Source organism: Sciurus vulgaris (genome assembly GCF_902686455.1).
Source record: "Sciurus vulgaris genome assembly, chromosome: 12".
In the NCBI taxonomy this organism is placed as follows: domain Eukaryota; kingdom Metazoa; phylum Chordata; class Mammalia; order Rodentia; family Sciuridae; genus Sciurus; species Sciurus vulgaris.
Window position 1 is genome coordinate 12,623,940 of NC_136473.1, and position 72,089 is coordinate 12,696,028.

General features: G+C 38.4%; 1 protein-coding gene across 2 annotated transcripts; it reads left to right on the top strand.

The window, feature by feature from the left end:
• The first annotated feature begins 9,551 nt into the window (after positions 1-9,551).
• On the top strand, positions 9,552-54,671 carry NET1 (neuroepithelial cell transforming 1). 2 transcript variants are annotated; one of them, XM_079107560.1, is made up of 12 exons: positions 9,552-9,783; positions 21,569-21,635; positions 25,612-25,671; positions 47,992-48,099; positions 48,543-48,710; positions 49,101-49,163; positions 49,483-49,579; positions 49,709-49,785; positions 50,495-50,752; positions 51,185-51,355; positions 52,307-52,493; positions 52,757-54,671. In XM_079107560.1, exons 1-12 carry the CDS (start codon positions 9,656-9,658, stop codon positions 53,161-53,163), a joined length of 1,791 nt encoding a protein of 596 aa, XP_078963686.1. In that variant the 5' UTR covers positions 9,552-9,655; the 3' UTR covers positions 53,164-54,671. The 2 variants fall into 2 exon arrangements, with proteins under 2 accessions (XP_078963686.1, XP_078963687.1); XM_079107561.1 differs by lacking the exons at positions 9,552-9,783; positions 21,569-21,635; positions 25,612-25,671 and adding an exon at positions 42,916-43,184.
• Positions 54,672-72,089: the final 17,418 nt, after the last annotated feature.

The window sequence follows — 72,089 nt, forward strand, 5'->3', positions numbered from 1 at the left end:
GGAATAAAACCAAAATCAATGCACAATCTTGTCAGGTATTATCAGTCATCACAGATAAATAAAAGAGGTTATCTTTTCAGACCTTGAAATTTAATACTTACCACTCATGTGTGCTCTACATAAGAGAGTAGCAGAAAATTCTGCTAACCTAAAAGTAGTAGAAAATTTGCAAAGGACAAAATATGATAGCTTTAACAACCCCAAAATGTAATACTTCTATTCCATAACAAATTGATGTATATAAAAAGCATTACATAAAGGGCTATACTTAAATTAATTGTATATACCCTGATGTTTTTTAAAACTCTTGAGACATACACTAGATAAATAAGTGACATAAACAAATGAATGACAAAAGAGAGACCCAGAAATACAAAGATTTTGGCACAATATCATTCATAGTATTATAATTTATAATGCTAAGCACCAAAAACCAATCAACTTAACCATTCATCTCTTGTTAGACATTTATTTAAAGATTGTACTTCAATCCAATGGCTCATTATATAATCCTTAAATGTTTATCTTAAAAAATGTATGATGTGGGAAGAGCTTAAGATAAAAAATTAAGTAAAAAGAATGTGAGACACATTATTGTATGCAGGGTATGATGTTCTGTACATTTTTCAAAAGGCACGAGAAAACAATTTAAAATAAAACCAATACATCAAGATATTAACCCTACTTACATCTGGATACTAAATAATTTCTTTCTCATCTAAGCTTATTTCCCTCTGCCCACAACAGCTTCCATCCCACTTTTAAATCATTATTCCCATTTTTTTAATCAAACAACCTTTTTAGTAACTTAAGCAGACACAATTATCTACTTTTCATGAGATGGAAAGAAAAGGTTAAATCCCAGAAATCGAAAGTAACAGCAATTGCTGATTTTAATATTGCTACATTTTAATTGCCAGTGGTCCTAGAACAAGTCCACATGGGGGAGACAAGAGGGAGCCTGTCTTCCAAATCATCAGACCCTTCAAAATGTTGGACCTAGTCAGTCGAGGGGCAACCCTGCACTGCTCCGTAACTGCACTGTCTCAAAGTCAGATTCCACTGCAGAAAGACCTCGACCTCCCATCCATCACTGGCCTTGGTCTACACGGACCACTTCTCAGTGGGAGAGAACAAGTTCTGACCAACCACACCCCTGTAATCTGACTTGGACTCTGTTCACGCTCAGCAGCCTCAAACCCTTGTACTTTGTCTCTTTGATTCAGGAGGCATAATGCATAATGCAGCCTTCCTTGTTTCATGAGAAGTTCAAGCTCAGTGCTTACTAGAACTTCCTCCTTCTTTCTTCTCTGTGTCACTCTCAGTCTCATGACAAAGGCTGTGAACTTAACTTCGAAGACACTTTCCTTAGAACTAATATTCCTACCTCTATGTAATAGATAAAAATCAAAACAACACATTTCATTGCAAATATCTTCAAATGCCTTTATCTGCAAAGAGTTTTCATTCCTCTTCCCACCTGGCAGACTTGAAATGTCATAAATACATTAGCTACTATAATCAGATCAAAGCTTTATTCCCCATATTTAAGTTAAAATTGAGAAAGGGGAGGTTCATCATTTCCCCATCATTAGAACCTCTTAATCTGTAAAGTTTACATGTAGATTTTTCTCACTCATCTTCCCCAGCTGTCCATCACCCTGTCCTTACTCCACTGAAATGTGTTTTTGGCTCACAGGAGTCACAGTAAAAATCATCACTAACAAAAAACACATCACTGCTCTTCATGTGGTTCAAACAGAGTAAAACTGTTCTTTTTCAACTCAACAGGAATCACTTGGTTCGACAAGCCCCCTGCTTGGCTTTAGAAGAAGCTGGGTTTATAACATAACTGGATCTAGGGGTGTAGAAGAACCAAGTTCACCTTTCTCTTTTCTTAGCCTCCCCCTCTTTTCCAAACTCTCTGCTATAATATTAGTCACAGAATGAAACAGCATAAGTGTAAAATGTCCACAAAATCTCAACATTGACAAGTCACAGCACATTAATGAATGCTGCTACCCAGCTTACTTGAATTACTAGGAAAGCATAATTTTTAATTAAAAATTTAATATTGAGATCACTGTTGATTGATATGCAGTTCTAAGAAATGACACAAGAAGATTCCATGTACCTCTTAGTCATCTGCCCTCTGTGAAAATTTCTTGCAAGACTGTAGTACAACATCACCCCAGAATAATGGCATTTACAGTCAAGATGCAGAACATTCCATTACTAGAAGTATCTCTCATGTTGGAAGGCACAATTCTTTTTTTACGTTTTTTATTTTATTTTTATTTTTATTTTTACAGAATGCATTTTGATTCACTGTACACAAATGGGGTACGACTTTTCATTTCTATGGTTGTACACACTGGAGATTCACACCATTTGTGTAATCATTCATATGTACCTAGGGTAATGATATTTGTGGAAGGCATAATTCTTAAAAGAAAGAAAACAATTTCATAATCCTTAAAATGCAGGGGAGAGAGAGTACAACAGGACAAGATAATTAGAGATGAAATCAGTATTAAAGATTGCTTCCATTGAGGAGTAAAAAATTCTAAGACATTGGAAATTACTGACTTTTGCAGAAGAGATTAAAGGTGAAGTGGGCCTTAAAAGATGGTCCCCAAACAGGAAAGAGAGTGGAATGAATCTGACATAACTTTCTATGTACATATATGAATATGCCACAGTGAATCTCATCATGTACAAGACTGGGATCCTAATTAGAATAAGATATACTCCATGTTTGTATAAATATGTCAAAACACACTCTACTGCCATGTATCACCAAGAAGAACAAATCAAAGTTTTTTTTAATGATGGTCTCAAAACAAATTTATTGTAAGTAACAATATTCATTATTACACTCAAAGAAATAAACAGAGCGCAAAGAAAGTGTCTGTGCACTTTACCCTGCCACGCATTTATGATCCTAGCAATAGTAGCCTGGGTCTGAAGTCCCCAGAAACTCCAAAGCATAAATGAAAGTTAAGTAATTGATTTCTACAGAAAAATCAGCACAGCCGTTCAAAAACAAATGTAAAAACCAAAGGAAGGAGAGGTTCTTGCTTCAGTATTTTAGTATGAAAATGAAGGATTGCAAACCAACCTACCTTCACCTTGAGAGAAGCAAAGGTACAGGCAAATAGATTAGAACCTATCCAAATCTGCTTCCAACATCTAATGGATACTGAAAGAAACAAATGTCTATTTCAAAAATTCTTTTTTTGTATTAAGAACTTACCAAGAAACTTTGGTGGAGGAAAAGAGCTAAATATGATGAGTAAAATTTTCCTCAGCACCAAATCAGCACTATCACCAATGTTCAAGTACCAAGCCACTTACCATGCTGATCTGCACTTGCCCCTACTGCCCAGTGGTAATGAATGAGGAGCAATCATTTCTAGCTAAGCCTTATCACAGGGCCCGGAAATGACTCCACCGAGGGCTGAAAAGTTTTCTTCACTTAAAGTTGTACAGTCTCGTTTTAGTTTTTCAGTTCCCTGGTCTCAAATTAGCTATTTTAGGTTTGAACAACCTGTGATAAAGTTTGTGCCAATTGCAGATGAATTAAAGACAGCTTATTCAAATCTGCTTCCATCACACACCTCTGTTGAAATTAACAAGCATCTTTTAAAATTCTCCTCTTGTATTAAGAATTCATTAACCATTAATAGGGGAAAGGAAAGAATATAGCAAATCTGCTGTGATAGCAAGTCAGCTTTTATTAACACTTTTTGGATATCTTTAAACAAGAGCCAAATGATCCCAAATACATAGAGCAAACCAAAACTGTCCACCTCCCACCCATGCAGATCATTCACTATCACTGCTAAACATATGGGAATCTTTTAGGTTACCTACTTTATTTTAAATTACTCTATAACATATATATTATACATATATATACTCTGTAATATATATATTATACATATATATGATGTTTTATTAATTGCACTAAGATCAGAAAACATTTTAAGGGATATCTCTATATATTTGTTAAAATTTCCTTTATATTCTGCCATATGGCCAATCTTTGAAAAGGTTCCATGAATGCCTGAAAAGAATATGTATTCTGCAGTTGTTTGATACAGCGTTTTAGGTAGGTAAGATAGATAAATAGATCTATTAAGTCACACTGATTTATTGTGAAGTACAAATTTTGAGTATCAATTATTTTAAAAGATGTGTCAAAAATTTTACTATGGTTATGGATTCATTTACTATTTTTCTGTCAAATTTTGCTGGATGCATTGTGAGACTATGTCATCAAGAGCATATAAATTTTAAATTAATATTTTCTGTGGAATTGAAACATCATTTCAAATCAATACTGATACAAATGATTTTTGCTTTAAAATCTCTGTAATAAAATATTAATATTACTATGTAAGTAGAATTTTTGGATAGTATTCGAACATATTTTCTCTTCTTTTTGTACTCAATAATGTGTGCGTGCTGCTTGCAACTAGTTGAACGGCTTTAAGAGAAAAGATTGACATTTCCTTGAGGGAGAAGAAATTTCTGCTAGGGATGGCAGCTTCTGTTTCAGCAAAAACTCTACTCAAGAATCTTCAGCCTGCCAGCCTGCCTTTGGGATCTCAGACTCTCTAGACCTATCGCCTCCAAAAGCATGGAAACCAATTCCTTGAAATAAATCATATATATACATCCACACTACTGGTTCAGCCACACTTGGTGGCTGTCCTTGGGTCTTTAAAGAGTGAAAAAATTTCCATGTGATAAAAATGTGGCGTTTACAATTAGGATTTCCTTTCTTTTCAAAGTTCCTTCCTAAAGTACTACTCAGTAAATGGGTCCGTCGATCCACTTGCCGATTCACTGGCTAAGAAAGAAAACCTCGTAAGCAAGGAATTTTTGTTTTAGACTTTTTTTTAAAATTGATATTCTGAGGTTTCTAAAGTTCTCTTTGAAAATTCTCTATTGGCTACTCTGGAAGCCATAAAATCACTGTCTACTCTTATCCCCCCGCCCCCATTAAGCCAAATCGTTCCCTTTTCCTCCTCCATCCTTCCTGCCCACTAGGAACACAATTCAGCCTTTTAAACACTCCATGATCTCTTAATAAGATTGTGTAAGCACAAAAAATAATTTCAGTGTACATCTGATCAATAGGGCCTTCTCTGGTCCCACATCTGTATTGTTAACTTTCACTCACCTTCTCTCAGATCGACAGCTAACACCCCATCTTTGGAATTTTAGCTTTCCTCATTGAAATATCTGAAAGCAGACCAATACAGAAAATAAATGATCAATATGTACCTAGATAGATAAGATAGTTTTTCATTGCTGTAGCAAATACCTAAGATAATGAACTTGTAAAGAGAAAAGGTTTATTTTGGCTTACAATTTTAGAAGTGTGAGTCCTTGATCAGTTGGCCCCCTTACTTTCAGCTTGTGGCAGCACATTAAAGCAGGGGTGCACAACAGACCAAACCTACTCATAGCCGGGAAGCAAAAGAGGAGGAAGAGAAAGGAGTGAGTGTCCACTATCCCCTTCAAGGACGAGCCACTCCTGACCTGAAGACCCCATCTCTTCAAGGTTCCACCATCTTCCAATAGCTCCTAGATGGGGATCAGATCTTTATCACTGGACCCTTGGGGGATACTTAAGATTCAAACTATAGCAGGCAACAGATAAATAGAGAGATAGATGTTTAAAAAAAAAAAAAAAGCCTCCTTAGTCACGTGATAGATTAAAAATATAACAAACCCAATTTCAAATATACTGCCTTATTGTGCCCATACATAATATACTGCCCTATTGTACCCATACATATGCTTCTGCTTCTCAGAGATAATTGAAATTTTTCCTTGTAAGATAACCACCACAAAGGTGACCTTCCCATTGGTAGCATAAGAAAAATCATAGGTCCAATACCTTTAAAGCCTTCTTCTAATTCTGATTTTTCTGCAAATATGAATCTGAAGATTTGATGAAACAACTGAAGTATCTAAGATGCAGAGTAGCAAATCAGATCATTGGGATGGCAGAAGAAAAAGGAGGAAACGGGCATTTCCAGTATTTTCCCTATGAAGCCCAAGTTATATACAGCTGGAACAAACTAGTATAAGCTTACTTGTTAGAAAGAAATAAAGCACTTTTGAAACTAATTGATAACTACCTTTCTGTGCCCCTAAGTTCTTCCCCACTGCCCCAGTCCTACCTCATCAGCTAGGACCTCCCCTGCCCACCAATCCAGAAATTAAAGGTGCCTGGCTCAATATCTGGCTCAGTGTTATCCTAAAAGTCCAGCCTCCTGGGCCCTCAACAGCTTCCCCTAGGAATCCCAGATGGTGGAGAATGCTCACCCCAATCTTAGGCAGTCCCGGAGGTACCACTGAGCTCACCAGCCAGGTCCTCTGGCTTATGCACATTAACTCCCACCCTTGTGTATCTTCCCAGCACTGCAGGCTCTGGCAGCCCAGTGGCAAACACCAGGTTCTGACCGCCCAGATCAAGAGCCATCTAACTCTGCGAGCAGCATCTCATGACACAGTCACGTGATTTTGTGCAGGAACTGTAACTTTCACTATAGGCATTGAATTCCACTTCCCACTTTATGGATGAATTTTTTAATAGCCACCCTTCACTTGTAACAACTTGAATTTTGATCATGGCAATGAAAGCTAAGGCAGCATAGTTCTGACTATGCCAATGATTCTTCTAAAGGCGTATTACCCCATTGGGGTACTCTAAGTATAGTTATCATGACCACCCCACCCCACCACCATGAACATTTTACAAGGACACTGACGGGCAAGAAAGTGACTTCAACCTGGGGTAGGTAAGCCTGGACTTGAATCACCACTTCCTGGCAAAAAAAGAAGCCACCTACTTAACTTTTGGACTTCACTGTCTTCCATTGGCAGAGCAATTAAATTTGACACAACTAAAAATTATAGTCTAATAAACATTTTTATGACAATAATAGAGATACTAAATGTTCTTATTTTTTTAAGTTATTACATCATATGTATTCATACACAGACACATACAAACACATTCTCCTGAATGTAATTGTTGTGAATTTATCAAAAGAGAGAATTCAAAACAAAAGGAAAAAAATTATTGAGATAAAGAGAAATTAGGGAACTGGTTGTCCTGATTATTAAGACTCTTAGTTCCCTCATAGGAGAGTCTTTATTCATAAATTCATTGCATTTCTCTATAAGATTTCAAGTTTCATTTAGCTAGTGATAATAGTGGCAAACAAAACATTATCCCAAAATCAATAATTAGAAAATTATTAGGCTTGATTTGATAAATGCTCTCACTATTATATTTATTATATATATCACTTGATCAGCAGTTTTGTAAAAATAGTGCTTAATTTATGGAATAGTTTTATCATTATTTATGTATTAATTTATAGTAGTGTGCTAGTTGTTGAATACATTTAAAATTAATCTGCATAACGATTGCTATCATATGCATATGGTTAAGTTTTGGAAATCCTCCAAGAGAATATTTCTAAATCTATGGTCATTAATCAACACTTAAAGAAATCTGGGTCTGATAAAGTTGAGTTAGATTTTCTCAAGGAGGGAGATCTGGACAGATTTTATACACATATACGAAAACCGAAATCTAATTAATTTCCTCAAACCCTGACCTGAAGGGTATGTTAAGGGAAGGGGATGATTTGCATGGAGCTGAGACAACAAGGATTCAGAGAACATCTGTCATGTATTCAGTACTCTCCTAGGCAGAGTAGGACACTGAATTTGGAAGAAGGTATATTCAGACACCAGAAAGGTGTTCTCCTCTAGGACCAGGACTCTTTACCAGACTTTCCTAGGTCTTCGCTGACCAATTCTAAGTATAGACCACTTTCCTTTGTTCTGTTTCCTTTGTTCTGTTCCCAGCAATTTTCCACTCAAAACTTATCTTCTATTCTTGACTTCCTGTATTACTATCTGGCCCAGTATTTGTAACACTACTGCAGGAATTCAATAAACAATTGTGAATAGTTGAACAAAATAATAAGTTCCCAAATGAATAACAATTGGAAAGAGTTGCCCCACCTAAAACAGTATTCTGATCATTGGAAAGTCCCTCCTGCTAAATCCCCTCATCGACATGGACATCCTGGAGTATCTATCACTTTGACAGTAATTGTTACAAGTTCCAAAAGGGTGGGCCACTGCTCCTGACACCAAAAAAAAAAAAAAAAAAGAAAGAAAACAGTTTCAGGACCTGAAGAACTGAGGACAAAATCTGAATTCCAAGGATCTCACCTGTTCCTGTGGGTAAAAATGTGGTTTCGTCCAAATATCTGCATCCTATAAAGCTCTATCTGGGATGGCAGTCTGTATTATTATACTATAACTATACTAACGCAGTACTTTCTTCTTTAATTTTGAGGGAAGAATGGGTGGAGTAAAGGTGTTTGTTCATGAAGGGTCTCCTACTCCCTAACTTCTTATCCTTTTTAAAACTAAAGCATTTTCTCCTTGCGTTGTAAAGGTAATACAAGTTCAGTATCTCTTTTCAAAAAAGTACTTGACATAAGAAAGTAAAATTAAAAATGTTTTAAATGCCCAAAAGTCTATCTCGACATCTTAATACATTGCACTCATCTTCTCCCGCTATATATCATCTATATCTCCCACTATATAATTATATGATATATAATTCATGACTGAATATACTGAATATGCCTTTATGTTCCATGTTTTCATTGAAAATTACAATGTTTGATTCTATTACATGTGCCAATCTTTTATTGGCTGAAAATACTATTTCCACTAGATAAACCAGAATCAGCCATTTTCCTATCATTGTTTGCTTTGGTTGTCTTTACATTTTCTATTGTAACAACAATGTCATTAATATCTTCAAGAACAGATAATTTTATTAGTTAAGATAAATTCCAAGAAATGGAATTATAGGGCCAAATGAGAGACCATTTTTAAAGCCTTTAACGCAGGCAGTACCATATTTAAAATCAAAGGTGTTCATCTGTTTCACATTCGTCTGCTTGAAAAGGTTCTTCATTCACTAGTGCCTTTAACTGCCTTCTTAGAAGCAGGCACTGCCTCCTAGCATAGAGCTCATAACTAGATTTCACTGGTTTCCTAGAGACAATCCGGGTTTTCAAAGACAGTTCCGTGATCTTTGGTAATTGGGAATCTATCTCACCAGAATAATTTAGTGTGTGTATAGTCAATAACCAAGCTTCAGGGTAGGTCATTACTTTCAATCTCTCTCCTCCCTAAAAGCTGAAAAAGTGACCTAAAATGCTTCCAGTCCAATTGCCCTGGACTGCAGTGAAAATCCTAATAAACAGTGAAAGAAGTACTGGGCCTTGGGGTTTGAAAAATACAGTCAGAATGAAACCCAAGCTTTCCCAATTCCCTCCCTCTCTCCCTTCCCTCCCTTTGCCTGGGCGTCTTCAGGTCTGGCAGAGGAGGGGGCGGGACTCCATATCTCCTGGCAACCGCCGCCTGCCTCTGATTGGGTGATCGCTGCGCAGCCGCCATTTTCAAATCCCCGGATGATGGTGGCGGTGGCGGCTCTCTAACAGGCACTTGCTGCCTTACAGAAGCGGCGGGCACTGTGCCCGTCCCTGTCGGTCTCCCGGGCACCCGGCCACCGCTCCACCCCCTCTTCCACGACATGGAGCCAGAGCTGGTGGCTCAGAAGCAGCCCCGGCCGCGGAGGCGAAGCCGCCGGGCCTCCGTACTCAGCGGGGATGGCGCCGCGGGTCCTTCGGCCGACACCCCCCGGCCGGAGCTGGACGGGAGGTGAGTGCGGGGTCCCGGAGAGGGTGCGGGCCGGGAACGCGGGGGTCGGGGTAAAGACGGGCAGGGCGTGGGTTCCCGGGGTCCGAGTGCCGTGGGCAGCCCGAGCGACCGAGGGCTCGGCCTGGAGCTGACGCCCGGCGAGGCCCCGGACTGCAGCTGCCCAGCCGCGCGAGGAGGGGCGGCTTGTTGACACCCTGCCCCGGCCCTTCCCGAGGGCTTAGGGAAAGCCGCGCGGGTTTGTGCGGGTTTGTGCTCCACCGCCGACTGGCTGTGGGCTGCAGATGCTCAGAATAAAACTGTCAGGGAGCGAGCATCAAACTTTGCGCCTACAAGCGAGTTTTGAAATAAAATGTTTTTCGTAAGCCAGGATCCTTCTTTGCAAGAACTGGGCAGGTCGATGAACGCAGACCGACTCAAGGCTCCAGGCTGCCGGTGTGAAGAGACCAGAGGACATGTCACTGGCGTTTCAATTATTAACACATTTCACAATCTGCATCGCATATTTATTTATTCTTTGAGTCTGGAAAGGGTGGACACTAGACTAGGGCTTCAGAAAGCTGTGTCTGGAAGAGGTTTCATGTAAAAAATGCAGAAGACCCTGCTTTCCATTGTAATGCAGTTGGTTCTGATTACAAGTTGAATGACCTTGTTTGAGTTGCTTACTATCTCTTAATATCTCTACTGTGCAATATAATAGTACCCAAGGGCATTTTGAAATTCAGTGACATAATGAATGTAAAGTGTTTAGCATGTGCCTGTACACAAAAAGTGGTCAATAAATGTTAACTTGTCATGTTAACTGTCAACTCTCAGGTTTTTATCTATAAGAATAGTAATTCCTGTTTACTCCATCTTTTCAGAAGTCCCTTTTATCCAGTGAACATTACTTTAGATAAACTACAGTCCTTTACATAACTTACATTCCAGTCATGCTTGGATATGCCAATCCCTTTTTGAGAAATAGGAAAATACCTTAGTTTCATTAACAAGGTGGTTATAAGCCCACTGTAAGTTACTCTCCAAAACGCTAGACTTCTTCACTGAAGCTGATAGTTTTATTTATTTTATTGATATTAGACACTGAACTCAAGGGTACTTAACCACTGAGCTACATCACCAGTCCTTTTTATTTTAAGACACGGTCTCCCTAAGTTGCATAGGCTGGCTTTGAACTTGTGATCATCTTGCCTCAAGCTAATATTTACTTGAAGTTTAGGATAATCCTTGTCTGAATATACCTTTCTGAAACCTTCTCTATACCAGTTATGCCCTATCATTAAGAGGTAGTGAAAGAACAGAGAGTAGAAGTTACCATCTCTGAAACCAAGAAACAGGAAAACCAGGAAAGACTAGTTCAGGGGAAGTAGAATTTCGAAAAGATCAAATGGAGGCAGAGTTAAATTCATTGTACATTCATTCAGTAATACTGCAGAACACCTGCCCTGCTATCAGACATTCTGATACTTCTAGTATCAGAAGGGACTTCTGAAAAGATGGAATAAACAGGAATTACTATTCTTATAGATAAAAACCTGAGAGTTGACAGTTAACATGACAAGTAAGTTAACATTTATTGACCGCTTTTTGTGTACATTCTGGGACTTATAGTGAACAAAAACAGAAGAAGACCTTTCTTTTGTGCAGGCTGGTTGGGAGACAAAACAGTAATCAAATAAATATATAAAATATCAGGTGGTCATGTAAAGTGAATTAGGCATGATAGGGAGAATAGAGTTGGAGAGAGGGTAGTTTCTTATTTTTAAGAGATCACAAGGAAAATCTCTGATGATAATAACAAAATTGGAGCAGATACCTGAAGGAAGGACCTAGGCCATGCAATATATGGGAGAAGAGTATTCTAGACAGAGGAACAGCAAGTGCAGACTATAGAAATCTTTTAGGTGTGTTCAGGTAACTTCAAAGAAGACAGGGTGTTTTGTTTTTTTTTGTTTTGAATTCATTTTATTGTAAACAAATGGGATACATCTTGTTTCTCTGTTTGTACATGAAGTAGAGGCATACCATTTGTGTAATCATACATTTACCTAGGGAAATAGTTTTTGATTCATTCTTTTATTTTTTTCTCCCCCCCCGCCTTTATCCCTCTATATAGTTCCTCCTTCCTCCATTCTTGCCCCCTTCGCACCCCCATATGTGTCATCTGCTTATCAGTGAGATCATTCGTCCTTTGGTTTTTTGAGATTGGCTTATCTCACTTAGCATGATATTCTCCAACTGCATCCATTTGCCTGCAAATGCCATAGTTTTATTATTCTTTATGGCTGAGTAATATTCCATGGTGTATATATATATACCACAGTTTCTTTATCCATTCATCAATTGAGGGGCATCTAGGTTGGTTCCACAATCTGGCTATTATGAATTGCGCAGCTATGAACATTGTTGTGGCTGTATCTCTGTAGTATGCTGATTTTAAGTCCTTTGGGTATAGGCCAAGGAGTGGGATAGCTGGGTCAAATGGTGGTTCCATTCCAAGTTTTCTGACGAATCTCCACACTGCTTTCCAGAGTGGCTGCACTAATTTGCAGCCTCACCAGCAATGTATGAGTGTACCTTTTTCCCCACATCCTCTCCAACACCTATTGTTGCTTGTATTCTTGATAATCGCCATTCTAATTGGGGTGAGATAGAATCTTAGGGTAGTTTTGATTTGCATTTCTCTTATTTCTAAAGATATTGAACATTTTTTCATGTGTTTGTTGATTGCTTGTAGAACTTCTGTGAAGTAAGACAGGGTGTTTTATTAGCTTTTTCCATGCTACAACTAAAAGACCCAACCAGAACAATTAGAGAAGGAAAGGTTCTTTGAGGGCTTATGGTTTCAGAGGTCTCAGTCCACAGTCAGCTCCATTCCTCGGGGCTTGAGGTGAGTCTGAACATCATTGTGGAAGAGTGTGGTAGAGGGAAGTAACTCACATGAGGATCAGGAAGCCGAAAAGACTCCACTGGCTAGGTATACAATATATACCCCAAAGGCATGCCCCTAAGGAACCACCTCCTCCAGGTACACCCTACTCCTCTTCAGTTCCCACTCAGTTAATCCCATCATGGTGATTGATTCACTGATTGGATTAAAGCTTTTAGCCAGATAATTTCTCCTCTAAACCTTGCACTGTCTCACACATGAGCTTTTGGCGCACACCCCACATCCAAAGTATAAGGTAACTAGAGGCAAGTTACCTTACGATGAGGTCAGAAAGATGACTAGGGCTAGATCATGTAGTAACTGGTAGACCATTGCTAAATTTGAGTTAGTGAATTGGGAAATGGAACAATGTGATCTATATTTTTAAATAACCAATTAGGTTATTACAATTGATACAACATGTTAGCATGAAAGGTGATGAAATATGTTTATGTTTGGGGTGTATTTTGAAGGTAGAGCTGTCAGAATATGCAAATGCATTCAATATGGAATTAAACAGGAATGAAAGATGTGTCCATTTTGGGGGACTGAGTACTACAAGAACTGGGTTCCCTATTATGAGAAAGGAAAGACTGGAGAGAAGTTTGTTTAGGGTAATGTTATGAGACAACTATTAAAGAGGTCATCACAGTAATTTTTTTTCATCTTTAATTGAAATATACAAACAAGAGAGTGCATGAATCTTAAGTGTTTAGGTCAGTGAAATTTCTCAAAGTGAACTCACTTGTGTAATCAGATATGTTTGGGAATTACCAACAAATAAACTTGAAATCATGGTATTAGGAAGTCATTTAGATTGTATGAGTAAAAAGTTTGAGGACTAAACCCTAAAGCACTTCACACCCTTAAAGGTCAGGGTAATGAGAAAGCTCAGGAGGAACATGAGGAATGAAAAACCATTAAATTTGCTAATGAGACACAGAATAGTTAAAAAATAGATGGCCCCCATGTATGATGGCTCAACTTACCATTTTTCAACTTTCTGATGGAATGAAAACAACGTGCATTCAAAGAAACCATACTTCAAATTATGAATTCTTATCTTTTCCCAGATAAGTGATAATGAGGTGTGATACTTGCAGTGCTAGGCAGTAATAGCAAGCCCCATCCTTCAGTCTACAATATGATTATAAGAGTAAACAACTGACATTTTAGTGTTCTGTGTTGCTCACTTTGTGGTTGTTACTGGTATTCAGTGAATTATATGAGATATTCAACACTTTGATTTAGATAATTTTATCCAACATTAGTTCTTAGGTTAAATTAGGCTAAGCTATGCTGTGCAGTAGTTACGTACATCAGATGTCTTTTTGCCTTCTGATATTTTCAACCCTTTGAAACAAGGATTTATTGGGACACAACCCCATCTTAACCTGAGGAGCATCTGTATTGAACTTAAAATGTGGTATGATTTGTTCAGGAAATATGTGAGTACCTGACATCAGGAATGTGGAGATGGGGAATATTGTCTAAACACTTATAATCTAGTAGGGAAGAAAGATAAGCAAATGAATTATAATAGTGTTTGATAAAAGTTGCTATGGTGGTACACACAGAATGTCCTGGTTGCAAATAAAAGGAACACTGAATCCTGACTGGAAAGAATAGGAAATAATTCCCTATTATAATCCCTGAGTTTTAGACAACCAGTTTAGAGAGCAGTTATAAATGGGTGGTTTTGCAGGGGTGAAAATATGCAAAAAGTCCCTAAAATAAATGGGCACAATTAGTTCTGGGTATCCTAACTACTTTCCTGTAGCTGAACACTAGTTGTATCAGGGAGAAGTAAGATAGGAATATGGAAGAGGTGGTGATGAGAGATTATGCTGAGAAGTAAGAGCCGTGTTATAAAGGGGCCTCGTGTGCCCCTTTATAGATGAAGAGGAAACACTAAGAGACTGAGCAAGCCAATGGCATGATCGTATTTATATTTTAAAAGGTTACACTGTCTTGCATAATAAAAATAAGTAACATTTTGAAGTCATGACACTCTTTAAATCTTATGAAAACTCCCCAAAAACGTATTATATATAAGTTTCAGGAAATTGGTGGACCCCTGGAGCCCAACTGTGTATATCAAATTAAAAATCTCAAAGTGTAGAAGATGAAGACAGTCTTCAGTAGTGTATATGAAAAATGATGAGTGTTTGAATCTGATAGCCAGGTGGGAGAACAGAATCACTAAGTGTAGGTTACACTTTCAAAAAGTATCACTGCAATAGGGAGTCAAGAAAGAATAATAGAGGAAGGAGGCACAAGTTTGGGGCATAGACTTAATCAGGGAAAAGTTCGGTATGCTAAGAGGAATAAGCAAGTAGAAAGGTTGAAAAGACAGGAGAGAAGAGAAATGATTCAACAAGGATCTGAGAGGGAAGGAGTGGATAAAATCCAAATGAAAAGTACAGAATTTAGCTGGTAAGGGGCTGTGGGTGGTATAGTTATAGGTAAGTTTGGGGAACAGGGTCAGTTGTGACCTGGAATTTAAGGACTTTTCCTGTCAGACTTTAAGGGTTTGGTGTGTGTGTTACAAGATATGATGCTAAGAAAAAGACAGCGGTGGCATAGGCAGCATGAGGTGAGTGATGAAGTTAGAAAAACCATGGAAAATGAGGAATGGAGCACTTAATCTATATTCCATGTTCCAGAAAAGACATAAGGTCATCTATAAGAATACATGAAGTAGAAGATAGTATCAACAAAGAGGCAGGAAACAACTATTTAAGCATCATGATATCAGATAAATATGTATATATTGAAAAAAATTGCAGACAAAACTCACTATAAACTAATTTGAAAGACAACAACATTCAAGAAAATGAAAGTATAATTGTCTTTAAAAAACTGGCTCATACTATAGTTTGCGCATTTAAAGAATCCTGTTTTTCGTTCAGTTTTTTGTTTATTTTTTATTTTTGTTTTTGGGGGGAATTTTTTGCTGCAACCAAAAGACCTGACAGGAACAATTTTAGAGGAGGAAAAGTTTTGTTTGGCACTCACAGTTTCAGAGATCTCAGTCCATAGATGACCGACTCGATTGCCCTGCGTGCAGGGTGAGGCAGAACATCAGGGCAGAAGGTCATGACAATCAGGAAGCAGAGAGAAACTAAGCTTTACTCTCCAGAGACAAAATACATACCCCCAAAGGCACAAACCAGCGACCCACCTCCTCCAGCCACATCCTACCTGCCTACAATCCCTACCTATCAGAATTAGTGCACTGCACTGATTAGGTCAAGGCTTTCATAACCCAATCATTTTACCTCTAAACTTTCTTGCATTGACTCTCACAGACGAGCTTTTGAAGCATACTTCATCTCTAGAGCATAACAAGTAAATTTCAGCGGGTTTTGTATATTCACATACATATGCAACCATCACCACAGTTAATTTAGAACATTTTCATCAGCTTAAAAAGAAAACCTGTACCTTTAGCTGTTGTTTCTCTCCTGGCCCCCACCCCTTTTTCCTCAATCATTAATCCACTCAAATGTTCTGGACATTTCATATAAATGAAATCATATGATGTAATGTGTGGTCATTTTTGGTAAGCCATCCTTTCTTGGATGATTGTTTACTGGGTAGTCTTTTTATTGTTAAGCTGTGCAAGTTGATTATTCTGGATACAAACTCCTTATTAATTTGTTGTCTTTTCACTTTTGTGATGTCCTTTGAGGTACAAAAGTTTTTTAGCTTGATTTATTTTTGTTGTTGTTGCCTATGCTTTTGGGTCATATACAATAAATCAGTGCCAAATTCAGCGTCATGAAGGTTTTACCCAATGTTTCCATCTTAGAGTTTTAATTTCAGCCCTTTCATTTAGATCTTTAGTCTATTTTAAGTTATTTTTTGTATATAATGTGAGGTAGTTCTTTATTATTCAGTGTCTCCAGATAGTCTATTTCTTCTAGAGTCATTTTTAGTAGTTTGTGTCTAAGAATTTTTGTCACTACGCAATCGTTCACTGTATTCCTTTATTCTTTTTATTTTTGTAATATCAATAAGAATATCCCCCCTTTTATTTCTGACTTCAGTAATTTAGTCTTTTCTCTTTGTCTTGGTCAATTTAGCTAAACATCTGTCAGTCTTGATCTTTCCAAAGAATCAGTTTTTGGCTACATTGATTTTCTCTATTTTTTTAGTGTAAGTTTCATCTCCAACTTAAAATATTTTGAATTTACAGTGGGTTTATCAAGATGGAATCTCATTGTAAGTTGAAGTGCATCTGTAGTTTGTAATTAGGCTGAGGCATTTATTTGAGTCCTGTTGCTGGTATGCAAGAGCAACTAATTTCAGCTCTGCCCTATTTTCTTGTTTTCATGTAGAAAGAAATTTTTCTTAAAAGCTCCAGTCATCCTAGTTCCCATTATGCATTGTCTTATTCTGAGTGTCTTTATGCCTCAAGTCTCCTTTCTTGCTACTGTTGATGACTAAGTCTGCCACCGTCCTATCATTAGTCCTTCCATTACACTTGATTTTTTTAGACGGTTACTTTGCTAATTCATTCTGATTGTTTTCATTGTAAACCCATAAGTATGTACTTTATGATAAGCTAGTATCTTTATAGTTTTATAGTTTTACTTTTTTAAACTTTATTCTGTCATTCCATTCTACATTCTTTATAATGAAACACCTTGAAAACAATTCTGTTTTTAAGAATGTACTTTTTCTTCCTGTTGGCAATCATGCCATTTGATACATTTTTTTGAAAATGCCATTAAATAGATTAATACCTTTCTACCATTTATAATTCTACTTCAGTTCATATCTGCCATTGTAGAAGGTGGCAGTGGCACATCAAAATCTCTGAAGGTACAATTTGGCTTAAGAATGAGCAGAATGATTCTCTTTTCAGACAGCAACCTTGCCATTCTAATTATGCTTCATTTGTATTAAAACTAGTTTAATGTAAAAATAATTTACACTATTCAGAAACACACCAAACTATATATAAGAAAGTGTGTTGGAGTCAAGGAAAATCACAGTGGCATTAAATTCTTAAAAAATATAATGGGGCTGGGGATATAGCTCAGTTGGTAGAGTGCTTGCCTTGTAAACACAAGGCCCTGGGTTCGATCCCCAGCACCCAAAAAAAAAATAAAAAATATAATGAACCACACTAGTTCCTTAATGTTTTAGTTATTTCATGACTTCAATTTTATTATTTGGGTCTATGAAAAAAATGTATTTAATGAATGGGCAAAAATATTTGGATGTATGGACAGAAATTCCCAGAAAGATGAAGGCCCACCACTTCTATCTTACATTTCAGTCTTTTAGCCCCCCTTTTAAGTGGGTTGTCCTTTATGGAGCCTCTGAAAAGGCCACTTGTAATCTTATGAAATTGAAGAAATTTTCCCATAAGAATTTAAAATAGATACATTTTGACTCTGACTTCTATAAAAAAATGAGTGTGTGTCTTTCCAAGAGTTTTGGAAGTTTGGCACTGCCACACATGCTTTCTGGACGTAATTTGTTTTTTAGGTTTTTTTTTTTCCGTAGGAATTCAAAATAAATGGATACTTGTTATTAAAATGGGGGAAATAGCATTACTGTAAAGCTGGTTATAAATAATGCTGGAAAGAATCTTACCATTGATTTGGAAATATTTTTCCAATTCGTTAACATCTTAAAAATTCTTAAGAGCTATTTTTCTTTCCAACTTTTAAACATCAAATTCTTTCTGAGCCAGAGTGGTGGTGCACCTTTAATCCCAGCAGCTCAGGAGGCTGAAGCGAAGGATCACAAGTTCAAAGCCAGCCTCACCAATTTAGCAAGACCCTATCTCAAAATAAAATATAAACAGGACTGGACATGTGGCTCAGTAGTTAAATGCCCCTGGGGTTAAATGCCCTATATCAAAAAAAAAAAAAAAAAAAACTTTCTGAGGTCAGTAGTTATTTCTGTGCAATAAAAAGTATTAATAGCTTTAGATTTCCAATTCGTCTTAATACTTATGCTATACCTGAAAGGAGTTGTTTACTAAATATTTTAAGTGCCACTGTGAATACTACTTTGTAATATTTATTTGTATTAGATTAAAAATAATCTTTTGAGATTAGTAATTGTTGCTTCTCAACCCAATTCCTGTGAAGGGCTCTCCGTGTAGTTACACAATAGCACTTTTCTAGAGCAAGTGTTTACAAAGTCTTTTGTTTTTACTATTATACCTATGTCTTATTAAGTGACATGAATTCATTTCAGGTGACCTTTTTTTTATTAAATGCCTTGTTTCAGTGTTTCATCAAAAAAAAATTTTGCTGTTCCTTGATTTCTGTGGTGGCAAGGAAAGATAGGATAATCAGCTCCTTAAGTTTTTTTTCCCATTAAGGAGACCCTCCAAAAAAAAAAAAAAAAAAATGAGTTCCCATAAGTAATGAATCTTACCATGTTTTGATCTTTCCCAAATAAATACCTAGGAAATGTTTGCTTTATGTGTCTTTCTTCATCTATTCCTAATTTCTATTAATGGCATCATATTTCCCCCTATCAGGAATCTTGGTGGTTTTGTTATTGAACTTTGTAATCAATCAACCTCTCTTTAATCTTGCTAACCAGTGTTGGAGCTTCCTCCTAACTGGTCTTCTGACCAGACTTGCCTTCTCTCATTCTATCCTTCGTATTACTTAGAATGCAAGAACTAGATCAAGACCCTACTCTCCAAGTGTAGTATGTGAAACCTTTCATCATGATCTAGTTCTTCCTTGTTTGGTACTGAAACGTGAGAAGCTATTTGAAAAGTCCACCTTAAAGCTTTGGTAACTGCTATTTCTCTTTCTGGCTGAGCTTAGTTTTAGTTAAGTATTAATTCTTCTGTGAAACTTTCCTAACCTTTTTCTACTTACAGATATTTTCCCTTGTGTTCCCTGTCAAAATATAAACTTCCGCTTTATTGAACTTAGAAAACTACAGAAACCCTTGAATTGATTTAAACTTGTAAATTTCTGCAGGAATGACAGCCATCTATGGTGTTTGTAAATTTATGATGAACAATGATTGTGAGGGTCAAGGCAAAAGACCAGATTCATAAATGGACTATAACCTGACAATCCAAGAAGCTAAATAAATAGTAACTTCTATAAAAGTTAGCCTAAAATAGCCAGGACTTCATTACTGTCAACTTCCTAACTTTTGTCCTAATTCTACTTAGGACCAACTAAAGTAAGCCAGATATGCACCTTATCCAATCACAATACACCACACACACACACACACTTTAGGTTAGTTGTAGTTTCCTACAGCTTCCCTTCAGTGACAGTCTCCATTCAGGTCATACTTGAACCTCGCCTATTTTTATACTGTCTACACGTTCCTTTATCTGTCAAAATGCAAATGATGATAGCTGACTCCCTTGCTATAGTAAACTCAGTACTCTCTACTTTTCCCATGTGGTTGCTCTTCATATATTTCCGTGGCGGTGAGGACAGAGACATATCTCTGCTTTTCTTTTCTCTATATTTGAATTAATTTAACAATATATTTTATAAACTGCCTTTATCCCCTATGCTAGGTATGTTTGCTTTGCTACATATTTTATAAACAAGTTTATATAGAGAGAAGTTTGTATTTTAGAAAGGTAAAGACAGGTTTTTATCTTGCTCTATTTCTGTACAGTGAATGGAAAGAAAAAAAGAAAATCCTTAAAGAACAAAATTCTAGCCAAATTTTAATCTTACTTGAGGCCATTGTCGCAAATGTATATTTCAAAACTTTTTGTTTGGTTTATTAAATTGTAATTTTTAAACGTCAGGATGGACTTCTAATACCAATGTAAATAACATGGATTTAAATTTTGTATGTGTTGGGGGGTGTGGTGGTACTGGGATGGAACCCAGGGGTGCTGTACCACTGAGCTACATTCCCAACCCTTTTTATTTTTTTATTTTGAGACAGGGTCTCACCAAGTTGTCTGTGCTGTCCAGGAATTTGCAATTCTCCTGACTCAGCCTCCTGAGTTGCTGGAATTACAGGTGTGCACTATCACACCCAGCTAGGTTTTTCTTAAGAATATTCTTCTGTTTTTATTTGTTTAAATAGTAGGCATGAATGAATCTCATCTTGTTTGATCTAAGAAAGGTCAATTTGCTGGTTTTTATTTAACCTATTAGTGAATATATTATATTAATAAATTTGGTATTATTGAACTCTGTGTTCCTAAAATAAACTGCTTGGTTTGGTGAACTCTGGAGGTTTCTGCCACATTTCGTGTGGTTGAAAAATAGGTTAACTGCCAGAGGATGATGTTGGCTATATAAATCAATCGCCCATAAACTTACCTAATCAATAAACACACAAGAGCTCATACTCTTTTTAAATGAGAGGGAGCGTGACAGGCCAGGCTATACTAGATCTGGCTTCTAACAACATGGAGTAATCCATCTCCTTTTATTTATAGGCACACAGGTTAAAAAGGCCCAGACTGGGAGGGGCTTCTTCTGCGATGAACAGGATGGGGTGGAGTTAGGGGAGCCATTTGGTTCTAGCATAGAGCTAGACAGGGAATCAATCCCACACAGTGCCACATACTTCCCAGCAATCTGGGACAGTCCTCCAGGGTACCCAATTCCTAGAAGTCAAGCCTCTCTGCCCCATGACTCAACTTCATCTGATTCTGCTAGATAAGGATGGCTCCCCACAGTGAACTATTTTTTTTTTAATAATCTGTTCACTAATTTCATATAGGATATTTCACTGTAAAAATTCTGACTATGACCAGGATCTATGCCCTGTTTTATTTTGTGTCCTGTCCCTCTTATTTCCAATATTTAATGACTCATCATGCAATTTTAAATAGTTTTAAAACTACATTCTCTCTATTTTGTTTGAATTTTCTCTTCATAGATATTCCCTTCGGAGAGGTAGCTCCTTCACATTTTTAACACCTGGCCCTCATTGGGACTTCACTTTGGTAAGTAGATATTTGTTTTAAAGCATTAGATAGAATTAGTTCCTGGGTTGTCTTTCAGTTTGTTGTTATAGCTCACTTGTCTTTACTTCTGAATATCTTGAACCGAATTTCTACAGCCATCTTTTGCAGCCTAATTTAGTCCTTTTCTGCTAACAAGCTGGAAGAATTTTTTTTATTTCAAGTCAGTAAAACATATTTTGCAAAGCACTCATATATATATTAATCTTTAGTTCTCTACAGTTCTTTCTCACTTCCTACCAATGTTAAATTTAAAAGCATATATTATGAAATATTCATTAAAAATATAAGATGTTTGATTATACATATATCAAAGTATGTATATATACATATTTAATGTAAATAAGTCATTAGATATAAATATACATATATAATATGAATCATCTTTTGCTATTGATCATCTCAGAATACATTACAAAGGCATTTAATTTTATGTGATGCGACATTAGAAAACTGATTGCAATATAGTACATATATAAATAAAGCATACAAATAGATCATAATTCTTATGCTTTTATATTTAAGGAAGATAGCAAAAATGACTGTTTGTAGTTTGCCAGATATTACTCGTGTGTATCTTTTGAAAATGTTCTGATGAATTAGGCAATACAGAATTAATTTGTATTCTGTTCTTTTTTATATAATATATATTTCTGTTTGGCATTCCTGTTGAATATTTCTGTGCTTTTATTCCCATTACATGTGTCATGTAGCCACTAAAGCATTCATAGCAAGAGTCTCCTGATTCTAGTGCAATTCTATATTTTCCTTTGAAATGTCTCCCTATCTTGGCCCCTTTTCCACGTGGGTTGATGAGCCTAACCTCAAGTAGAATTTCAGTAAAAAAGGGTCTAATGTTTGTGCAAACCTATCAGCAAAAATATGTTATGTACTCCTAGTGTACTGATTTATGTACTAATATGATGTGCTATCTCCAAGCACAGTATTCACTTTGAATAAGGTTAATGATAGTGGGCATAAATCTATTTTCCAAATAAGCGGACAGTTTCATTTAGGAGATGACTTCTTACTGGGTGTGATTATATCACCATTATTTTTAGCCTTACAATATGATAATGAATTCATCATTGTATATTGAGTATTAGTAAAACTTACTTTTTAAGGATTTAAAATACATTAAAAAGAGAAGTTCCAACATTTCCCCTCTGGACTCCAAAGGTAATGTCCTGCATACCCTCTGGGATGGATCTATCCCACCAGGGAAAATACTTTGATAGAGGTCTCCTATGACAAAAGATTATTATCATTTTGTTTATGCATTAAAACTTCTAGAGTATGGTTAAGGAATACTAAGAGGAAGATTTATAACTGCTAAATATGTAGTTTGAGAAAGAAAAAGAACATAAATTAAGCATCTAAATCAGAGTAAACCAACGAAAATAGAGGGAATGGTAAAAGTGGGGGAAAAAATTAAATCAACACTCCTCAGTCATGATGAAATTCTTGGCAAACCAGGATTAGAAAGAATTTCCTTAGCGTGAGACCTACTACAAACACCATATGTAATAATACAATGGTAGAAACATTCCCTTTGAATTTAGAAAACAGTCTGCTATCGCTATGTCTGTTCAGCTACACAGTAAGCCAGCTCTGTAAGACAAGAAAAATAAGTTGTGTACAAATTAGAAAGGAAGAGACAATGTGATTTGATTACACACAGTATGATTGTCTGCATAGAACATTAGTAGCAGCTACTGAGCTAATAAAAATTGAAGCAAGAATTTAAAAGTCAGTAGAATGTATATACACTAGCAATAAAAATATCAAATGTAATTTTTAAAGACCTATATGATTATAGGAACAATTTTTTAACACTAGGAATAAATCCATGAAAGAACTTGTGAGAACTTTATGGTGAAAATTGGAAAGCATTAAATAAAAGAATATAAAAGACCTAATTAAATAAAGAAATGTACCATACTCATGCAAGGACTCTATCATAAAAATGTCAGTTCTCTGCAAATTACTCCATATTCAGTGCAGTTTTAATAGAAATCCTATTAATATTTAATAGATCTTATTCTAGAAGTCATGTGGAAGAGTAGAGGATCCAGAAAAAAACAGTATACAAAATGGGAATTCTATTACTTTATTGTATTAGTTATTAAAACAGGATGATGTGGGCACAGTAACTGATAAATAGACCAACAAACAAAATAAAGAACCAGATGCTTACCTACGTGATGCTAGAACTTACTGTATCACAGGCATGATGAAGGAATGGGGCTCTCAACAAATAATGCCCGGGGGCGGGGGGGGAAGCAATTGAGTGTCCTGCTTCATGCTACTTACATAACAGAAGTACATTCCAGATGGATTAAAAAAGTGAAAGTTCAAGATAGTTTAAAGAAATCACAGTAGACTGAAAGCCTGGTAAAGTTCTTCATGCATGTACTCAACATGTGCAATTTCATGTGACATTTACATGTTATTTTCTCCCATTGTGATCTTTTTTGCTAGGCAGTTACTTTCCCTTCCCCATCTAAGTCCTTCCTTCCATCCCCAGCCTCTACTCTAACCCATGACAATAACACCATTTGTATGCCTCTATATTTTGCTCATATTATTATTGACTAATATAGGCATGGACTTACAGTTGGATACACATATGCAGGATATTTGGTTAATTGACTTTTCAAAATCATGATCAAAATATTTGTACTTTTCTATGTCATCTGGATATAATCTTATATTTTTCAAGTTGTCACCTTATAGTTGAATTTTTTCCAGTTCTGATTTATATTGTTCTTTCATTTCTTTAATCATTTTCATAATGTCTTTTAGTTCAATTTGAAATAGCATATTATAGTTTTGTCTGCCCCTTTGATCATTTCCCTCTGATGTGCCTTCATTCCTTAAAAGGATAGTATTCTTCCCCTTATTCTCTTTTTTTCTTAGAATGATTTTGTATAGGATTTGACTTTGAGAATTTTTGTTCATCTTAATTTGAATTTCATTCTTCTCCACTTTTACAAGGAGGCTGGGTTTGGACAGCTTTCTTAACTTCCCAGAGCTCCGTTTTCATGGTGGCTTGCTTTCTGAGACCTCCTGCCTCCATTATTTCCCCCATGTCCCTCCGTACTTTGTCTTTCCTTTTCCCTTTTCTCTAGTGACTCTCTGCTATCAACTCTGTTTAGACTCCCAGTAGTTTCCCTTCTGTGTGGGGCCAAGAACTCTAAGGGAGCCCTGGTTGATCAGTTTTAAGAGTTCACAAGAGCTAAACTGGTTGCAAGTACTATAAAAAGTTATTTTGAGATGAAATGTTACTTAAGGGTACTTATTCAGTATTGATTATGAACAGTACATGAGGTAATGATGAAGTATTCGTTATTGGATACTGATTTTGAACCATAAATGATAGCTACACAGTTTTGCTGCTACTAAGCACCAGTAGAGCTGTATGATACCGGAAAGTAAATCCAGGGACATGGGTTTCATCTTTCAGTTGCTAAATCCTGCTTCAGGCAACAGATCTCAATTACTTTATTTTGGGCTAAGAAGAAGAAAAGGACTTTTTTTTTTTTCCCCCTAGTGAAGACATCCTCCTCTGTCCCCCAGGATAAACAGTAAGTGTTCCTTTTTTTTAAAAAAAAAAAAAAAGTGTTACCTTTCTGTATAAAATCTATCTTACTTTTTCCTCTAACAAGTACACACAGCCCAAGACCAATATGAGTGCTATTCTGAAGATCTTTACATAAATATGTTTTTTAATGTGGTGGAATCACTTCACAGGAAGAGATCACTTAATTGGGGGGGGGGTGCTATTTTGATAGTATATATGCCAGAGACAATTTCCAAATGTCACTTATCAAAATAACTTTCTTGTGCAAATAGCCCAAAACTTAATTTATAAGTGATTTTCCTATTTGTATGAATCTGTTTAATGGGGTTACATGCACTTCTACGTAAGGATGAAATCTACTGTTTTTCCTTATAGAAAAGAAAACGAAGAGAAAAAGATGATGATGTTGTAAGCCTTAGCAGCCTTGATCTAAAGGTAAGCCTTGCTGCCCTCTTAAAGGAAAGCACTTTAAAATTTGCAGATACCCTTTTATTTCTGTGCTATAATAAAAATGAATGTTAGGGTTTTAAGGGGAAAGGAGGTTTGTGGCAAATTTAAGTGCAAAACTGAATACTATTGGTTCACGGATACCCTCTTTTTTGCTGTTCTACTTAGTTAAAAATAAGGGGGACCACACTCAGAACTGTTAGGTTGTAGCTGGTGATCACATCCATAAGTGCCTAAGGAGACAGGCCAAGACCTGCGAGGAGGCAGGGGAGTCTGGTGAAGAGGAGAGCACCAGGCCCTCCTGAAGAGGGCAGCACAGCAGTGCTCCAGCCCCTTAAGAAGTAGCAAAATCCCTTCATAGGATCAGATGCAGTTCATACTTGACTATCTACGATTAATTATATTGAAGTATTTTTTGATTCATAGGTTCCCTGTAGCTATTTGTTTTCTCACAGTTTTTTGTTGTTGTTACTGAAGAAACTGTCATTTTTCCTTTAGAGCTTTCTGCATCCCCATGCTATCATTTACCATGTTGTGGTATTCCCTACATTTTTGATAAGTTGGTAGGTAGATCTAAAGGCTTGAACAAATTGTATGTTTGGGACTATGTACTTCCTTCAGAAGGTATATATTATCTTTTTGTGATGTTCTCAAAATTGATAATTATTGCCCAGATCCGTATTTTCACAGGAAGTTACAAAGTGAAGATATTATGCCTTTATCAGTCCTCTGTTTATTAGCTGGATTACTTCTGTAAAAGATAAATTCCCCTCACCAACCATTTAGTTACTCTGAAGTATTGATTTATAATAAATGTAGGATAAGTGCTTGATTCTTTTTCTTTGTCCTTTTTTAAAAAATAATTGTATTCACTAGCATTCTCTAAAAGATAATGATTTTTGCTAATATTCTTATGAACTCATGGATATAAACACATTAATTTTGCTTCGATCATTTCAGCTATTACACTCACTTACTGATGCTTAACTTGTCCATATCTGGCCATTGGATACTCTTCAGGATGGTTCCTGTGTCCTTTTGACTTGACGTTTTTCTCTTATCTAGAGGGTTATTACCTTGCCTTCCAGGATAACAAGTTCACTTATTCCAGGCCTACTTGTACATTTTTTTTTTTCTGCTCTATTCCTGAAATCAGTAATTTCTAAGAGAACCCAGGTTTCTTTAGGCGAAGTGAATAAGGTGATTTTTGAAGGCATGACCTCATGTCTTCTGAGATCTTTCTTTTCACTCCCTCTTTCTTTTATCTGGACTTTTTTTTGTCATTGCTTCTATTGTCATGTTTTTTGGATTTGGATTCTACACCACATTTTTCTCAGAGTAGTATTAGTTTTGAGAGTTTGTATAACCCAGGTAATTTCAGCACCTCTTCACTTAGCATTTTTCTTGCCCTTTGCCTAAGAATTGAATCCTGCAGGGCCCTTTCCAGTTGAAGCTGTTCTTCTCAGACTGGCATGTCTTTGAAGTTCTGTTGGAAGCCCAGAGAAGCCCAGTGGTCTTCCTTCTCCTTTTCTGTGTACCAATGCTGATACCATGAGGTTATCATGACTGCCTGGTTGAGGTTTGGGGGGAATCTTTGTTTCTTCTTTTTGTCGAAGATTCACTGGGGGTGGGTGTTTTTTGCTACACTAATTGCTCTATCTCTTCTCTTTAAAAAGTAAAGATTCCCCTCAAAGATTTAATTAACTTACTGCTGAATGAGGCAATAGAATAGTAGAGTTGTTCAAAGGACTAGGAAACTCTAAAGAATTCTGATCATTGAAAGGAAGAATAGAGAATAACATTGCTAAATTAGATACAAAACAGGTAAATATGTTCATCTACATATCTACGTAAAAAACTTACTTGCATTTCTCTCAGTTTTCTATAGTTAACTTGTACCTTTGCAGAGTTGTTAAAAAAAAAAAAAAAAAAAAGAAGAAAAAGTAAAGAAAACCTAATCAAATAGTATTCTCAAACAAAAGGTACATGGGCCTTAAAAATAAGGCAAGCCACTGAAAGAGCATTCAGGCATCCTTTTTTGTCTGATCTGCCCTTTTTTTATTATCATAAATACTCTCCAGAAGTTATTCATGAGTACAAATATAGGTTCAGCAGTTGTTAACATAGACAGTCCCCTTATAGTATGATTGGCAGAAGTTAAGCCATCTGGAAGCTCTTAACCCTTAGAACTTAATTGGGGTCCCTTGGATCCAGTTTGAGTTTTTTTGTTTTGTTTTGTTTTAGATTAAAATTCATTCAATCTTAAAATTGTAATATTGGGTCTGTTGGTTTCTTTTATAAATATAAGATACATCATGAAATCTTAGAGATCATAGTTTTTCTTATCTTGAAATATTTTGCTCTTTCCTCATTCTGGAAATTATTACTTCATTATACATAGGTTATTCTCATGTATGCTAACAAAAAAGACTAAAATAAAAATGAACAATGATAAAGTTACCTAGAAAAATGCTGCAATAATGAAATTAATTTTATGATTTGGCTGGATAGTGTGTTAGACTAATAAAGTACCCCAATATCTGCAGGAGTTACATTCCAAGATCCCCTATGGACTCCTGAAACCTCAGATAGTACCAAACCCTACATAAAAGCAGTCATACCACAACAGTCGATCTGATAACCAAAACAGCTGCTAAATGACTAATGGGTGGCTGGGTAGCCTGTTCAGTGTATCTGTACTGAACAAAAGAGTGATTCATGTCCTAGGTAGGATGGAGAAGGAAGGCGTGAGATTTCATCATGCTACTCAGAATGGTGCACAATTTAAAACCAATGAATTATTTCCGGAATTCTCCATGTAATATTTTTTGGACCACTTTGACCAGCAGGTTACTAAAACTGTAAAAAGTGAAACCACTGGACACAATGGCACATGCCAGTAATGCCAGGAACTTGAGAGACTGAAGCAGAAGGATCACAAATTCTAGACCAGCCTTGGCAGCTTAGTGTGACCCTGTCTTTAAAATAAAATTAAAAGGGCTAGGGATGTAGCTCAGTGTTTTGGTCAGCTTTTTCACTGCTGTGACTAAAAGGCCTAACCTCAACAATTTTAAAGGAGGAAAAGTTTACTTGAGGGTCACGGTTTCAGAGGTCTTAGTCCTTAGAAAGCCAGCTCCATTTCTTGGGGCGTGAGGTGAGGCTGAGCATCTTGATGGAATTTGTGGTAGAGGGAAGCAGCTCACTTAAGATCAGGAAGCAGAGAAAGACACCACTTGCCAGATAAAATATATACCCCATAGCCACTCCCCACCTGCCTCCAGTAACCACTCAGTTAATCCCACCAAGGATTAATTCACTGATTAGGTTAAGGCTATAATCCAATCATTTTTCCTCCAACCTTCTTGCATTGTCTCACATGTGAGCTTTTGGGAGACACCTTAAATCCAAACCATAATACTCAGTGATAGATTACCCCTGATTCAATCCCCAGTACTACCAATAAAGTGAAACTGCAAATAAGGGAGGATGACATTGAATTATCTTTCAGTGTGCCAGAAGACTGGAGAAAATATCTCTACAGTCTGCTTTTAGCTTTCATTCAATCAGAATTTTACCTTTTCTCACTGTAATAACAAAGAGAAGGAAATTGACAGAGGGAGTTGTTTTCCTAATTATTAGACAATGAGTGCATATTAACAGACAGCAGTGCTATTTCTATGCTTTATAACCTGACTGAATCCTGGTTCTCTGAAAATATTATCAAAACAACTTGTTGGTAAGAAAAAGTTGAGTTTATTCTAAACTGCAATAAGGGAGAGCAGTGATTAACCTCAACAATCTTATTAATGGTTTAGAAAGGGGGAAAGCAAAGACACAATATATATGAATTTTCAAATCTGGTTTAAAAATGAAGTTTTATTAGGGAGGAGGACTTGATTAATTTGAGTAAAGATCCCAATAAAATATTATGGTAAAGAATTTTAAAAATCTGGACTATTTTGTTTCACTAAAAAGTTGTGTATTATTTATATGCCAAATGTGATGTTTGCAGTGTTTGAACACCACGATTTACTTGATAAAAAGAAATTTGCTATGTTTAAATTATTAAAATTACCCATGAATCTGTTTTCACTATTACTTCTTATATACACATTGTAAAATGACTTCAGATGTTAAAAATATTAAAAACATTTAAAGTCCTTTACATCCAGATGATAAAGAGTGAAGATTGGTTTTCCTAGTGTACTGAAGGTAAAGATATTATTTTTCTTTACTTTTGTGTTTTTTCTAGGTTAGTCTTTTTCATCTGATATGTGTTTTCTTGTATTTCTAATTCTTTCCTTAATTTTTTTTTTTTACAGATTGCATTTTGATTGTACACAAATGGGGTATAGCTTTTAATTTCTGTGGTTGTACACAATGTACATTCACACCATTCATGTAATCGTACATGTACATAGGGTAGTGATGTCTGTCTCATTCCACTATCTTTCCTTCCTCTGCCCCCTCCCCTCCTTTCTCTTCCCTTCCCCTCATTTCCCTCTACACAATCCAAAGTTCCTTCATTCTTCTCTTACCTCCCACCCGCCTGCCCACCATTATGTATCATCATCCACTTATCAGAGAAAACATTCAGCCTTTGGTTTTTTGGTCTTGGCTTATTTCACTTAGCATGATATTCTCCAGCTCCATCAATTTACCAGCAAATGCCATAATTGTATTCTTCTTTATGGCTAAGTAATATTCCATTGTGTATATATGCTACAGTTTCTTTATCTAGTCATCTGTTGAAGGGGGTTCCACAATCTAGCTATTATGAATTGAGCAGCTATGAACATTGATGTGGCTACTATAGTATGCTGATTTTAAGTCCTTTGGGTATAAACTGAGGAGTGGGATAGCTGGGTCAAATGTTGGGTCCATTTCAAGATTTCTGATGAATCTCCATACTGCTTTCCAGAGTGGCTGCACCAATTTGCAACTCCACCAGCAATGTATGAGTGTGCCTTTTTCACCACATCCACGCCAACACTTCTTGTTGCTTGTGTTCTTGATAATAGCCATTCTAATTGGAGTTAGATGAAATTTTAGGGTGGTTTCAATTTGCATTTCTCTAATTACCAGAGATGATGAACACTTTTTCATATATTTGTTAATCACCTGTATATCTTCTGTGAAGTGTCTGCCCAGTTCTTTAGCCCATTTGTTGATTGGGTTCTTTGTATTTTAGGTGTAAAGTTTTTTAACTTATTTATAAATTTTGGAAATTAGTGCTCTGTCCAAAGTGTGTGTGGAAAAGATTTTCTCCTACTCAGTAGGCTCTCTTTTCACATTATTGATTTTTCCTTTGCTGAGAAAAAGCTTTTTAGTTTGAATCCATTCCATTTAATGATTTTTGCTTTTATTTCTTGCACTCTGGGGGTCTTGTTAAGGAAGTCTTGTCCTAAGCCAACATGATGAAGATTCAGGCCTACTTTTTCTTCTATTTGGTGAAGAGTCACAGGTCTAATTCTTTGATCCTTGATCCATGTTGAGTTGAGTTTTGTACAGGGTGAGAGACAGGAATTTAATTTCTAGTTTTGATAGCACCATTTGTTGAACAGGCTATCTTTTCTCCATTGTATGTTTTTGGCACCTTTGTCTAGTATGAGATAACTGTACTTGTGTGGGTTTGTCTCTGTGTCTTCCATTCTGTACCATTGGTCTACCTGTCTGTTTTGATGCCAATACCATGCCATTTTTGTTACTGTTGCTCTATAGTAGAGTTTAAGGTCTGGTATTGTGATACTTCCTGCATCACTCTTCCTGCCCAGGATTGCTTTGGTTATCCTGGGTCTTTTGTTCTTCTAGATGAATTTCATGATTGCTTTCTCTTTTTCTTTGAGGAAGGGATGTCATTGGAATTTTAATTGGAATTGCATTAAATCTATATAGGGCCTTTGGAAGTATGGCCATTTTGATCATATTAATTCTGCCTATCCAAGAACATGGGAGATCTTCCCTTCTTCTAAAGTTTTCTTTAATTTCTTTCTTTAATGTTCTGTAGTTTTCATTGTAGAGGTCTTTCGCATTTTTGTTAGATTGATTCCCAAGTATTTTATATTATTTTTGAGGCTATTGTAAATGGAGTAATTTTCCTAACTTCTCTTGCAGAAGATTCATCACTTATGAGTAAAAATGCATTAGATTTATGTGTGTTGATTTTATATCCTATTTTGCTGAATTCATTTATTAGCTCTAGAAATTTTCTGGTGGAGTTTTCTGGATCCTCTAAATATAGAATCATCTCATCAGCAAATAGGGATAGCTTGAGTTCTTCTTTTCCTCTTCATATCCCTTTAATTTCTGATTTGATTGCTCTGGCTAGTATTTCAAGCATGATGTTGAATAGAAGTGGTGAAAGAGGGCATCCCTGCCTTGTTCCAGTTTTTAGACGGAATACTTTCAGTTTTTCTCCATTAAGAATGATGTTGGCCATGGGCTTAGCATCAATAGCATTTACATGTTGAGGTATATTCCTACTATCCTATTTTTTCTAGTGTTTTGAGCATGAAAGGGTGTTGTATTTTGTCAAAAACTTTCTCTGCATCTATTGAAATAATCATATTATTCTTAACCTTAAGTCTATTGATGTGATGAATTACATTTATTGATTTCCGGATGTTGAACCAGCCTTGCATCCCAGGGATGAACCCTACTTGATCAAGGTGCAATATCTTCTTAATATGTTTTTGTATGCAATTTGCCAGAATTTTGTTGAGGATTTTTGCGTCTATGTTCATTAGAGATATTGGTCTAAAGTTTTCTTTCCTTGATGCATCTTTGTCTGGTTTTGGTATATAGTGATACTAGCTTCATAGAATGAGTTTTGCCCTCCTTTTCTATTTCCTGGAATACTTTGAGGAGTATTGGTATTAGTTCTTTGAAGATCTTGTAGAACTCGGCTGAGAATCTGTCTGGTGTCAGGCTTTCCTTTGTTGGTAGGCTTTTGATGACTTCTATTTCATTGCTTAAAATTGATCTGTTTAAATTGCTTATGTCCTCCTGGTTCAGTTTGGGAGGATCATATGTCTCTAGAAATTTGTTGATGTCTTCGAGATTTTCTATTTTGTTGGAGTATAGATTTTCAAAGTAGCTTCTAATTATGTATTTCAATGGTGTCTGTCATGATATTTCCTTTTCCATCACGAATTTTAGTAATTTGAGTTTTCTCCTTCGTTAGTGCGGATTTATTTTGTTTACTTTTTCAAAGAACCAACTTTTTGTTTGGTCAATTTTTTTAATTGTTTCTTTTGTTTCAGTTTCATTGATTTCAGCTCCGATTTTAATTATTTCCTGTCTTCAACTACTTTTGGTGTTGTTCTGTTCTTCTTTTTCTAGAGCTTTGAGATGTAATGTCAGGTCATTTCATTGTTGACTTTTTATTCTTTTCTTGAATTTGCTCCATGCAATGAACTTTCCTCTTAGTACTGCTTTCAGAGTGACCCAGAGATTTTGATAGGTTGTATCATCATTCTCATTTACCTCTAAGAATTTTTTGATTCCTCCCTATTGTTTTCTGTTATCCATGCTTGATTCAGTAGCATATTATTTAGTCTCCAGGTGTTGGAGTAGTTTGTTTTTTATTTTATCATTGATTTCTAATTTCATTCCATTATGATCTGATAGAATACAAGGTAGTATCTCTAATTTTTTGTATTTACTAAGGACTGTTTTGTGGCATAACATACGGTCTGTTTTACAGAAGGATCCATGTGCTGCTGAGAAGAAAGTGTATTTGCTCGTTGATGGATGAAATATTCTATAGATGTTTATTAAATCTAAGTTATTGATAGTGTTATTGAGTTCTATGGTTTTTTGTTTAGGTTTTGTTTGGAAGATCTATCCAGTGGTGAGAGAAGTGTGTTAAAGTCACCCAGAAGTATTGTGTTGTGGTCTTTTTGGTTCCTGGAATTGAGAAGGATTTGTTTGACATACATGAATGTGCCATTGTTTGGGGTATAAATATTTACAATCATTATGTCTTCCTGATTTATGGTTCCCTTAAGCAGTATGAAATGTCCTTTATCTCTTCTTACTAACTTTGGCTTGAAGTCCACTTTTTCTGATATAAGGATGGAAACCCCTGCTTTTTTTACTGAGTCCATGTGCATGGTATTTTTTTTTTTTTTTTTCTCCCATCCTTTCCTAGGAGGTGATTCTCTTAAAGGCAGCATATTGTTGGATCTTTCTTTTTAATCCAATCCACAAGTCTCTGTCTTTTGATTGATGAGTTTAGGCCATTAACATTCAGGGTTATTATTGAGGGTTATGATTTGTATTCCCAGTCATTTTGGCTTATATATGGTTTTTAACTTGACTTGGTTTCCCCTTTGATTGGCTTTTCCATTAGGGTAGTTCCTCCCTTTGCTGATTTACATTGTTGTTTTTCATTTCCTCCTCATGAAATATTTTGCTGAGAATGTTCTATAGCACAGGCTATTTGTAAATTCTTTTAACTTTTGTTTATCATGGAAGGATTTTATTTCGTCTTCAAATCTGCACGTTAGTTTTGCTGGGTATAAGATTCTCGTTTGGCAACCATGTTCTTTTAGAGCTGGAAATATGTTATTCTAGGCCCGTCTACTTTTTTAGGGTCTGGGCTAAGAAATCTGCTGATATCCATATTGGTTTCCCTCATAGGTAATCTGATGCTTTTCTCTCGCAGCCTTTAAAATGCTATCTTTATTTTGGATGTTAGGCATTTTCATTTAATGTGCCTTGGTGTGGATCTGTTATAATTTTGTACATTTGGTGTTGTGTACGCCTCTTATAGTTGATTTTCCATTTCATTCTTCAGGTTTGGGAAATTTTCTGACTTTATTTCATTGAATAGGTTGTGCATTCCTTTGGCTTGTATCTCTGTGCCCTCCTCAATCCCGATAATTCTTAAATTTGGTCTTTTCATAATATCCCATAGTTCTTGGAGTTTCTGTTTATGATTTCTTATCATCATCTTTGTTTGGTCAACTTTATTTTCAAGATTAAATATTTTGTCTTCATCGTCTGAGGTTCTGTCTTGCAAGTGATCTAGTCTGTCAGTGATGCTTTCCATTGAGTGTTTAATTTGGTTTATTGTTTCCTTCATTTCAAGGATTTCTATTTGTTTTTTGTTTTTTGTTCTTTTGTTTTTTTGTTTTTTTTCAGAATCTCTATCTGTTGAAATGATCATTTGTTTCCTGCAGTTGCTCTTTTAACTGTTTATTGGAGTAATCATTCATTGCCTGCCTTTGCTCTCTTATTTCATCCTGTGCTTTGTGAATCATTTTAATTACGTATAATCTGAACTCCTTTTCTGACGTTTCTTCTACCTTGCTGTCATTAGATTCTATTAATATAGAATCTTGGTTTGTTTAGAACACTTTCTTCCCTTGTGTTTTTCATGTTGTTCATGTATTTTCATGTTGTTCATGTAATAGCAGTGGGAATCTGGGGTATTGCAGTTTCCCCTCTATAGGCTTATAGTGACCCTGCAGGTTTCCAAAACCTTTTCTTTAAGGGGGAGATCAATATTAGCAGCACCCCATTGTCTGTAGACAATATGCAGCTTTCAACCGAGTAGCCCCTATTAAGATGTTAACAGTATTGTCATCATAAACAGAGAGGATGAGTTTGATTATTATCTACATTATAACCAATAGATTTGCAATGAGGTGTAGTTCCTAATGGTGGTCAAAGAGGATGGGGAGGGTGTAGGACGTAACAGTTTAATGGGATAAGAAAAGAGTATATAGAAAGAAGTACTAGATCATAGGAAGAGTGAAAGCAGAATCAAAAGAAGTTGGTTGTTAGCATGAGAAAAGGGAGAAGCAGACTCTGAGGAAACAGGTAAACAAAAGGAAAATAGAGCGAGAAAAATAAAAACTTAAAATTTTTTAAAAGGAAGAAAAAAAATCTACATTGTAACAGTCATATACTATTTCAAATCTCCCAGTCTTCAGTAGCCTGATTCAGGAGAGGTACCTGACAATGAGTTTCCAGTCTCTAGCAGGTGTCTCAGGATGGAATTTGCTCCACCTAAAGATGGCAGCTTCCGCTTCCAGGATAATCCAAGTTTGGCTGCACTGGCTTCCAAACATATTGGCAAATAGGGCACAGGTGCCAAGTCCATGTGGGGTGCAGCTGGTCAGGCAGGGGGTCCTGGAGGTGGGGTGCAGTCAATCAGGTTGGGGTTCCTGGAGGCAGGACTTGGTTAGTCAGGCTAAGGGGTCCTGGAAGTGGGGCATGGTTGGTCAGGTTAGGGGTCCTAGAGGTCCTGGTTGTTGTCCCAAAATGGTGGTAGACATGTGTAACCAAACCTGCAGGTACTGTGACAGTGGACTTCCAGGCAACAGTGGGCAGCAGGAGATCGGCTAGTGGTCTTTGGGCAGTCTGCAGGCTACCAGTAGACGATCAGCAGGTGAACCTCAGTGGTGAGTGATAGGTAGGTGAAAGGCAGGCGATAGGCAGGCAAGCAGCAGGCAAACAGGCAAATAGCAGATGATAGGTGGCAATCAGTGAGCAATCTACACTCAAAAAGTTAGTAATATGCTGGCAGACGCCAGGTGATCGCATTGGACAAATGGGGTAAACAGCAGGGGATCGATGAACAGCAAAGACTGCCTCACAGAGAAACAGATTTTCCTCTGCTTGAAACCCAAGTTATGGAGCAACAAGGAATGCAGCCTCCCTCTTTTCTGCCATCTTGGATTCCCCCTCTTTAATTCTTATCATCTTTCAAATTCTTACTTATGTTGTCTCATGGTTAATTTTTCAAATATTGTTATAATTTTTAATGTTTGGGCACATACTTTTCTACCATGTTTCTATTGTTGGGATGTTATTTTTTCTTATGAAAAGTTTTATGAGAATTGACTACAGTTCTTTTCTATTGCTCATTTTATGTGAAAAATAGTTTTGAAAAGGAAGGATGAGGTCAGGAGATCTTTTCTAGCTTCTTGACTAAAGCTCTCTACTCTTCTGTTTTTTGAGAAATAAATACATATATTCCTACTTCCCAAGTTGCCTCTCCAGCTTTTTCTTCTTCCTTTGCTTCCATCTTCTCTGTCCTACTCGATTTGAACTCTACTCTCCAAATTTTCTCCATAGAATAGAGCTTCGCTCTGCAAGTGAATTTTTTTTTTTTAAGGTTCAAGTGTACCAGCCATGTACCAATTAACCATCACCCTTGAGTATATTTAAAAAATCCTTCCTAGTTTCAGCTGCTTTTCCCAAAATGGCTTATCTCACTCTGCTTTGAGTACAGTTTGGAATTCTGTACTCACATCTGGCAGATGCCTCATATTTCTCTGCTTTCTTCTCTTATACAGGTCTTGCAGTTGATTTATCCATGTGAACTTGTAATTTTGGATTGTCACTTAGTGCTAGATATACTGACTTTGGGGTTTGGTTTTGCAGTCTTTGTTTCAAGTGCTTTTATAGGCAGACTCAGCGAGACTGTAAACCTGCCACTGCCACAGCCTTGTTCCAGAGTCCTGAGTCCTGCCTTGCATTATATGTATTGTGGGAGGCACCCTCCAGTTTCTTCTAATCATAGCAGAATTTATTGACACTGATATTATTTTAATTACTATAATCTTTAGGAAAGATAATATGAATACTTGTCAGCTAGCTCCAAATAGGCTTGTACTGTCTTTCAGAATGTACTAAGTTTGGGGCAGTAGTCATATGTCCAGAAAATAAAGCTACTTTTGATCAACCTTACTAATAGGAATTGAAAAAAAAAAAAAAAAAACATAGGCCAGATTAGTAGCCATATACCAATGCTAGAGAATTCATTGATCTGTTCCCATAAAGATTGTACATTTTATACAATAGCTGAGAGTAGAACTACCACTTAAATTTGAGGTGGTCCACTGTCATTTGCCACAGTCCATCTCATTGTAGGAAGCACTCAGGTAAATGGAATGAACATATAGTGGAGATCAACACTCCCATATTCTGGACCTTAGCTAATGGCTAATCTCTACATTTTCTCCTGGTGTGCAATACTGCTTCTGATTTATTTTGACCCAGTTGGGGGTAATGAAATTTCAGGAACTCTTACTTGACTATTTCCACTATAATAACTAAGAGTGTGATGAAGGATCTGCCAGCTGCTTTTTCAAGACTTTTTAAGCAATTAATTAATAAAAGTCAGCCCAACTCTACAGTCCTTAAGATTACCACTGACCCTTATCTCATTCATTTGCTATCACAAGTACATGTCATTGCTTTTACTGCTTCATCTGTATCTCATCCTGATCCATACCATGTCACCATTTTACTAATGAGAAATCCTACTCCAGAGTCCCATCCTGTGTGTCTCACTGCCAGGACCAGTTTCATTGTCAGTGGCTTAGCCTAAATTCTTTCCAGAAATCAGGACCTGAAATGAGAGCTTATTTGACAAGTGATCTTGAGGTGTGATCACAGGGAGCAGGATGGGGAAGTAAAACACAGGATGTTCATGCAGTGTCTATAGTTAAGCTGGACACCACTGTAAGCAACAGGAGTTGGTCGCACTGGGGCCCTCTGTAGAGCCATTATAAAATATACCACAGCATTGTTTCTCAAGGGACTGAAGAGAGGTCCTCCTGTGCTCCACTAGTCATTGGTGGCCCTTATGGTGTCCATCCCTCACCCTCCAAGACTACATTATGCAATAGATTTTACACAGCAGCCTCCAGTAAGCACAGAAGGAAGGCAGGGGATGCACAGTGCAGCTAAGGCCAGGAGCTGCAGTCATCTGAAAGGAAGCTGGTTGCTACAGCAGTTACTGAAGTAAGAGTGGGCTGCAAAAAGAGGAAACTGGGCCCAAGACACAGTAGTATTTTGTCTTTAATGTGGAGTCTTAGATAAAGCTCAGGGAAAATGAGAGGAGTCCCACCCAACATCCTATTACATAAGCCTAAGTGATCTTACATTATACTAGAAATTATTTGTTAACTTTATACTTGAGATGAAAAGTCATCACTAAAAACACGTGTTCCTTATTTTATTTACTGTTTCTATTATCACTGCAAAAAGAACCATTGCTTTGGTACTGCCATACTGCCACACTGTTTTGTATATATACCTCTTTCTAACAGTATTTAATTATTCCAAATTGATGAACTTTTCCTGAACCAAATTCTTAATAATTTTTTAATCCAAATTTTTGAAATTTTTAATCCAAATGATCTTAAAAACCCAAAACCACATATAATTTTATGACTAGTTTCTTTCAGACTCATTTAGTCCAAATGTAACTTCCGTGTGTGTGTATGTGTGTGTGTGTGTGTGCGCGTGTGTGTGGTTTTTGTGAACAGTTTTAATATACTTAAATGATATTTAAATGTTTAATTTAGTAACACAAAACTTGAAAACTATATAAGAACTGAAGATACAAATTTTACTGTCATTCATATTTTTCTACAGATTCAAAGACGTGTTATAGTCTTCTTTACAATGTCCTTGCAAACAATTACAAAATTGAGAAACAGGTTAACAGTTGCATTGTAAGTCACAATATCTCCTGTAGAGGGCAGCAGAGAACTTAGATGTTTTTCTCTGCGCATAATATGGCTTTCCTAGCTTAATTTTTAAATGCTTATTATTATTCCAGATATAAGTAAGTAAAAACAGTACCTAGGCCAAAATGATAAAGATTATCCTTTTTCTTCTTTTTTTTCTCAGTACTGGGAACTGAACTCAGGCTTTCACACATGCTAGGCAAGCTCTCTATTATTGAGCTACATCCCCAGCTCAGATGTTCTTAAGCTCTATTTTTTTCTAAATTTCAAACCATATTTCACATTAAAAGAGGGAGAAAAATAAGTAGTATAGCAGTCATTTCTCTATAGAGAAGTTTGAAACAACATTCTCTTTCTCTTATTCATTATTTTAGAAGAAAGCATTAAAGATTCCATACAAACAAAACAGAGGCTATAACTAAGCATGTCTTTGGAAACCAGTAAAAAAAAAAAAAAAAAAAACCTTGATCCCTTTTACAAAACTGCATTATTGTTTTTAGATAACTCAGTTTGGTTTTTAGGTTTATAAATTCTAGATTTTCTACACAAAGATAATTAACCAATCTGCCTCCACTATATCATTTGTAGAAAGTAGAAAATGATTGCTATTGACAACACGAAAAAATACTATGATTCATTGAAATAGGATCTCTCCTGAACTGTTTAATTAAACAACAACAATTGTATTATTATCTTTTTGTCTACCTTGCACCTTGGTTTTATGGAGCATTACCAAAGACTTAAGGATTCTCTTAGAGTGATAATTGAACATTCACATATAATTGGACTACAAACCTACACATTTTAAATGAAATTAAAATTTCCATTGTTGATGAGCCAGGAATTTTTTTTTTATTTGTTATCACTAGATCATTTTTGTATCATGTATGCTTTCTGTTTGTACATATAAAGACTTACACCTTTACCTCTTGAGTCCCCAGCTAAAAGAGGAAAAGGAAAGAATCCCTTCCCCTCATTAACTTGGAATAACTTCAAACAGAACTAAATGTAAAAACATGATTTTGAGAAAGACATTGGGTAAGAGACCCACGAGAACTCCCTAGTAACCTCTTTCCTAACTCTTGCTGCACATTATCCTTTATTCCCTCATGACACTGAGTGACCGTAAAGTATTGGCCTCACTCACACTGTTTTTTAACTGATGAAGCTAACTGAACCAGACTGTGAGGTTCTAACCTAGGCTGTTCTTACAGCTCTGAGAACTTGGGAAGATCAGTCCTCTTACCTGTAAAATTAGGGAAGTAGAGTTCATATTCTTGAGGTGCTTCCACTGTAAAACTCAATGGAAATATCTTCTACAAACAGTTTTCCACTCTTAAGGCCAACCACATCACACTTAGTTCCCAAGTATGTGACCAAATAATAGAGAATAGATGATAAAATATAACCAATCTCTTTTTAAAAATCACTTTAAAAATTCAAAGCAGAAAAATGAAGCATTAGCATCATCTTATATGCAAAATAAGTTGGTAGCTACAGAAGGGCAATGATGGTCCTTCCTGCAGAAACTAACACTTCCCACAAACCCTAATAAATTGTATTTTATAGATTATTTGCTATTAGCAGTATTCACGTCCACTATTTCTCTCTATTCACTCTTCAACACCTATAATTCACCTGTCTTTATTCCACTGAACTAGCACTCCTGAGAACCTCATTAAACGTGTAATCCCCAAGTCCATGGATCTTAACTTCCTTAATATCTTTGCTATAATTAATGCCTTTTATTTTCTTGACTTCTTACTTTCCTTCAGACTTTTGCAGAATTCTTTTGCAGAATTCTCTTTCCCTATTCCTCCAGAGTTGGATTGTTGGACCACTGTTCTTTTTGTCCAGATTTTCCCTCTCAGGTCTCTCATTTACTCCCAAGGCTTTAGTTTTGATCTCTATGTATCTGACTCTCCAGATTAAATCCACCCCAGCCTTTTCTCCAAGGCCTCATCCATCTCTACCAACTGAATATAGTTTCATTTATGTTTTTCACTGTCTCAGATTCAGTATGTCCAAAATAAAATAGGTTTTTTTTTTTTTAAACTTACTCCTAATTTCTTTATTTGCATTAATAGTCCTGTGCTTAAAATCTTAGGCATCTTTGACTTCTTGCATATATCCTTTTCCTTGCCCAATGCCCCTACCTTAGGCAAAGTTCTTGATACCACCTTGTGATTTTTACATTATTTTTTTCAGTCATCTTTCAACCACCTTGAACACCAGTTACGTATCTCTTATTACAATGTGATTTATTGTCTTTCTCACCTGCTCCGTAAGGCCATCTGCTCTTATGTCTTTACCCACAGCCTATGACCTTACAGTGCAAGTTTACCTCATCCCATTTTCATTTTTCTCTTGTTTAAACCTATGAAAAATAACATGGTATTCAAGGCCCTACTGAAATAACATCTTAGAAGGGTCTTTTCCCTAGGGTCTTTCCCAGCCATGTCTTAACTTGGAAGACTGCCAGAAGTGGTTTCTCCTTTCTGAACTCCTGGGCACTTACTAGTTACACCTCTTATTTGCAATTTGCAAAAGCCATCTTGTATCAGTATCACTTCATGTGGCCTACCTTACACAATGGTCTGTTGGTGCTTTAGGAGCAGGTGTGAAACCTACTTGTTTTTGTTTTAATCTAGAATGATGCTTTGTACATAGTAGATTTCTCTTATCCTAATAAATGAATAAAAATGTTCCTGCAAATTATTAGCATCATTTCATAGTACCCAATTTAGATAATCCTACCATTCTAAATAATATACAGTATTTGTATTAAAAAAGAAAATATGCTTCACAGCAGGCCCTAACAAGCCAACAGTATTGTTCTATAGAGGAAACTTTTTAAGACTAGAAATTTAGAAAACTGTCACTTGTGTAGGATAGGACTTCAGGGTGATCACTTTACCTTCATTAGTCTTATTTCTTCACTTGCATATCACAAGACTTTTTAAGTCAATTCTTTTGACTGACTCTACTAGAACTATATCAAGATCAGTTCATTTACTTTAGAGAAAGCCCCTATCGTACATTTTTAGAACAAACATCACCTATTATGTTTTTATGTTACAAAACATTTGGTATACAGATTTTAAGTTTTTTAAACAGTACAGGAAAACTATCTGTTGTAATACTGATCCCAAAAGTTATACTTTACCCCTAATCCAGTAGGAGTTTTTTTTCCGTAATAAACTGAAGTGTGCCTACTGTATTACCCTGCTAGACTTCAGGGGGAAAAAAAAAAAAATGGTAAAAACCATCTTTTAAACACTCAGATAATGTTAAAATTGCAAATATGCTTGCACTTAATAAAAGCAAGCTCTCTGGATAATTAGGCTTTTCTTGAGTATATTGTTATTTAACCCTAAATTCCTGTTTTCTTTAAGTTGATTCTATTCCTAGGCAATAGAGTGTTAGAGAAAAAAAGGAGCCCTTTTCTTTGACTAAGTGAAAGAGTAGATAATTTAGATAGCATTTCATTTTCCTTTGAGAACACATTTGAAATCAAGAAGAGCCATTTCTACCTGTCTTTAACCCTGCTTCCTTCTCACCTGCCCTCTTGGTATACAAGTTCCATACCTTTTGATAGCGCTTTCTCTTGCACAGTGGAAGCTAAGAAGCCTAGGTGTACCCAGCTGTCTGTTAACTAGAGTCACGTGGCACCGGCCCCGCCCCTGGAGCCTGGCTGGCTGCAGCCCCGCCCCTAGAGCCCTGAGGTCTGCGTGCTTGCTGCCTGCGGTTTGCAGACGCGGCCAGCACCACCACTAGCAGGAGGCATGGGCGCATGGCTGCCAATGGAGGCTGAGCACTCAGAAGAAAAGCCTGTACGCCTCCAAGGTGCTTCCTTACAGGGCTGACTTGCATGTGGATTAATTCAAGAGGTTTGAAGGGATACTCGATAAAAGCATGGTGGCGCATGATGATATTGGAGGTCTCCTACCTATTAAAAGGACTATCCGAGTCCTAGATGTTAATAACCAGTCCTTCCGAGAACAAGAGGTAAGAATTTAAGAAAACTGGCCAAAGAATGTTTTGTAACTCAATGGAACTTTTTTTTTAATAACTTATGAACTATAAAACTTTTGGTCATATTAAATCTTAAAATATGTGACTGATAAGCAAGTTTGAAATACATTTAAGAGCTGTGGTCTAAATTAAAATAAAATAGGCTTATATGTAACAGCTTACAATATATATACTTCTCTGGTTAAATTTGTCATATTTCCTTCTGATGAAAATGTGGTTGTTTCTTTTTTTTTTTTTTTTTTTAATTGAATTTATATTACCAAGTCTTAGGAACTGCTTTAATGAAGTAAGAAAAAATAAGACTCTCTTCCTTACAAGTTAATTCTAGTGAACAAAGTACAAGTAAACGTGCTGTCTGGCCTGATGCGAGTGTTTCTTCTTTCCACCTCTAATAAGCTCATTGTGTGCCACTTTTTTCTTAAGAAAGAAAAAAATGTGTAAGAATATTTAAGCCACTGAAACATTTAAGTTCTTTCTCCTTGCTTAAGTAGTTCTCCTTGCTTAATTTTCTGAAGTCATTTTGGCTTTTTAAAGTCTTTATGAACATTTATCAGAATAAAATTATTTTATGACATTTTATATAATCTTGATATAGTACTATATATGACACAATATAGTATTATGTGGTATTCTGTTTATACTATGTACTGCAAAGTATGTACTCTTGGTATATACTACATTATTACATATGTAATAGAAATAATGTTCCTGTATTAAGCTAACTGTACATCTCTCAATTGTGGTTTGAAAATATATACATATGTCAAAACTTATACATTTTTACAAATGTGCAGTTTATTGTATACCTCATTAAAGCCATTTTTCATACATACATATACACCTTTTGGCAGTTAAAATAGATACCATTTTTAGGAGGTATGCTCTTTTTTTGGTGTGGGTTGCCTTGGATTTTTGTTTGGTTTTGGTTTTTGCTTATGTGCCTCGTTGTTCTTTAAATATATGTGTTTTCAGTGAGTAAAATATCCGCATGTAGTCATCAATATTAATACTGAAACTGATCATCTTTTGGCCCATCAAGAACGAGACTTTTTTATTTAGTATCAGATATGGGCCTTGTTTCTGGCATACCTTTATTTGAAGATTAGGAACACCAGGAATGTCTTGTTTTAGAACTAGCAACATGCTTTAATAATTTGAGTATTTCTGTTTCCAAGTAGAAAGGGGGAAAAAAATCTCATGTGATCATAACTCTCATTTTTATGTTTTTTGAAAATAACTTTATTTTTACTCTTCTGATTTTAAAGTTCTCATCAGGTAGGAAAGAATTATTAATCTAGTAAACCAGAACAAATAAAGCCAGACACAAACACTTTTTTGTCTTAACTTGATTGACTATAGAAAAGTCAGTATCCTAAAATATCCTCTCTAAATGGCATCATTAGGAAAAAACCTTCTTGACAGAAAGCTAAATTAACAACAGAATTTTTCCATGTTGTCTGTAAAATATATCCTGATAAAAGACTAAATTAATCTTAACAATTTTCTGTTTATAGACATCCAGAAAATACTTTAGGGCATAAAAATCTGTAAGTGAATTATGAAAAGTAAGTAAAAGCCCAGTGTGAAGGCAGATTTCCTATAATAATACATAGGACTGTCTATCTAAACTGGATAGTATGATTAAAAATTAACCAAAATAAACAACATAAACTTTGAGAGCATTGGGTTTTTCCCCTTCTAAGTGAGCTTTATCTCTGGTGAAAAATTGTGTACAGCAGAAAGTTCTTTGAGCATGGAAACCTTATTGGTATTCTTTGTTTATTCCCATGATTTTCAGGTTGTCTTTTGAGGAGAGTTATAGTTTTAGTATCCATATCTGTTTTTCTAAGCTTCTTGTATTCACCATAACATGCTTCCAGCACTTCAAAACAAATACACCACCACCACCACCATCATGTGAGCCTTACTTTTGGTGGTGGGAAGTTATGCAAATTCCTATCTCTCTCTCTCTCTCTTTTTTTTTTTTTTTTTCCCCATTGCCTCCAAATACCTTATCTGTTTCCTGTCAGTATGGAGAGGTGAATAGGTTTTCTCTAAAAACCTTGTCTTAGAAATGTTTTGTGACAATGACATCTATTTAGGTTTCTAATAACAAAATTCAGATCATTGAAATGGTTCACCTGGACCTGTAAAGGAAAACTACTTTTTTTGGTTAGAACTACTACTTAGGTTTCTAAATCACATGGGCCTAGTCATAACCTGTGTTCCACAAGGGACAGGTTTTTTGTCCCTGCTTTTAAGGTAACCCATGAATGCCTAATCCATATTAATTTTCCATATAAAAATTTCTGCATTTTTTTTCAAATAGCATATGAATTCTGAATTTGGCAGTAGGCCATTTTCAGTATTACACTGTTAAATTTCATAATCAGACACTTAGTTATTTTATTCCTTAAAATTTCTCTCTTTTAAAATACATGTATACTAAACCCCTGTGTTGTATCGGCCAACATTCTTCCTATATGTTCTTTGACTAAGGAAGGAAGGTTTTATTGGGTCCCCAAAAACATATACAAAGAGTACAGAGGTGTCCTCCTCCTCTCCCTTCCCCCTCTTATATTTTGTGACTTAGCGTCATCCTTCCTTGCCTTGCACTTTAGACTTGATAAACTGAAGAGTAACCTGCCCTTTGTGGAGAAATAAAATTATAGTTGTTTTTAAAGAACCATGGAACTTAACCACCAAATACTGCTTGGCATGATATCCCACCACCCTAAGGAGACTGTGTAAACAAAATCTCTGTGTCAAAAACATGTTGTGATATATTTACATCTAAATCTAAATTCTGTAGTTTTTTTAATATTACATATTTTTTATTGCCAGGAAATTAATAGTTGTACACTAATTCTATAAAGATAAAAAATTTTAACCTTGATTTGATTTCATGTAATAAAATAGATATCAAAAATTCCTTTCCTCCTAGCTAAACTAGCTTCTTTCAAATTCACCAGGAGGAGCACCTTTCCAAAGACTTCTTTTAAGTTGGAATTATGGATTTTATGATTTACTGGAAAGTCAAATTTGTTAAACCTTAAATAAGGAAGAGGAGTTAACTTTTGTTTCCAAAAAAGCAGAACAGAACTTTCTGACAACTGCTTTGTTTCTAGTTAATGTTGGCATATCTTACTTTGTGAGGTAATTCTATCTTCATTCAAATACAAGACTCTTTGTACCGTCTTTACTAAATGGAAAGGAATGCCTCGCGCTGGCCTCTGCACACGCGTGTGTCACTCAGTCTGCGCAGATGTATGTGGTAAAAACATTCACACATCTTCCGCTGCACAGCGTGTGCCATCTTACTGCATATCTTGAAGGTTTCTTTTGCACACTAGTGGTTTCATGGAGTTTTACTTTGCAGTGAATTATTTGGAAATTGGGGAGTGGCCTAACATCTCTCTCTCATTCTCTCGCTCACTCCTTCCCAAAATTAAGGTTCTGAATTCTCTAATTATCTACAAAGTCTCTTCAGCAGTTCACATTTCTTTCTGAGACACACACATTTAGGAGCTTCAGTAAATGTAATTGCTGCTCTAGATATTTCAGTCACTGAAGTTTCATTACGAATGTTTTTTTATTTGGTTTCCTCATCGCTTACTTTTTATGTGAATTTAGTTGTGTCAGAGAATTTTTAGGAAAAAAAATGTTTCTTCTCTTTTTAAATGAATTTAAATTTAAATTTGCAATTTTAAATGGTGATCTTAATAATTTTTTTATTATATATCTTTCTGAATTTTCATCAAAATCATCTTAAAATTGTTGAAGGCACCAAATACAAAAAAATTATATCCCATGAACATTGTAAAGAATAGACATTCCTGTTTTCTGACCTGCCATTTTTATTTGAATAACCATGTGAGTCACCTAGTGATATGCCCCCATTTTGCCAACAAATAATTTGTGAATGTTTTCCTTCAAGTTAATAAATGAATTATGTGAGAAAGGACATAATTATTTATAAACCCATATGTTTAAGTAGTAGGTGGAAATGCCTTAAGAATGTTAGCAGTAACTAAAACTTGGTATGTACCAAGCAGTGTTCTGATCCCTGTTTACGTGTTTAATCTTCACAACAACATTGTTTAAGAAGCTATAACTATTAGCCCTGTTTTACAGATGAGAGAACTAAGATCCAGGAAATGCCTTAGTAAGTACTAGAGTCATAATTTGAGCCAAAACATTCTGACTCCTAGAGTCTGGCAGCTTTGTAATCAGTCCCCTGTCATGGCTTAGATATTTTTTTTGGTTCATTCCAATACCAGATTTGTTTATATAAATTATTCTCTAATTGAAGTACTTAAGAAAGGAATTCTATAATGTCTGGGTTTTGCTTTAAAATATTCAAGTAGGGGCAGAAATAAGACAGATAGTTATACCAGAAACTGTTGAAGTTGAGTGACCCATTATGCTTTTCTCCACTTTCATGTATGTTTGAAATTTCTTATAAGGCCTTTTTAAATTATTTTCCTCATTAAACTAAAATCTATATAATTTTAAAATATAATTTCTTTGTTTTAATCTTAGTTTTTTCATCCTTAATCTGACACATTCAGATATTTGGCCTTTCTTTCAATACTCATTTTTTAGCAAGTTATTCAATAGTAGTCTAACAATGAAGAACACATTCATTTTCAGAGTTCTGTGTTTCTCCATCTTACAATGTACAAATACTGTTCTGTGAGAGGGCTTAACTTTGTCCAGGCTTGTATGAAATCATTACACCTAAACACACATTTAGTGTAGTCTGGTTTTGTTTTCACAGGAGCCAAGCAATAAAAGAGTTCGACCTCTTGTTCGGGTCACATCCTTAGCAAACTTAATTTCCCCTGTAAGAAATGGAGCAGTCAGACGCTTTGGTCAAACAATACAGGTAAAAACATATTTATATATATATATCTATATAAATGAATACACGGAAGGATAAATGATACAGTCTGTGGACTTTTATAGAAGCCTGAAATTTATATCTTTCTTTGAGCTGTACAAACATGTTTGTACTGTTAATATTCAAACATATGAGTTTTTTTTTTGGAATCTTCTGGTAAGTAATAGTATTAACAGAACAATGTTTGTATAACCTTTATTGAAGTAATATGCATCAAAGGATAGTCTTAGTTTTTATCCCTAAAAAGTAATTTGAGCTGACAAATAGTTTTACATGATAGATTGAAACTTGGGCAAATGACTGATTTATGCATCGAGAAATTCTCGGAACTTTGTTTTGTTCTTTCTTCACTTTAAAAAAAAAAAAAAAAAACAGAATAATTATTGTAGCCACCATGTCTCACATTTTCTTTTATTTGCCTTTTTCAGTCATTTACCCTTCGTGGTGACCACAGATCCCCAGCCTCTGCCCAGAAGTCATCTAGTAGGTCGACAGTCCCAACACCAGCCAAAAGAAGAAGCAGTGTGCTGTGGTCGGAGATGTTAGACATCAGCATGAAGGAATCTTTGACCACCAGAGAAATCAAACGTCAGGAGGTATGCTAGCTTTCAGCACCAAGAGCATCTTTATTGGCTTATACTAAGAAAAAAAGACCTGCTTTTTAAATGTTTTGCCAGAAGAACAGCATAGTCATGAGTATGACAAGATTAACTTGCATTTTTTTGTATTTAAGCGACAGTTCATAACTCATGGTGAATAGTTCTTTGTGATGGGTGGCAGTCATCAAATTGAACAACTCTAATGGGTAAAATTTTAAACATATGACAGCCTCTTATTTGAGATTCCATTCTGAATTATAGTTTTCAGACTTAAGTCACTTAAAAAAGGCATGTTCAAAGCATCAGTTAAATGTAAATATCAATTATACATAATTTTCCTTTCTCAAAGGAAGGAATGACCTCTGATGTTTGCTGGATGTTTTCTAGGCAATATATGAAATGTCCCGAGGTGAACAGGATTTAATTGAGGATCTCAAGCTTGCAAGAAAGGTTAGTAGATCATTTTTTATCAGGTGCCCAAGTTTTTAAAATTTCATTTCAAAAATTCTGAACAGCTTTCTTAACCTTTAGAAGTAATAAAGGAGAAAATATCTACTGGTAAAGATGGTTCTGTGATGAGGTTTAGACATATCTCTTCAAATATGAGTATTAGAGAGCCTTTTAGGGAATTGAGATATACTTTAATTTCTCGTATGTGTAGCAAATAGAATCCACACTAGCTTTTTATGTATTCATACACATTTAAGTGTACTGCTCATCATGTTTGCTTTGCTTGATCTTTGTATGACACACTTTTCTCTCTGATTAGGCCTACCATGACCCCATGTTAAAGTTGTCTATCATGTCAGAAGAAGAACTCACACACATATTTGGTGATTTGGATGCTTATATACCTCTGCATGAAGGTTAGATATGCTACTTAATTTTCATAAGTATCTAAATAGCAGTAACACAAGTAATTTTAAATCTAAACAAGTGATGGTAGTTCTCACCTGTTTTAAAAATCATGGTCTTTCTGCTTTTTTGCACTTCAGATTTGTTGGCAAGACTAGGAGAAGCTACCAAGCCTGATGGAACAGTGGAGCAGATTGGTCACATTCTTGTGAACTGGGTACATACTGTGTTGTTGACCTTAATCAGTTTCTTGTAGATTTGCCCTATAACAATTTGTGATGGACAACAAAACAATTTGATTCCATAACTAGATTCTGCAAACAGAAAGGCATTAAAACTAAACAGCTATATGGGGGTGAATGTTACCCTTCTTTTTCATTAGTGCTATAGTTTGATCATGTTACATATATATTTACAGATATGTTCCTACTTGGACAGAATTCCCACATTACATGCTGTCGGTTATCTGTTGCATTCCTTCACTTTACAATTCAAGTGCCTGCTTGAAGATGCTAGACACTGTTCAAAGAAGGAATACTGGGGATTCTGTAATGAAAGAGTTTCTGCATTTATACCCTTGTCAGGGAAGAGTTGAACTCATAAACAGTCTCAGGGTTAGTGAAGATTGGTTAAAGATTTCAGGTGTCTAGAACTCAACAATTGGCATATATAAGTGAGATTGGGGGAAATAGAAGACATGAGTCTTCAGTTGAATTCAGCCACCTTAGGAACTCATCAGAGTGTTGTGATGTTGGTCCAGAATACTTTTCTGCTCCCATTAAGAAAGTGTCATCTTTAAGAAAATGTCCACAGCTTGTTAAAACTCAAGCATAGCTATACTGTCATTTTGCATTTCATGTTCACAAGCTTATAGATGCACTCAGTCATAGCAGGAATTCATCTTACTTGTTTTTATTACTCTTCAGTTACCAGGCTTGAACGCCTACAAAGGCTATTGTAGTAATCAGCTGGCAGCCAAAGCTCTTCTTGATCAAAAGAAACAAGATCCAAGAGTCCAAGACTTTCTCCAGCGATGTCTTGAGTCTCCCTTCAGTCGAAAACTAGATCTTTGGAGCTTCCTAGATATCCCTCGAAGTCGCCTAGTCAAATATCCTTTACTGTTAAAAGAAATTCTTAGACACACTCCAAAAGACCACCCTGATGTTCAGCTTCTGGAGGAAGCAGTAAGTAGTAGTCCATTAGATGAATCCTTTATTTTTCATTCGTATACTAAGATGCCTTAGAGAAATATAGAATGGTACTCTGAAATCTTACATGTATTGAATCAGCATAGCAAAGGGTTTTGTGGTTTTTAAGTACCAAATGATTAGTGTACTCTGTGCTTAAGTAATAAGGAAATGCACATGTGTTTTACTTATATTTTACATACATATTTTAGTCTAGGGACTGGGTTTTAATCTAGTCTTTTCCACTAACTAGCTGTTAACTTCAGACAAATTACCCAGTTCGAGACTGTTTCTTCATCTGTATAATGAAGGGACTGACTGAATTAATTAAAGTCTTTAATTCTGTCATTTCATGTGACATTACTCTGTAGGGAAGCAGGTTACATTTATATACCAAAGTTGCTCCTTCCATTTCTTGATGATTTGTAGGTAGTGATAATACAAGAAGTTCTCTCCGATATCAACTTGAAGAAAGGCGAATCTGAGTGCCAATATTACATTGACAAGCTAGAGTATCTGGATGAGAAGCAGAAGGACCCTAGAATTGAAGCAAGTAAAGTGCTTCTGTGCCATGGGGAACTGAAGAATAAAAATGGACATGTGAGTACATCTCAGTACTAACAGGAAGTAAGCTATTACTTTCTTTTTCACACCCTGCTCAACTTTTTATGTGTAAATTATGAAGCAAGTTTGTGAAACTAAATTCATAGCATAGTGAAAGAAAGTTACTAATTTTTATTTTGTTATCAGTTTTGATAAAGCAAACATTTGTTTACTATAGTTATAGAATAATAGACTTAAATGTGTCAAAAAAGAATTAATAGCACTTTTCAGTTTTAAAGCATAAACCAACTTGTTTAGCTAAAGATTCTTTCCTAAGTTCTATAATGTTTAATGAAAAATAACCTTCAAATAATTTTTGAAAAATGTAGTTATGGAAGTAGTTTTTAGCACTACTCAACAAGTTTCTGCAGCAGACTGAATGAAAGCAAATTTATTTTTGAAATATTAGTTACAAAAGTACCTAGTAGAACTAAGTTTAGCCATGGAATGATATTTTTGGTTTATTATGTGCTTTTTAAAAGCACAGTACATAAGTTGGGGGCTCCTTTCAAAAGTTGAAATCTGGCATCTAATTTCCATTACAAGGCATAATTGTTTTACAAAGGCTTAAATTTGTGTGGACAGAATGAAACCATTAACATTCTTCTGGCTTGCATTTTTTAATTCCTACTTTTTAGAAAACTGATATGCAGTAGTGGTGTTTCAAGTCATGAGACTGCTGATAGTCAAGTCTTTGTAATGCATAGTGCTCTCAACTGTTGCTTGGTAGCACACACCAATTAAAAAAGCTTTGTAAAGTCTGAGATTGAATTTTCCAAATAAAACATGCACAGTCTTAAAAATCACTATTTTATGAAGTCGAAGAAAGATCTTAGGAAAATAAATGTGATTAAATTAATGTCAAATCAAGTTTTTAACAGTATATTTCAGTCACTTAAAATCAGTGAAGTTCCATATTTAGAAAACACTTGTTTCTCGTTTCTCTAGAAACTTTACATATTCCTGTTTCAAGACATCTTGGTTTTGACTCGGCCTGTTACACGAAACGAGCGCCACTCCTACCAGGTTTACCGACAGCCCATCCCAGTCCAGGAGCTAGTGCTGGAAGACCTGCAGGATGGGGATGTGCGCATGGGAGGTTCCTTTCGAGGGGCTTTTGGCAACTCAGATAAAGGTAAAATACAAGTTTTGAAATAGTTTAAAGAAATTTAAGCTCAGAACCTAAATAAATTTAGTTTTAACCTTTCTAAGAATTCTAAAATGAAAGGTTCCCTTGTCCTGTACTTGTTACACACATTAAGCTATCAGGTGTTTCGTGGCTGTGATGTCTCACTTGAACTGTGCATGTTACAGAAATACTAGTAGCCATGTTAAGACCACTTTCTTTAAACAGTTTCTTAGATCTCTTTTCTGTTCTTTCAATTTTCATTTTTACAGCTAAAAATATCTTTAGAGTCCGCTTCCAAGACCCCTCTCCAGGCCAGTCTCACACTCTGCAAGCCAATGACGTGTTCCATAAGCAGCAGTGGTTCAACTGTATCCGAACCGCCATGGCCCCTTTCCAGCAGGCTATCAGTCCAGCAGAGCTTCAAGGTTTGCCAGAGCTTCACGAAGAGTGTGAAGAGAACAACCCTTCTGCTGGGAATCTCAGAGCCCAGAGAAGGGCGTCCACGGTTTCCAGCACAATGCAGGTAGAAGGTGATGAAAACTCCTCAGAATTTAGCTCCAGCTTGCAGGCGGCCACAGACACCAAGAGTGCAAAAGCACACCGGACACAGGCTGGCTTCCGAAGAGCCAGGGACAAAGCCCTGCTCAGTGGCAAACGGAAGGAGACTCTGGTGTAAAGGAAGATCTGCGTATTAACTGGTGGAGAGATTGTTTATTTATAAATGTGTACAGTTTTGTTTTCCTTATAATGGGAGCATGGGCGCATCGTAGGGTTACTTTGTACCAGTTGTAACATTTTCATGGTTTTGGGTTCTTTTTTCTGTCTTGTTTTTGTTTTTGTTTTGATGGCAGCTAAAGATATGCAGATTACTGTTAAATTGCAAACATTTTTTTTAAAAAGATATTTTCTCAGATTATTCAGAACATGCAAGCCTGGTATTTTTAATCAAGTGAAATATTTATGAAATGGCTTTTCCCCTAATTCTGAACCCATCATAACTTTCCAATAATAATCAATTGTGATATTTACAGTGTCAGCCAAAACAGAATTTTTCAAATACTGGAATTCTACCAGTTTTCTTTATTAAGCCTTGCTTGCAAAATTTGAAATTTTAACATTGGCACCGAGATTTTTATATTTGAAGTATCTCAAAATTTATGTTGAAACAGCTTCCTGGGAAAACAAACCACAAAACTTAATAAGTTTTCCATTTTATCAACTGGAATGCTATATATTAGCTTTTCACTGCACATTCCTCATTTTTCATTCATTTATCCTGCCAGTTATTTAATTTTTTATTGTAAAGTAGTTTTAGCATTTGCTTTTATTTTTTTACTTTAATGCCTTTTCAGATTGGCATGTCTTTATTTTTCTTCCTGATTAAAAAGGTAGGGGTGTGTGTGTGTGTGTGTGTGTGTGTGTGTGTGTGTGTGTTATAAATATATATTTTGGGGTTGTTTTTTGTTTTTTAATTGTATTAACTTTACCAAGTGAAACCAAGCCATACTGTTTTTGAGCCAATTAAGAAATTGGAAATTTTACAATGCAACATTTCAGGGTGGTGAAGACACATGAAAATGGCTCCATGCATTCTAGACTACTGAAAGAAAACCACTTCAAGGAATTCATTGAAAGTTTTAGTGTTGTCTGTAAAGCAAGAGGGAAGGCAGTCGACTTGGTACTAAGTAAAAGAAAACAGAGGGGGAAAGAGAGTAGTATTGTCTTAAAGTAAAAATGTCTGGTTGTGCCAGAGGGTGAAAGGAGATAGAAAAGCTCTATTTGAGGGTGTGTAGTAAGTTGTAGAAGGTTTGAGGGGATGTGAACTTTATTTGCCTTGGTTTATGATACCTGCAAATAATAAGTCTGAAAAGAAACAATGAAATGTGTTGAAAATTTGACCATATTAGGTCAATTTTGGTGGATTTATTCATAAAGTGGGAAAAAGACTCCTGAATCTTAACTGCAAAATGTTTTTGTTAAAATGAGACAGGGAGAAAAGGCTAAAAACCCTGTGTCATTGCAGGTTTATGATAATGATCAGTTCAAGTCAGTGTTGACATCATGTGAAATATATTTGCCAGTAGAAGTGAAAATTGGAAAAGATTGTAAATAGATCAATCAAATGATTTCTCTGTATAAATGAATTATACAATTAAAAAAAAGCACACACATAATCACCCTGAAGGTTTCCTGCCTGGATGTTTTTTGGGGCATCTGCTGAAACATGTTGGTATGGCAAAGGAAATAGATAATCGGCAGCTTTCACGAAAATTTATAAAAATCACAAATAATTAAATCTTTGAAATTCCTTGATGAGTAAGAGATTTAAGTCAGGTCTGTGAATCTTGTGTAACCTTCGAAGAACCCTACAAAGTATAATCAGCAATAACAATCATACTGAAGACAACTGCACACCTGATCACTTTACGGATAAAATAGTAGAGCTTAAGAGCAAAGCATTCTACATTGTTTTATTTTTGATCTTGACTTAGGTACCCGAGGTTCCTTCCTTAGGAAATTCAAATTCAGAAGTGTACATTACACCAATGATTATGATCTGCAGCAGTGGGAATCAAGATTTCTGCTGCTTTCTGGAGATGTTATATGGAATACCGTTCCTCCCAGAATTATTAATCAACTTCCAAAATTATAGAAGCAAGAGGTAGCTCGATGTCATGAATGGAAAAACTCTGTATCTAAAACTATATCTTCCTTTGGTTCCCTCAAGGGAGTAAATAGGAAATAGTAAATACATGAAATGAATGTTCCTTGGAAGTGACATTTATGTTTTAGAATATTTATGATCTAGCCCAGTATTTCTTAAACATGTTTGAGCATCAGAGTCACCAAGGATACTTTCAAAAGGTACCTGGGCCTCCTCTAACCCCACACACATTTATACCATTTATACTGAAGTCTTAAGTTTTTTGGTTTTTTTTTTTTTGTTTTGTGTGTGTGTGTGTGTGTGTGTGTGTGCTTCCAGTTTACTTTAACCTGTTCAGACTTGGATCTGAAGAGAATCTAATCTCTTTAACTTTTTTCAACAGCAAAGGATGGTTTTCTGCCCAGAAGATCTTGTTAAATTCAGTGCTCCATCTCAGAATGTATGCACACAAAGTAATGAGGGAAACCAAGTCCTCTATAATTAGCAATCAATGGATGACAGTGTCTCTAAATCACCCTGTGATGTATTAAGACACAGCTCCTCTACTGACTCCAAAAGAGTTCAACTACTTGTGAGCTAGTTAGGTCTACTTTGTATTTAATGCTTTTCTGAATATGCAGATTCAGCAGGATACTTTTTGTTTTTCAAAGATGTATGGCTAACTATAATGTTAATAATTTTGGAAGCGTCAGAAAATGCCTAGTTAAGGCTCACATCTGTAAATTTTGATGACTGACATAAAGACCTGAAATGGTCATCTACCTTCATTATACTCCTCATTTTTATCATACCCCTCATTTGAAATTCCTGCCTGTCCCTAGAGATGAAACTGGTTGGTAATAAGTATGTCCTAAGAACTTAGAGCAGATCTCTAAACCTACAAACCTGCCTATCAGATTGGCATGATAGGACACCTGCAAAGAGTTAATACCCCTTTGTCCATGGAACCTAGTCCCCATGAGAGGAACATTCTGGTAAAATAATCTCCCTAGACCTGAACTTTTGGGTTCAGAGGAGTTTTATTTTTTTCCTGCACCTGCGAGTGATCCTCAGAACCACCACAAGACAGACCTCATACATAGATGGTTACTCAAATCCAGTGGTGTTCAAACTCTTCTGTTGCATATTTTGACACTCTGATAAAAACTACAGATCCTTTTTCTAAGAAAATGTGTATGTGCATCGACACAACTTGTGTTCAGGAAGATTCCAAATCTCTCTGGTCAAGTTTGGATCTGCTCAAATCTACCCTGACCAGGACTCTTAGAAAACCTGCTGGAGAAAAAGAATTTGCTTTTTCCCTCTGGGTTCCAAAAACATTGATCCTGCCCTTGCTATGTTAAATAATAGATGAAAACTCCTCTTCCACCCTTCCAGCTGATCTTCAAAGCCACACTTGTGATACATTTGACTCTTCTGGATATAATTTTCTTCAGGGTGATGCAAAAATATAAGTATGTTTTTTGTAAAAATACTTTAGTGGTACTATCAATCCTAACTTCACAATTCTTTACCTTTCTTAGCCTTATTCTTTCCAGAAACATTCCTCTTCTTTCCCAGAAGATAGGCTAATCATGAGGAGGTAAAAGTAAACTTGAATGAAACCAAGTTCCTTTCCTGAGAATGAGGTGACTATTCGGTATCTCAGTACACAGGTGTCTCCATGGTGAACAATGTATTATTTTTATAGTATTTGAGACAGAACATCAGAATAAAACTATAATGGATTAAAACATAGCAAATATATTGAAATCCATAGCTTCATAAGGACACGTTAATCTTCTGATCCCCTTTGGAATATGTCAGGGAACCAATTTATTGCTTAGCAAACTAGTAAATGAAAGAATCAAGCATTTACCCTACCCTTTCTTCTACAACTAACCCTCAGGCTAACCAAATAGCGAAAAAAGGTCAACTTCTCCCCATAGCAGAAGCCCAACTGATAGGCAATGTAGAATATCGCCACATGTGACCCTCATGAACCGTGGACCTAGATGTGGCCAATAAATGAAGAACAACTCAGGCAGGCACCGCTACCTCCTGAGAAGTACACACCACCTAAGCAATCCTGCCAAGGTCAGGTCTGAACCATTAAGACAATAGTTGCTTCAACAAAACAAACAGTAAAAAGAAAAATAAAAGATGAAGGAGCTTGCAGAATCTGCCTTAGGTATCAACTGCATTGCATGGACCTGATTTAGATCTAAAGTTTTTAAATGAAGTAATTAGGGAATTACCCAAAATCAAGTGTGTATTGAAGTAGTTACTGTTGTATTTTTACTTTTAACAATGGTACCATGATGAAAGTCATTTTAGAGACACTACGTATGAAGAAAATTGGGCTAGTGTAGCTCAATGATTGAGGATCTGCTTGGCACACATAAGGCCCTGCATTCAATTCCCAGTATCAAAAATAAAAAAGGAAATGATGTCTGGGATTTCCTTCAAAATATGTGGCAGAAAAATGGTTGAGAATAAAAATGAAATGAGACTGGCCATAAGCTATGTCCTTTACCTATTTTCTTTGTATGTTTGAAATTCTTCACTAAAAAATGAAGTTAAAGAGAACATGAAATTTTAACTGTCACATATGCTTCCAACTCCTCAACCTCTTAATTCCTTCAGAATCTCCAACCTTTACTTTCCAAAATAAAGGCAGAATATTCAGTGATGTGGCTGCATTTGCCATCTGCCTTCTCCCAGAATCCCGCCTCTTACCTGAATTCACACTTGCTGCTCTCTCCATTACAACTTGGCAGTAGCATTAGACCAACCTGATTCTGGCTTAGTCAGTGTGGCTGTGGCCCTCCTCTTTTCCCTGATCTCTCAGTATTGTCGCCTTTGCCTGTACTTCTTTTTCTGTGCCACACACACCCATGTGCGCCAAGACACTGAAAAAGCACTGTGGTAATCCCTCCGTGGTTTCTCTTTCCACGGTCAGCCGTGGCCCAGATACATTAAATGAAAAATTCCAGAAATGATTTATATGTTTTAAAATTGCTCACTGTTCTGAATAGCATGATACATCTGCTGTCCCACTCTGTCTACCTTGGACATGAATCACACCTGTGTCCAGTGCACCCATGCTACCTGCCTGTTAGCCACTTAGTCGTCATCTTGGTTATCCTATCGACTGTCACAGTGTCAACAGGACTTGTATTCAAATAACCCTTATTTATTAATGACCCCAAAACACAAGGGTAGTGATTGATATAAAGGAGGCCCCATTAACTCCAGCAACACTACTGGACATATAGGAAAAAACAGGATTTGGTACTATCTACTAGGAATCTTGAAACATCCCCTGTGGATATAAGGAGACTACTATATACAGTTTCCAGGTCTTCCAGGGAAGCAACTGCATTCAACATGACTAAGAATGCCTACCAACGCTAGTAACTAGTTTGCTAATTGTATTACCATTTTTAAAGAAAGGAGATAGTGTTGCAATATCATAATATTTGTGCTGTTATTTAAATCTGAAAGTAAGACAAAATTAGCTAGATTCAAAAGAGTTCTGATAATCTCCCATAGAATTCCGATTTCTCAACAGCTGCTCCTGGGGGCAGGTGGAAGGGTTTTTAACTCCCCCCTTTTACTGAACTGACAAGCAGGAACAGATCTATCAAGCTACACCTGGAAACCCACATAGATCATTTAGTCTGCTCCTCTCTTTACCAACTAGTTGAGAACTCTGAAATCTACAAATGTCAAGCGACTTACCCAGGACCACACAGCTGGTCTGTGACTAAGCTGAGATTCAACGGATCTCCAATGTTGGTTCCTCTCCAAACATCACCTCTGTGCTACCAGCACACTGTAAGGCTCAGCAGTTTATCTGCCTGATACTTGACTTACGCAAACAGACCTTGGAAGTGAAAACAGGGCCTCCGTATCAATGGGTTCTGTGTTCAACTGCAAATGAAAATATGTGAGGGGAAAATGTGTCTGTACTGATAATTACAGACTTTATTTTCTTGTAATTATTCCTTAAACAATACAACTATTTACATAGTGTTTATGTTGCATTAGATATTATGAGTAATCTAGGCATGATTTAAAGCATATGGGAGGATTGCATAGGCAATATGCAAAAATTTGCCATTTTATGTAAGGGATTTGAGCATCAGGGGATTTTAGTATCTCAGGGGTCCTGGAACAATCGCCCAGCAGATACCAAAGTTCTATCCCCTGCCCGTTTTTTCTCTTCAAACACTGGGCTTCACTGGGTTTCAGAAGACATGACACCCTCACAGTTGGCTAGTATTTGAAGTCATTCACTGCATGATGATGTGACTCCCTAGTCCCACGACATACAAACCACCGACAGACCAAACTCTGCTCCTTGAGATTCAGGTCCAATGATTCTGCAGCCTAGTGCCCTTGGTCTCCACATCCTGCCACATGTAAGCGTAACGCTCCACCCAGCCTGCCCTCCTTCCAACCCTGCTGTGAGGAGTCTCCTGTTACAGGGTCTCTGCTCTACTCCATCCTCTCCAAATACAAGGTTCTCAACCAGGGGTGCTCCAGAGCCCCAGCCGAGGGCACAGACCAGCTCTTCATCATTTCCACCCAGGCTTCTTCCCCAGATGCTACCACTCCGGGATCGACTTCCTCAGCCTAAGTACCTTCCCCTTCGTCTGCCCTTCCCACCACCATCTTGAGCTTTGCTGCTGCACTTCCAGGCTCCACGGCCCAGACTCCCAACTCTTTCCTCACCGGACCCCCAGTTTCTTCTAAGAAATGTCGACTGAACACACTGCTCTTCCTATCCCCTGTGGCCTCCACCTTCCCAGGGCAATGGATCAGACCCAGCCTCCCAGCAGCATCTGCCTCCTTTTCTCTTAGAACACTTTTTCTTCAGTTGCCAGCACATTGTCCTTATTCTACCTCCCCAGAATCTCTCCCATTGGCTCTTCTTCTGAAGGTGTCCTCTAAAAATCATTTGTTACAACTTAATGACCAAAGCCATATTAAGAGGTAGGGCCTTTCCAAGATGGTGCAGGTCCTTGGAGCTTGAAGAAGTAAGTTTGTTACCTCTGTCCCATCAGCATGTAACACAGTGCTCACCCACTTCCTGAGGATGCTGCAACCAGGTGCCACCTCAGAAACAGAGCAGCCCTCCCAGACGTGAAATCTACTGGCATCTTAACTTCAAGCTTGCTTCCCCATATTCAGCACTGTACGCAATAAATTTCTGTTCCTTACAGATTACCTAGTCTCCCTCCAGTGTTTTGTTACAGCAGCACAAATGGACTAAGACAGTAAGCAAATAGGTAAATAAACCATGGGACATCCAGACAATGAAATATTACTCAGCACTAAAAAGAAATGATCTCTCAAACCATGAAAAGACACAAAGGAATGTTGAGTGAATGTCACTAAGTGACATAAGCCAATGTGAAAATTTACCTACTGTATGATCCCACTTAGGTAGCATACCAGAAAATGCAAAACTACAGGGACAACAAGAAGATGAGTGGCCGGCAGAGATTGGGAGAGAGAAGGGGGATAGTCAGAACACAGGGAATTTATAGAACAGTGGAACAATTCTGTATGAATCATGTAATGGTAGATATGTGTGAGTACATATTTGCAGAAACCCCTGAAATGTCCAAAAGTGAGCCTCGCAGTAAACTGTGGGCTCTGGGTAATGACACGTTCATGAAAATACATCAGCTTTACCAAGTGCACCACTCTGATGCAGGGTAGGGATAGTGGGGGAGATGATGCCGTGTGGGCACAGTAATATTGAAACTCTCTGCATCTAGAGTTCCATTTAGCTATGAATGTGAAACTGTTCTTAAAAATTATATAGCTTTTTTTTTTTTTTTCCACATAAGAGAGTTTATTAAGCAAACAGAGTATCTCCCTGCAGGGTAAGAGAGAAAATGAGAGGAAAAGAAAGAGAATGAGAAAGGGCGTGCGCTAGAGAGAGTGTGAAAGCCAGGAGGATAAAGTGAGGAGGAGAGACAGAAGGATGAGAAAAGATGGCGGGGTAGCTACAGTAAAGCAATTGAATTGTGCCGGGCTAACAGGGGACCAATATCGGAGAAGGATACTTGCAAGCTGACTGATGAACCAATAGCTAGCCAGGATGTTCACAGATTGACAAGTGGTTGGGAGGCGGGGAAAATGGCTGCAACAGAAAGGGCGGGGGAGCAGTTTTATACATTACATTCCCCTGTTTCTGTTTTTATAAGAAAATCTAAAAATTATATAGCTTTTTAAAAAGAAAGCGGGAAACTAACCAAACCCAGGAAGATATGTCAAGTCACATCCAAATAACACTGCACAAATTCTACAAACACTGAATTTAACTGCTCAGTGAGTGAGCTGGGCCTGTCCACCTGATGTCTGGGCCACAGCCCCTCACCCAGGCCACAGCAGCCAGGGGGACTTCCACAGCCAGAGAACTGGGAGCCTCTGGGCCTAACCCTAGGACCACCCAGCTTCCCAGAGAGCAGCCTGAACCTCCAACTCAGCAAGATGCAGGAGCCGAGCAAACCTTCCACTGGGCGTGAATGAATGTAGCTGTGGACTCATCCTTCACAAGCAGGGCAGAGTGACCTGGGCAGGGGAGGAAATGGCAGTTTCCTAATCACAGTCTCCACAGAGACACCCCATCTGGGTGAGAAGAGGCCACCTAACCCCTTGGTCCTCCCCAGTCAAGGCTGAAGCTGTAACTGGCCTCTGTCTCCAGCTGAGCTGGGATAGACAGATGCCTCTGCATCCCCCATTTCTTCCTAGCCTTGGGGTGCAAGAGGATAGTTGGCTGCTCCCTGTAGAGGCCTCTTCCTGTCCTCCATGAAGTGGGCCCAGAGTCTCTGCTTGCCCTTCTCCCCAGGGGGCTGAGCAGTGAGATCACGAGGGATCAGGCTGCAGGCCCTCGCGTCTTTGGAAGATGCGAGTCTCTTACCCGGCAGGTCCCTCTCTCTACCCTTCAAACTACAACCGTCAGTGAAAGGAGACTTGAGAGGTTGGCATCAGACCTCCCTCCACGCCCGGAAACCGCCGCAGGGCTAGAAGAAGACATCTGTTATCTGACATCACCTGCCTCTGCCAACCTGGGAGCGTAGCAGGCCTTGCCGCTCCCACCGCCCCCGGCAGGCTCTGGCCTGCGCAGTTCTCTGCATCTTGGGTGGTTTCCAGGTATGAGCTCAGCCTTGGCTCCCCACCCCGCCGACCAGAGAAATGCGTGGCTTCGGCCATGGCTGGGAGAATGAAGCTGTGGAAGGAGGGAAACTAGCCGTGAGGGGCTGCGAGGGAGGGAGAGCAGGATGGAGAGCGGGCCAGGCCTCCCCAGACCCACTCTGGATGGGGAAGCAGATGCGTGTACTGCAGCCTGCGCTTTGCATCCCCTCCTGGCTCTCAAGTCTCAACGCTCATGCTAAGACCCTCTCTGTGCCCGGGACAGGAAGGACAGGGTTAGCAGAGAGTCTCTGCCTGCAAGGAATATACGGTCTAAGGCAGCCTCAGAGCAGACCACACGGCGAAAAACGCTGTGTTTGCATTGTAGAGGTGGCAGCTGTGGCTGAAGACTCAGATACAGCCTTTACGATCCCTGGTATGGGAGTCCCAGGTGTCCTCTTGGGACTTCTGCTGATCCCAGCAGGGACAGCACTCTTCCAAGACAAAATAAAAGGACGCATCGGCCTGTGAACACACAGTCAAGAACAAGCACCGGAGAGCAATTGGGAACAGGCCCCGGAGCCCCAAAACCATGTTTGCCTCCAGCAAAGGAACATGAGACAATCTTTCCACAAATGGAAACTATTTCTGTCCTCCTGCTGTTCTAACAGCCAGGTCCTCCACAGCCCAATCGCTGCAGATCTTCCTAGTGAGATTCTTGGTTGCAGGAACAAACAAAGCAGCTGTGACATGACTGGACTCTTTCAAAGGATGAGTGATGTGCTGTTGGTTTTAAATGATCCTAAAATCAGGGGCCCGTGGAGAAACTGTGGCAGCGCTCAGGCCAGCAACTGCTCTGGGCCTCTGCTCACTATTCCCCTGTGTGAAATGCCATCCCTCCCTCCTCCACCCTTGCCTGGTGACCCCAGCTAGGTCTCACCTTTCTTGAGTCCCTCCTAGAGCCCATCACTCCCTCCACTGGTCCCCAATCCCTCCACCCAAGTCCCTACTGCTGCCCCCGTGATAGTCAACACCTCCCAGGTTGAGTGTCAGCTTCTCTACTAGTCTACAAGTTTATTGGTCTTTGTGTCCCCACCCCCAAAACCTACCCTTCTGCCTGACACAGAGAATGTGCTCAAACTTATCTGTTGAATGAACCATAAAAGCTGCACAATTTTAGCTCTCCATTAACAATTATCCATGGCGCCAGGAACAAGTCAGCCAGACACTCAGAGCCTTTTGGACCTGAGAGGGTTGAATGGGAGCCGGCCTTCCAGATGGCCTCCAGAATCCCACCTCCCGGGACTCATCCCTTCCCACAGTGTCTCAGGATGGTGTGTTAAAATGAGACCATAGAATAAGATGGACGTGACCCAGTGTGCTTTCTGAGCCCAGATCATAACGGGTGTTGCCACACTGTGAAGGAAGCCATGACATCACAAGGACACTCAAGCTGCCCCCTGGAGAGGTCCAGGGGCTCAGGAACTCAAGCCTCCTGCAGACAGCCAGCACCCACCTGCTCACCACGTGAGGGGCCCCAGTCGAGCCTTCGGATGATGCAGCCACTGTCCTCCACTGGCTTATTGACTGCACCCTCTTCAAGGATGCTGAGATAGGACCCTCCGCTCTTTCCCACAGAGATTGTGAGAGAACACACGTTTCCTGTTGTTGTAAACCATTAGGTTTTTATGTAATTATGCAGCAACAGATGACAAATCTACGTCCTAAAGTCTGGGCTGCACGCTAGCTCTGGTAACAGAACCACAGGAGAGCCAGGTCAGCAAGGGATCATCAGTCCCCCGGCGCTTGGACCAAACAGAAGGAACAAACAAGAAGTAAATTTCAGTAAGACGACAAGGCCTTTTCTCCTGAGGCCCCAAACCCAGGACCACAGAAACATTCACCAGACCTTTCTGTGGTCTGAAGCCTGAGGCCTGTGCCCTCTGCCCAAGAATCCTGTGTCCCAGTGGACACGAGCAAATAACCTGACCTGGAATGTTCCAGTGTTACTCAATCTCTCTTCACTTTACAGCAGAGACACAGACCCAGAGGGAGTCCATAGTCAACAGGGCCAGAACCCACGTCCTCTCTTTCCTTGCCGTACTGCCCCATGCAAAGGAACAAAGAAGCCTCCCTCACTTTTTCTCCTCCCTGCCTCCTCCTCTCCATTTCTTTCTCTCCCTCTCTACTTCCTTCCTCCCCCTACCACTCTCCCACACTGGAAGAGTATTTGTTTTTATGCTTGTTTGCAGGACTGGGGATTGAACCCAGGGTTGCTGTGCCACTAAGCTACATCCCCAGTCCTTTTTATTTTTTCAAACCAATTCTTTTTTTTTTTTTTAATTTTGAAACAGGTTCTCACTAAGTTGCTATCCTCCTGCCTCAGCCTCCGGGTCGCTGGGATTACGGGCACACAGGGAAGGTTCCTGATCATCCTAATCCTCCAACCACAACAATGAGGCAAGATTTGCTCAGCATGCAGGCAGCAGGATCTCTCTCAGAGAGTCATCCTTAACATTTCTCTGCTGGTCCTATGGGGTCCCAATCACCAGTGCCCAGGGAGAAACTGCCTCCTGCTTCAGCTGTGTGTTCAGTCTATAAGTTAGAAGTGGCCTTCCCTGGAAGTGACTCAACAGCATCATCTCAGGTTTTTCTAAGGCTGTGCTTGATGCTGCCCTTGGCTTAGGAGGCCTGGAACTGAGTGGGTGACTGCACCGTCAGAGACCCAAGAAACAATTTACACAACTAGCCCCCATTCCACAGGGGGCCCCACATCACAGCCCCCACCTGCTAGGACAACCTCCTCTTCTTGTAGTCAAGGGGTCATAGGTGCCAAGTCAGGGACACAGTAACTGGTGGGGACCTGTGATCATCCTGCAGTATTTTCAATTTTAATTCCCCGTATTCTCCAAAATGTCATCTTGCTTCCATTCATTAACTTGTGTTCATAACAAAGTTTCCATCTATTACTGCATCACAAGAAAATTCTTGCAGAAAGATATTTTCACTGAATTTCAAGGTCAGAGTTGGAATGATGTAAATTTGCAGGCTAGGTAATCTCAAAGTCAATTTTGAGAAGCTTGGAGGGTGTTTAGCAGACATCTCTGAGAGATTGACAGTGACCCTTGGCAGCTGCATGGCCCCACCGTGGGACTGCGTTGGGGTCTCACCGAACTTACATGTCCAGATGCTCTGGACAGAGATCACAAATGGGGGCTTCAGATATTAGCCACAAATCAGAAGTCACAGTGTCCCGTGGCCACTGAGAATGACTTCAATTGAGCACACCTCCCGTGGGCGGCTCGTGCTTGCCACCGACAGGGTAAGAAGCTGTGGGCACGAACTTATCTAACTTTGTTTAGCAGTTTTCCTGGGAAAGGCCATCTAAGCTCCATCTGAGCTCCATCTAAGCTTGTGTTATAAATCTGACGTTATGATTGTATTTACTCTAATCCCTAACTACTTTCTGGGCTCTTCCTACACATGCTTTGCTTTTTGAAAAGTGTTGCCCTACTAAAATGTTCGAAATCTACTGAAATGGTGAGTTGTCTAACCACCACTAAGGGAATTTCAGCAGCTTAAACAAACTCAGTTAAGACATGAGAGTAGTGTAGTCCAGAACCTTCCGCACACTGACTGCTCTGGGGCCTCTGAGAAGGCACGCTCAGCCTCATCCCGGCTCCCAGGCAGGCAGACCCACCGGCACCTGGCTCAGCCTTGCCTCAGCGCCCCCCTCCTTGGCCATAAGACACTCCAGCCTCAGAGACCTTCATCTAAGAGTGGGCTTGGGAAACACTGACTCCAGCTGAGTCTGGTGTCACCTGAAGATCCCAAGCCTTCAGCAGGGTCATTGCTCCTTCATTTGCCGGTCGTTCGAGGTCCCTCTGGCACTTAGTCTCAGAGTTTCAGAGAGCAGAGTCAGCCTCACAGCCTGAGTGGCTCTGTAATCCACTGATGTGATTCGGTTGTCCCCAAGGGAACTCCGAACTCAGTGACCCATCTCGCCACCCTGCCCCAGGCCTGTGCAGGACCTCAGCCACTCAGTCTTTGGTGCCGTTAGTGGTTCCTGCTCCAGCCCCCTGGTCTTCATCAGCCCTTGAGTTCTGCACTACTGTGTGCAAGGGAAGCCCCCAGGGGAATTCAGCACAGTGAGAAGGGCTGGCCCCGTGAAAAATCCCTCACCCTCATGCACCCACTCCAGAAGCTTCATTCTAGAGAGACTTCCGGATGGCACTTAGTCCAAGCTCCTAGCTTTAGGGCTTGTGCAGGTTTACCAGATGTCCTGTCTGCTGCTGAGATTTCCTAGATGTTTACCCATGATCTTGCTTGGGCTCAAGTTGATCTCCAGTATCCACTTTCCAGACCTCAAGAACAGTAAGAACTCTCCCTCTTTCTTTCCTCTTTCAGGTCAAACAGTTCTAACCTCTGAAAGTCTCCTTGCTTCTCTGCCTCCAACTGGGTGGACTAAAAATTTATATAGGTCACAGACAAAAGAGTGGCCTTAATGCTTTTCACGATAAGCAAAAACAAGTTTTGAGATCTCAGGGAGTTTTTGGAACGCTTTGGTGAAATGAAACACAAGATTTGGAACTGTATCTTCAGAAAGTCCCTCCTGTGGCTGTGGCCAGACTCTTGCCTTTGGTGTGGGCCATAAGTTCTCCCCACTGGTCCTGAGTAAGGATCAGAGGCAACTGGTGTGGTGCCCTGTCCCCAGTTGAGCCTCCTCACTCACAGGAGTGTCCAGACAGGGGCCATCGACAGACTGGGCCTGGGAGGTGGGAGGCTCCAGAGCCTCGACTCTCTCTAGTTCACCCACCCCTGTCTCTACCAGTTTTCTTCTCTCTTGAAAGACCCTGATCAAGTCCACCCCTTCTGTGACCTCAGTCTCCTCCTCAGAGGTTTGTGTTACATCCTACATCCGTGTCTTTAAAAGTTCACTCATTTGAGTACCACATATCACGGTTTTTCATTCCAAATGTATTATCTCCTTGATATTTTTGATCTAGACTTCCCGACTTAAGTGTGTTTTAAATGGACACTTCATTTCGTTGCTGTGAGTGAAATTGCTCTAAGTGTAAAACTGGTTTCCCTTGCTAAGAATAGAAGGAAGCAATAAACCCATTGCAAACAAAATAATGTTCAAAAGCTCTGCCTGGATATTTCTGCGAAGGTCTCCTCGCCGCTTTCCTGTTGGCCAGTCCAAAAATCATTTCAGGTGCCGTGAGTCTTGGCACACTGTGGATCTGAAGCTCTCTGTGGTCCGTTTCAGGGCCATCATTTTAGTTATTTTTCTTTGTTTCTTTCCCCCTCTCCTTCCCAGCTGCTCTATACACTTCCCTGCAATCATCATAACATACACAAATAATTCTCTAGTCTAAAAGTGCACTCTTAGAAAGAACTTTTTTTTTTTTTTTTTTTTCCATAACCAGCCCACAGAACAAGGGGCCAGCATTGTGTTTGGGGAGAGATAAAGGGTGTTTCAAAATCCCCTCCCACAGACTCCCACAGCTACCATGGTGGTTCCGGACAGGAAATCCCCTAGGCCTCATGGAAAACCCGGAGAAGGAAGCAGCAGCGTAGCCCCCGTGGAGCTGGTGGGCCTCCACCCAGGTTCCACAGGAGAAACAAGGCCACCACCTCTGACCAGGTCCTGAAGCCCACGGAGGCCAGTGCCACACATACTCACAGGGACCCCGAGCCCACGTGCAGACACACACACAACCACCTCCCATCTTGGCATTCGCTCTGCGTTCTCCAGGCCCAAGGTGGTTTTGACTCTCACATCCACTCAACATGTCGCCTTCGAGAAAGAGGTCTCCCTTTCCCAAGCAAGGAAGCCACCGCCAAGAGGGTTTCTCAAGAGCGAACTCAGGTGAGCGCTCTCAATCCACATGAAAACACCTTGACCCCTCCTGTCTAATTCTGCCATTGTGTTCTTTCCCTTTGGGCTTCTTCAGAGGTGGCACCAAGGTCAAGGTCAAGATCCCCTGCAGTGGAGCCTCTGCTCCCTTCGCCAGTCTGCATGAGGCTCCCCCAAATGTATTGCCTGGTACCTTCATGGACTCACCCAGCTCAGCCCTCCAAGGCCGCTCATGAAGCTCACCTGAGCTCTCAGCTCTCAGTGGGAAAGAGAAGCGAAAATCAGGAGAAGATGAGAGTCTGGGTGTGTCCCACCCCTCTGTGGCCCCACAGCCAGCCCAGGACTTGGTCTGTGATGGCCGGGTGGCTGCACCCTGTCCTGTCTCCCCTCCCGAAGAGCCGTGGCTTCAGCCCTTGCCCTCTCCAACAGCCCCGGAGTACAGCTGAGCCCAGGTGCGATCTGGGCACCACCCGAGTCACACCCAGCGTGACACTGTGTCTGCCCCATCCTCCTCTGCTTTGGGCAGGCCCACCATGAGTCAAGGCCCTGAGGACTCTGGGACTGACTGGAGCACATGGAATTCTGGTTCATTCGTCGACCTCCTGGGAGTCTGAATGGGAATCACGAGGCCCAACCTCGAGACTTAATCTGATTTCAAAGTGGCACGTGGAGCCAGAATCAAGATGAACCCACTGTAAGACACGACCCCGGCTCCTGTGCGCCATGCCTCATTTTCAGTCCCCTCTGCGGCCTGGGAAATCTCTGTCCTAATAGCAGGAGGGATCTTTAAGGCGCTCTCCGCTCTCCCCCAGCCGCTCCCAACTGTGTCCCTACCCACGATTCCATTTATTCCCTGAAAGTCTTTTTACCAAACAAACCACAAGGATGTGTGAAGACTTGTTTGTTTTCTTTATTTGAAGTCACGAAGGACAGGAGAGGACACTGAGGACCTCCCTGTGGTAACAATGCCCACAGGCTTCTGTGCATCCTGCTTCAGACTCTCGTTGGTAATAATTAGTGTTTCTTTTTTTGATCCTCTTGCACTGGTTCCCTATGACTCTAACAAATTACCACAAACTGAGTGACCTAAAACAACAGGCGCTTGTCCTTGCGGGGTTGTCCAGAAGTCTGGAATCCACCATGCACCCCCGCCCTGGCCTCAGCTCCAGGTGGTTGGTGGGCTTGTGGCAGCACGGGCCCAGTCCCTGCGTCCATCTTCACATGGCCTTCTCCCCTCTGCCGCTGGGTCTGTTCCCCTTCTCCTGTCTTCTCTTCCTAGGACAACAGTCATTGGATTTAGGACTCGCCCTATATCCAGGATGATCTCCTCTCAAGATCCTGAGCCTAATTACGTCTAAGAAGAGCCTTGCTCTAAATAAAATCACCCTCACGGGTATTAGGAGTTGGGGCCTCGACATATCTTTTGGGGGACACCCTTCAGCCCAGTATACCAGTGAACTGTAAAGACAGTACCTGTCTAGCTCATTCTTTTATCTTCAGTTCCTCAGCAATTGTCAATCAAAAATACTGAATGAGTGTGTAGATTCAAAAATTCAACCCAAAGGCAAAAAAAATTGGCCTTTTTTTCAGGTTGGGTAAGAGAAGTTTCTTCTCTGCTTTTTGCTGTGGTTCGGTTCTGGTCGGTCCCTCGGAGCTCATGTGCTGGGGAAGATTGTTCCACAATGTAATGGCATCGAGAGGTGACGGGACCTGTAAGCGCTGGGGCCTAGTGTAAGGGGATGGGTCGTGAGGGAACCGCCCTCAGAAGGGATTAATGGGCCTCTCAAGGAAGAGCTTAGGCCTCTTGGATCAGATTAGTTGCTAAGAGAGTGGGTTGTCATAAAGTGAGTCCACCCCTTGCTTTTCCACAGGCACTGCTCACTTGAACATGTTTCTCCCTATGTGATGCATCTGCCATGTTATCACACAGCATAACGCCTCACCAGATATGGTTCCCTGAGCTTGGACATTACAGCCTCCAAATCTATGAGCCAAAATAAACCTCTTGTCCTTATAAAGCACCCAGTCTCAGGTATTTTGTTATAACAACACTAAATGGACTTAACGTTCTAAATTATGGTCAATACTGTTTCTCTGGAAGTCTGTTAGTTGTCTTTCCATGACTGTGACAAAATACCTGAGAAAATTAACTTGAAGGTGGAAAGATTTATTTAGGCTCATGGGTTCAGAGGTTTCAGTCTGTCATCACTCGTCTTAGTTGTTTCTGACCCCACCGTGAGTCAGAATGTTGTGACAGAAGCACATGGCAGAGGAAAGCAGCTTACCTCATGGCAGCCAAGAAGCAAAAAAGACAGAAAGGGACCAGGGATAAAAACATTATCTTCAAGGGCACACCTCCAGTGAGTGGCCTACTTCCTTCACTAGGTCCCACTTCCTAAAGATCCTCTACCTCCCAATAGCCTAGAAAGCTAGGAATCCATAAGCAGATCAATTCACTCATGAGTTCAGGGGCCTCATGACCAAATCATTCCAAAGGCCCCACCTGTGAACATTGCTGCCCTGGGCACCAAGCCTTCAAACCATGAGATGTGGGGAACATCAAGATCCAAACCATGGCAGTCTAACCAGCAGAAACATAAAAATAGCACAGTTGTTTTTAAAGGTATTCAACATGAACATCCATCCTGGCATCCCTGCCACCACTGTAAATAGCACAGGAATGACATGGCACAGAGGAGGGACTGGCGTCGTCTACCTCACCTGGACAAGGAGTCGGTGGGAATGTCACAGCCACCTGACCGCTTGGTGCAACCAGCAGTCACATGGGCGTGCTGACGCTAGCGGTGACTAAGGAACACATGCCCTGACCTCTTGCTTGTTTCTTCACAAACTTTTCATGCTAAATTGCATACAGTGACCTAGTACGCCAAATCCAGTGTTTTCCTCTCAGTCACTGGGGTTGTTTGCTGTTGGACCTCTTTGAATTAGAAACACTTACTCAGCACGCATCAGGGCCTGAACGCCCTGAGCAAAGACTCCTGGGTGGAAGTCACCTGCGGTTCCTCATCACATCCCAACCCCGTCCAAGTCTTCCCTCCTGCCTTCCTCCCTTCTGCTGCCCTCCTGTCTTGGTGCAATAACTGAGGCCATGGCACATGTCCTGAGGCACATCTGTGGGGTGCAAGCAGGGGGTGTGCAGTTGGAGAGGTGAAGCAATGTCAGAATCAAACAACCAATTCATCGTGAGAAACCATTAAAATTGTCTTCTACAAATAGGCAACCTTCATAAAGTTCCCCTGCAAATTTGAAACTGAGCAGGAGAATTCCAGTTTTAAATGGCTTTTATGGGCAGCTGAATTTTCTTAAAGCTGGTATGGACTTCAGTCCTACTAGAAAGAGCACCTAATTTACCTGGCACAAAATCTGAAATATTTTATCTGTAAAATATAAATACTTTGCTTACTGTGTTGACCTAAGGATTAACTGAGATAATGTATATGGAGGGAAAAAACATAAATTGTAAATCTCTGTGGTTATGTAAAGCTTTAAAAATTGTTTATATGGGATATTTACTGATTTTTTCCAAACGGTACCCCATTCCTATTTACATTTTGTGTTGGCTGATACAGGATATAAATAGTGGCCTACTGGTAAATGTTTAACAACCAGTTTTCTTAGCAGGGAAAGGATGGGGAGAAGCCCTGATTTACAGCATTTGTTGATTTCTGTGGTGTAGATATTCCCACCATGGCCAATACCATGCTACCAACATGTCAGTGATTCATTTGGTTTAAGATGACAGTCATCACAGTTGGGAAAAGACCCATGTAATTAGTCTCATGCGGCAGAGTCAGCTCTGGCACACACTCCTGGATATAAATAAATGCACCTAAGTTATTCATGGTTTAGGTTTTTTTGGTTGCTTTTTAACAAAAGAAGTAGCAACACACATAAACAAAGGAAATCCTTCATAATCTCACGTCCT

Coding starts and splice junctions, on each gene's coding strand:
- NET1 (XM_079107560.1), top strand. CDS start 9,656: ATGGAGCCAGAGCTGGTGGCTCAGAAGCAGCCCCGGCCGCGGAGGCGA. Junction 48,100..48,542: donor GCTTTGGTCAAACAATACAG/GTAAAAACATAT, acceptor TGCCTTTTTCAG/TCATTTACCCTTCGTGGTGA. Junction 49,164..49,482: donor ATCTCAAGCTTGCAAGAAAG/GTTAGTAGATCA, acceptor CTCTCTGATTAG/GCCTACCATGACCCCATGTT.